Source organism: Vipera ursinii (genome assembly GCF_947247035.1).
Source record: "Vipera ursinii genome assembly, chromosome: 1".
Taxonomy (NCBI): domain Eukaryota; kingdom Metazoa; phylum Chordata; class Lepidosauria; order Squamata; family Viperidae; genus Vipera; species Vipera ursinii.
This window is the reverse complement of record NC_139512.1, coordinates 264,762,721-264,824,776: the sequence shown is the minus strand read 5'-3', so window position 1 is coordinate 264,824,776 and position 62,056 is coordinate 264,762,721. Positions and strand designations below refer to the sequence as shown.

Sequence of the window (62,056 nt, the reverse complement as noted above, 5' to 3'; positions counted from 1 at the left end):
AAAATTCCCAGGCTAGCATGGAGACTTCAGACTGCCTGGATAAGAACTCTGTCATTTAAGTATTAAGGTCTTGCTTAGCTTCTGGGCCCTGATATGCTTCTACTAGTTGAAACAAAAGCAGAAATGAATTTAAAAGGTTTTTTGTTAAAAATATATATATACAGTATGTGGTACTTCATACATACTTGTCTTTGGGTCCTAACTTTGAAACTGACTTGGACTTATTTGGAAGCCATCCAATTCTGTTAGGGTAAATAAAACAAGAATTGGTAACTCTAAAATCCCATTGTTTAGTTTTATGAAAACATTGTTTAGACAGGTTTTATAAAAGGAATATTGTCTGCTCCAATTAATTAGCAGAAAAAAGAATACATATGTATTTATTGGTATTTACAATATAATTTAACTTCAAAGTTGATGATGATGTTGATGAAGATGGTAACAGGAGGAAGGCCCAGAAAATTTTATTAACATTTCAAAGTGCTGGTTTTGACCTATATTCCTGGGCTCTATATTCTTTAGGAATCATCTTGTCCAGATAGAGTATGCCTAACCAATGGGTAAATGCAGAGATCCCATCCTAGGATAATTCAACCAGAATAAAATCTCAAAACAATCCTTCTTGGTTGTGGTCTTGATGCATTGGATATGGACCGGGTATTTTTCTATCAGTCTTCCACTAGGTAGTTAAGATAATTTTGTCTGAACAAACATTGAGAGTTTGATTTCTCTGAGTTGTTTTGATTACTTTGTTTTTAAACTCTATTGTAAACTGCCAAGAATGAGGAGACTGTAATTGTAATATATAAATAAACAGGATTTTTTTTAAAAAAAAATGATTATATGGCAAGACAACCTCCTTTCCTTTTGTAGAAAAATAATAATTCAAATGTTGAATTGAACTATATCAACAATCCATTACTCCAAATGAGGTGTATATTTTTTCTTCCATACTCATTTGATTAGTCTACAATTCCTCTGCCAAAAATGCCTTTATTCTTGGTGTCTTAGCAATTTTTCTCCCCACCCCTCACCCCGCCTCTAAAACATTAAATGTTCCTTGAAATTGAACCTGTTCATTTTGGAAGTGTATGATAAGCTTAACTGAAATAGACTTTGGAGACAGCAAGAAAAGAAGTATAAGAGTTCACTTACTTCTTTAATATCATATGGTTGCATGAGCAGTCACACAAATTGGTTGCTGTGAAAAAGACCAGGTAATTTAATATGAACTGAAAAATATATTATAGAGGAAGAAAACTGGGCATGTCACTTAATAAAACACTTCATATTAACTAGGACCAATATGAAAATATAGAGAATAGGGGATAGTAACAGGGCCAGGGCAATTAATTCTAGCAGATTAATAAACAAAAGTTATGTTAGAAGAAAGATGAGAATGAATTAGAAGAAGGTGTTTGAGTTTACACAAAAGTAGAATCACAAAACTCCCTCCTTTTTCCCCTCTGAAAGCAAAATCCGTCCTTAAATGTTCCTGCTTGTTTGAGCCAGAATACTAGTAAACAGTAGAAATAAAACCTGAGTACTACATTTAACATTCCTCACTCAAAGCATAGTGATTGCAGAATCTTGGTATTATCATTTTGACATTCTGGTGCCCAGATATGATGCTGTCACTTACATCTCTAAACTAAAACAGTCCAGCTGCAACTAGGTGGGATAGGCTAAGTCAGGGGTAGGCAACCTTGGCTCCTTTATGACTCATGGACTTCAACTCCCAGAATTCCTGAGCCAGCTGTGCTGGCTCAGGAATTCTGGGAGTTGAAGTCCACGAATCATAAAAGAGCCAAGGTTGCCTACCTCTGGGCTAAGTCATCATAAAGCAACTTCTTAAATAGGTTCAGCTGCAAGATTTACAGAACGTTATCATAAGAACAGTAATTCAATAATGTGCTGTTAAAACAAGCTTTATTTAATGAGGTGACAGAGATATTTATTCCTTCTTCTGACAGGGCAGTTGATCCTAATGGTCTCTAGAAGAGAAGACCCCAATCCTACTTCCAGTTTGGTGGAGCAACATGCATTGGAAGAAGCAATGGTTGTGGTTGACCTTCTGTTTTTTTCTTTGTCCATCTGGTCTAATCAAATGTACACCTCTATTACTCAATTGGTGCTTTGGTGAATTTCAACAGCTTGCTAGCCCTTGGGTTCAGCATTTGCTTCAGAAATTTTCCACGATGCTATCAATTATGATTTCAACATTTGTTTGAATGACTGGAAAAATCAAGTTTAAGGTAACTCTTCTATGTCTAAGAGAGTAAAAATTGTTCAGACATAGCAGCCCTTTCTGGTGCATAGAGTTTATAGCAGTATCACATAATCTTCTGCAATAAACATTGTTTTGCTTGAGTTCATCCATTGAATTTTCCAGGAGTACTCAAATATAGTGTCTGGACTATCATTACTCTTAAACTTTAACATTATTCAGAGTGCTGTTACATTAAAAATTCTTTTAAAATGGGTTCGCATTAAGTTTCTCATATATTTTATACAGATTGCATAGGGGAAAAAAGTGGTGATTGATGACTAAATCACTTTGGTATCCATTTTACTAGGTAATTAAAGCTAGAAATGAGTGCCTAATTAGGAGTTAAAATGAGTATGCATAATGAGTATTTTTCACAGTATTTTCACTTAAATCTTTTGGAATGCAGCTTTCACTCTGTTATGACCTGCCTTTTAGCTCTCAAGATACAATAGCATAAAATGTCAAAATAAGAAATGTTTCCACCCTGTGTAATTGCAAGATATGCTGTGACTTGTCCAGACTGCAGCTTACCTCATGGCTGATTCAATGCTAGAACAGTGGTAAACAGTCTGGATGGTAGCCCAGCCAGTAAAAGTGGGTAGTGGTCATGATTTGATTCATTTTTAGGTAGTAAAGGGATTCATTCATTCATTCATTCATTCATTCATTCATTCATTTATAAAAGTCCCTCTTCTGAATCACACTGATTATGCCCTAATCTCCTCATCAGCTTGTTGGACTTCCACAGAAGAAATCAGGCATGTCAAATCTCAACACCCAACATACGAAGAAAGTTTCTCCTTGCAGCAGTTTCACCGTAATGTCACAGTGTCTTCTTCCATCACAGGCCCTTGCTCTGCTTCTGCTGAGCCTTTGAACTCTTGTAAGGTAGTCCAGATAGGGAATAAACCCAGAGGAACTAATTCTACTTTATGAAGAGAATCTTGCAAGTCTGAAAATGTATTTTCTTTCCCTTGTCAACCTTGCACGCCCAAGAAACCAAGGAGGGGCTCTTCAGAAACTTTTGCCATGCCCCACATGCCTCCTGTGGGCTCAGCTGCCCCTTATCCCATTGGCTGTGGCTCTTCCCCCTATCTCTGACAGTCATTCCCACATGCCATCACACCCTCTTCGTAGCCTTGGTTTAGGAAAATTCAGTGCGATGTTGTCTTCGTGAGGCAATGAATCTCCTGCATCTTTCACCTCACTCTGGAGAAAAATTTAAGCCTATCTTTCCTGTTTTTCCCTCCGCTTAGTTTCACCTGTTTTACAGGATTGTTCCGCAAAGCAAAGTGGCAGGTAGCCCCCCCTGCCCCCCCCCCGTCCCTTGAATGGACGGCACGTTTTTTTTAAGTTTTTTTTAAAATTATTATTATTTGCTTGCCAGGCAACAGGAGAAGAGCTTGCAGGATTTTCTGCCTCGCGTGCCAAAACAACTTGGCTGCCTTATTTGGGTATCAGGCTTATGGTCCCGTGAGGTGCAGGAGGAAAATGATAAATAAGGGTGCCATGTTGTACTGTGCCTTAAGAAGCAAAATAAAGCCCTCAGCCCTTCCTCAGCAACTGGGAAAGAGTTCCCAGCCTGAAGCCTGGGAGAAGGAGAAACGTTCTTTCGCTGAATAAACTGCGGGCTCTCTCCAGAATCGAGGGGAGACAGCCAGCCTTTCCATTGGTGGGCTATCCATCCCATCTTCATCTTCTGCCCGCTTTTTCCCCTCTCAGGAGGTGGCTTGGCGGGCTCCCCTCTTCTTCCTTCGGTTCCCGCTCGCCCACCCGGTCGGCTTCACGTCTAGGTTTCCACCTCCCGTTGAGCCCACCCGCTACCTCGCTCAGCCCTCCAGGCCAGGCGAGAGCCCGCCAATGAGGAGAGGCTGAGCGCCTGGAGAGGCGTGAAGAGGCGGCGACGGCAAGAGCGGCAGCTTCAAGCCGAAGCGCAGTCCGGGCTCTCAGTAAAGGGGCGCGCTGGCGCCGAGTCCGACTCTGCGTTCTGGAGCGCGCGCGGACGGGAGGATGCGCTGCCGGCGGCTGCCGCTGCTGCTGCTCTTCTTCTGGGCTTTGCCGTCTGTGCCCGGTGGGCGCCACTACCCGCACAGCGCCATGTTGGACGGCTCGTCCCGCTACCGGCTCTTGTGGGCTCACCAGGGCGACACCATCGCCTTCCGCCTGGAGGTGCGCACTCAGGGCTACGTGGGTTTCGGCTTCTCCTCCACAGGAGCGATGGCTTGGGCGGACCTGGTGGTGGGCGGCCTCGACCGGGGCAAGCCCTATTTGCAGGTGAGCAGCGAGCGGGGAAAAGAGCGGGGCCGTGAGAGGGCAACCTCCTCTTTAGCCGGGCCAGCGTAAGCCGGGAAGGAAGATTGACTCGTTCGTTCTGGGGTGGTTTGGTGTTGTTTTTTTTTTCTCTCCCCCTGCTAGCCTTTTTCGTATATTCAGAGATATTTCCTATTTCCATCTGAAGTTCGTTCATAAAGCTTAATACTTCGACTGGATTCAGAGCAGCTCACGACAGAGGCGGTTAGGACCTTCTTGAATTCCGACTTTTGAGTTTGTTGGCTGGTCCCAAGCCTCTCCCCGCCTCCCGTATGGTCATCCATTTAGTGTCAAGCAGATTTCGAGTGGAGACGTTTAAACGCGCACACGCATACAAATCCAATTACACGGTCAATAAAAAGACAACACAACTGCTACATTGTGACTAGTATGATGGTTATCTCTCTCTCTCTCTCTCTCTCTCTCTCTCTCTCTCTCTCTCTCTCTCTCTCTCTCTCTCTCTCTCTCTCTCTCTCTTTTTTTTTTTTCTATCAGGTTCTTTGCAGGGAAGGTTTTGCTATCCTGTGCTACTTGGCAAAGAGAAAGAGCGAAAGCCATTTTTAACAATAACAAATGGCTTCTTTTATCATTTCTTTTCATCAGTGGGGGGGGGGGATTGCCTTTCAGACTTGGCTAAGTCTAATTGCAAAGTGACCAGATAGGCAACATGCTACCTAGCAAAGCCACAATCATAGGAATAGTCCCTCTCCGTTTCACATATCAGCAGGCAGCAATTGTGTCCCTTTTATGTTTTCAGTCAGTAAAAGTTCATCTCAGCCTTCACTTAGAATCTTGAATTACACACTTCAGCAATTTGCTGAATATATTTTATCTTTATCTGCAAGATTCTCAGAAATAAAAGGTGAATATAAATACTGTTAGTAACATTTGTCTTTGGGCTTCCAGGTGTTTGCACAACAATTCTAAATACTCTTGTTTGCCAAGTCTCTGGTAGCTCTCCTAGGGGGAGAGCAAATTAATTGAATAATGTCTGCCTGTTTTCATTTAATAGTAAATTGGCATTCAAATTTATAAATGATTACATTTTATGGCAAACACATATGTGGACTGAATTAACTCACAATTGAATCTCTTAGAATCATGTAGCTGTGGAGTTGGAATTAACTATAAAGATCATCTAATCCAACCTCTGTTTTTAGGTCATAATATAAAGTACCATGTAATGTGTAAGTATTTATTTAAACTGCCCTAGGCAGAAAGGTAGCAAACTACAGATGAATTCCATCCTTAGTGCAATTATCTGTGTTTATAGCTCAGTTAGCAGCTACATTCTACTAATACTAACTTAATCCTACCCTAAAGATGGTTGGATGGTTACATATGTTGATTGATACTTTTCTCCATGCAGTAATTAAATACATATTTTTGTTCATAGTTTTAAGTGGGGAGAGCAGATTGATTGGATATAATTCTAAAAAGTATTTGATAGAGATTTTTACAAGAAATCCTAACATAAATTGAGCAGCTAGAGATTGAAAAGTAGAACCAGCTGGACAAGCATTTTGCCTACCTAGCTCTATAATGACAACTCTAACTTAGACTGACAGCATTAGGATGCATATTAGATGGCATTAATGAATATTTTTTTCATGTTTAACATATGAATATTTACTTACATTTTCAGTGATATTAATGATTCCTAAAAATACTGAACAAATAACATACCAGCAGGCACTAGCTTCTCCAAAAGCTCCTAATAAGCTAAAGCATTTAAAAAGACCTATGGCATAGAAACTAAATTCTAGACTTGTGAAAATTTAACTTTCAAGGAAAAATATATACTGTTTCCTTAGAAATGTAATCTGATACAATCCAGCAGTGAATTTCGGTTCTTCGGTCCATCTTATTTCAGTGATTCAGTTCTGCATTGAGTGTGTTCACAATAAGCCTCCAGATGTTTACAGAATGGGCATTGATTATATTTCCTCTTTATTTAAACATTTAATCACATTTTCTCTTTAGTTTTGTTTTTATTTCTATCCTTAAGCAACTAGTTGTAGTTGCTATTTATAAAAGGTAAAGGTAAAGGTTCCCCCGCACATGCATGCTAGTCGTTTCCGACTCTAGGGGCCGGTGCTCATCTCCGTTTCAAAGCCGAAGAGCCAGCGCTTGTCCGAGGACGTCTCCGTGGTCATGTGGCCGGCATGACTAGACGCCAAAGGCGCACGGAACGCTGTTACCTTCCCACCGTAGTGGTCCCTATTTTTCTACTTGCATTTTTACGTGCTTTCGAACTGCTAGGTGGGCAGAAGCTGGGACGAGTAACAGGCGCTCACTCTGTTACGCGGCACTCGGGATTCGACCCGCCAAACTGCCGACCTTCCAATCGACAAGTTCAGCGTCCTAACCCACTGAGCCACCGCGTCCCTGCTATTTATAATGCCATCAATATTTGTGGTGCTTTCCTTGTTTCAGTAGAATAATAATAATAATAAGTAGGTCTCTGGCTCAAGGTCCTTGCGGGTCACATCAATTCTGAAATAGAATATTTATACCACTGAGATGGCCAGTTTATATTTCTGACATGTCAGTTGCCTTTTTAAATAAAAAAAATATCTTCTGTTTACTAATAGAATAAAATGTTTTCCTTCCAGTGTTCATGCTGGTTGTGGAGGAAGAGTCTTTCCCTTTCATTGCAGTCAGTTAGCTAGAAACCAGGAGACATGAATTCTAGTTTCACCTTAGACATGAAAGCCAGCAGGGTGACTTTGAGCCATTTATTCTCTCTCAGCTCAACCCTCCTCACAGGGTTGTTGCTTGGTGGAAAATAAAAGGAGGAAGGAGTATTAGGTATGTTCCCACCCTGAGTTGCTGATGAAAATAATAAAGGTGGGATATAAATAAATACATAAATATGTATATATGTCTGTAATTTTTGGTCATTTGTGACTAGAAATGAGTTGCTACACAACTCATAGTAGTTGATACACACATAGAAACACAAATAGATGCACACCAACTACATAAACAAGCCAGAATGTTCTTCTAAAACAGACATGTCAAACACAAGGCCCGGGGGCCGGATCTGGCCCGCGAAGTGGTTTCATGTGGCCCGCGAAGCCATCCTGGAAACAGTGAGGGAACGGCCCCCTCTGCCTTGGCCCTGGCCCAGAGACCCTCCTTCTGCCAGAGACCCTCAGATCTGTCCCACTCCTGCCCAGGCCCCCATAGGCACCCTTGATGCAAATGATGTAGAGCTGGCCACGCCCACCCAGTAGGCTGTACGCACTCTAGCCATGCCCACCCAGCAGCCCACGCCCACCCTGGCCATACCCACCCGGCCCCTTGAGGGGCAACCGCAATGCTGATGCAGCCCTCAATGAAACTGAGTTTGACAACCCTGTTCTAAAAGGAATCTATTTTCTAGGTATCAGCAAAGGTTCTGATAAAAATATAAATAATGCTTTCTTTGGCTTTATCACATTGTCACTATATTCTACCTGAGGTTGTAGCTTTAAAATGTGCTATGATAGAGTACAGCTTAAAGGATTCTTCTGTTGCCTCCTGCAAATAGATCAATCAGGTTGATGGGTGCAATTAGTGTTCTGTACCAGCCTGCTACCGGCCCTGCAGAAAAGGCAGGGACAACCCCTTTACAAACGGCAAGAGGCTGGAATTAAGCCTGCCAAATTTATTAAGATAAAACAGAGCAAAACAAGACACCAACCATGAAACAGGAGCTATGAAACAGGAACTAATCAAGCGGTTGCCTTCAGCAAACCAGCCCTCCCACGCATTCCCCCAGTTCAGGGTGTGGCTTCTCTCTGCCTCCTTCCGAGGTGCCCCATTGCCTTCCTCTGTTTACTCCTGATTGACTGCCTCCTGCGTCGGGCATCCTTGAACAGGGCCAGCTGTGGGTCATCTTCATCCACGCTGTCAGGCTCACACAGCTGGGTCTCCGTCGTGACCAGGTGGGAGGGGCCTGGCTGAGGGCTCTCATCAGCAAGCTCTCCAACCCCCTCAGCAGGCTCTTCAACACCCCCCTCCTCCTCTGAGTCGTCCGACCCAACTGCCGAACCCACAGGCTGACCCTGAATCACAACACTTAGGTTATAAAGGGTGAAACACAGAAAGGATCTTTCTGAAGGGCTGAGACATTCTTCAAAGGTATGGCTGAGGGAGTGTGCAGGGGATGACAAGCATTCTAGCCAACAGAGTGGGAACCTAGCACTATTTGGGAAGTGTAAGATCCATGTTTAAATAGCAGGAGTCTATCAAACATGCGATTCACAGATTTGTGAACTACATAAAAAAGGAAAATAAAGAGCTGAGCTAATAGGAAAATACTGGGAAAGTTTATAGTACTATGTACTGTATAAAGCCAATCATGAGAACTTTTTAAGGTCATTATATGATGCAGACTGGTGAGGTTATTGTGAATATGTTGAAGTATGGAGAATCCCACCCTCAACAATGCAGTGATGGAAAGATGCTGGCTGGATAAATATGGGTGCTGCCTCAGAGAAATTGCTCAATCTATTCAGACTCGTAGTTGTATTATGCATGCAATATTGCCAATCTAAATTTTTTACAGACTACTTGCCACAAGAACGCTCAAGGCAGCTCTAACTTTTCAGTTTTTTCTTTTCTTTTTTTTATTATTAAAAAGTCTTTAGGGCTTACTCGAGTTTCCATTCTGCAGCTCAATTCTTAACCTTCTCTTTAGTTGTCAGATCCTCTTTCTTCTGGTCTGGAATTACGCATCCCTAACTGTAGCTCCCAGTATCTATTTTGCAGAGAGTAATCCTTCTTTATGAATGCGGGTTTTGTGTGATTTATTTAAGAAAGTTGCATTGTAAGGGCCTTCTGTTGAACTCTTACATAAAAATACTCATTTGAGAATTATTATTTTTGAATAGCTCTTCATTAATGTTTGAAAATTCTATATTCATCACACTCACTAGTTTTCTGGTACCCCAGATAAAGAATATCTGCTTATCAAATACAGTATATGCATGGAAATCATTTGGATATGTTATTAAGAATTAATTGGATTTTAAAAAGTGAAAAGCAGTGAATGGAACTCTGCTGTTTTTTAAACATACTCTTGACAAAGAAGTTTTTAACAAACAGAAAGATAGAACAAGGAGAAAATGTCAAGGTGGCACACATTTTAAATATCACCTGGTGCTTGGTTGTAGATACTGCATGCCTTTGGGAAACACACTGTATCTTTAAGAATCTTTTCTGGTCTGAGGTTAAAAAAAGGATTCTTAAAAATTCAGTGTGTTCCCCAAAGGCATGCAGTATCTACAACCAAGCACCAGCTAAGACATGTTAATACTACTTAGCTATTTCTTTTTTCTGCTAGTGCAAGGTTCCTTCTGGAAGAAGTCATCATTTCTTATGCTTTCCTGCACAAGATGTTTGAAGAACAGATGAAATACAATGCATGCACTGGTCATTCTTAATCTGTGAGAGATTTCAACCTTAATAGCCATATGTTGTGGTTGAATTAATTGAATGTATTGAATTTTTTTAAAAAATGCCTATGTTATTGGGGCATTTAAAGGTTTTTCATAACTTTACAAACTTGAAAATTATGTATTTAAGCCCAAATTATTTAAATTAGTAATACAATAGATGCTAAGCCATTTAGTTTTCTTAGAAATATTTCAAATTACAAGTCAGATCCCAGATTATAACTCTGGATTGCCTCTGACTATTGAAACATGTTTGCATTATTTTGACACATCACAGTGCATTAATATTGCAAGAATGTGTTTGTATTTAGAGCATAGTGAAAAGCATTCACATGATACAATTTAGGAATACTAGTAAGCACAATCATCTTTCTACCATATAATTGGTATCTTTTTGATTATTGGCATTCCATATAATCTTTTAGTTTCATTGCCAATTATGCGCAAATCTGCTTGTAAACATAATTTTCTTCATGTCAAGATCCATAAGTGGAACTGTATGCTGCAATCTGATAAATCTTGGGCATTTTAGCCCCAAAAGCAGACTCTGTCTTCTGCTTAATTTAAATGTATCCAGCTTGTATGTTTCTAAACTTGATGACATTCCTTAATCACTCAGTTCTTTCTGTTGTCAATTCAATTCAATAATCTGCATCAGTCTCGTGTACTGTATATTAGAATTACATAGAATTTCATATTTGTAACATTCTCTATAGTAAAATTGTGTTTCTCCAGACATCCATTTAGTGGATTTTTGATGTAATGGCCAAATTTATATTCAGATCTCACCCCTAAAATAACCAAGATCTATGATGGAATGGAAAATGTAAACATCTACTATTCTACAGTATTTATGCTCTCCAAGACATACAAACTTTACTTATGGGAGAGACTGAGATCTGGAAGAAAGGCAGGTAAGGTTTTTCAATGCACTGAGTTTCTCATGGAAGGAGAGGAAATGAGCTAGGTTGACTGGATTCAGAAGCAGATAACAAGCAAAACATCTAGTTACCAAAGATCAAGTTAAGGAACACCAGTCTGCTGAAGGAATCTGTATGTTCCATGGTGACCCAAGATCACAAAAGGGGAGAATACACAATGAAGAATTCACATAATCTGTGCAGATTTCCATAGGGAGAAGAAGACCCAATTCTATCTACTTAGTGCAGATGTCTAGACTGAAAAGAAGACACAATTCTTTTTATCATATCCAGGGAGAAAGGAATATCTGAATTTCAGAGTTGTAGTAGTTGTGACAGGTTGCCAGCTAAGTTTAGTTAAAGCCCTTGATTAACTCTTTGGGGAATTTACTTTTGGCTACATTTTAAGTTTGGCTGTCATATTAACAGAAGCAATAATGTTGCAGAGGAGGAGAAAGTTAATTTTATACTAGTAGACCAATTAGTCCACAAGGCAATTCACTACATTCCTTTGAACCCAAAAGGAAGCAGAGGGTAAAGCTCTATTTGAATACCTTAGCTGAATTCTATTTGCATAATTAACTGGCAAAAAAGTCAGTCTGATGTCTGTTGTTATGCTAAAAATAGAAAAAAATCAGAATGGATCATTTTTCATTATTTATTTTGTCTGATCATTTCTAAGATGTTATGACCCAACTGATTTCCAAACTCTGCCCAGGCAATTTATTTATATTATTTGCATCAATTTACATCATTTATGTAAAATGATGCAAATTGAAACATTAAAAAGAACAGTAATATAAATGCAGATTTAATGGCCACCATTTCTTTCTTCAGATCCATTAATTTTTATTGTGTAAGAAAATATCAGTATTATGTAACTTGTTTAGATTATAGACATAGATAATCTTAAAAGTCTGGTAATCTATTATTAGAGGCTAGCCTTTTTTCTATCAAAATATTGTAATAAAATAATCAGATAAATATCATGGGCTTAAATCTTTTTGCTTACATTCATATAATTTTATTCAGGATAATTAACTATAATTAACAATAACAAGTAATCTTGGCTCATTAAAACAAAATCCATATAACATTGAAATAAAATAATTTAGGATGTTTTAAAAATGGACGGTGGAAAACTGCCAAAGGATCTTTAAAAATGACAACATGCAAAGTCAGGAAATGGATGCCCACTTTGGAAAATACTTGCTAGAAGTGTAGTTTGTTAGCAACTAATGAGAGAAAATAATTTGGATTGCTTAGTGAAAAATTAATGTGAAATCAAATGGCAAATTCTGAATTGGAGATTATTGAGAAAAATGTAAAATGAAATTCTGAATATCACCATTTATTCTCCACAGATTTCTAGCAGTTTTATTGTAAATAACAGAAGCAGAACAAAAATATTTGACAAAAATATTTGACAAAAATATAAAAAAGACTCTTAATTAGAGAGATTAGAGACTGAATGTATGCTTGAAAGGAAACTTTTAACCAACTTCCAGAAAGTTGTTAAGGAAAACATGAAAACTGCTTTTCACTAAACAAATTACACATTTAAGTGCTGGTACCCAAAAGGCCTTTTCCATACCTTTAAACAAGTTGATTCAGAAATTGAACAAACAAGAGCCAATTCATAAGTAAGAAGCACCCTTTCAAATGTCCTGGCCTTAGATGTTTCAGTGCTTTAAATGTCATCACCACAAACACTATTTAATGCAAGTAATGTAAATTTGCCTTTTGGTTGAGGTTCACTTCTGATGATTTACATAGAGACATATAGAGAGAGTTTTCTTGGTTGATCATGAAAAATTAAGCTGACCTGGTTGGTATGAAGGGCTGTAGGGTAGAGAGGGCATTTTTTTATAAAAAAAAGTCCAGTAAAAGGACAATAATAAGGTATTTCGTACTTTTGCCAAGAAAAAGACATGAATGTGTTCATTAAGTTACCAGCTATCAAGCTCAACTAGAGACAATCTTAACTTGGATTCTATTTGGCAACAAATTGGAAGTCACTGCAACTGAGCTAACTTATTTTTCCTATATGAACTTATTATAGGTAGCACAAAAATAGCTGCATTTTGGGCAAACTGGAATTTTTGAATACTGCTTCAGAAGTAACCATATGTAGAATGCATTGTAACAACTGAAACAGGATGTAATTAAAGGATATTGTATGTTGTTGTAAACTGTCCAGAGTCACTTAGGTGAGATGGGTGGTGTAGAATTTAATAAAATAAATAAACAAGTACTTCTGCTTGACTAGGTATCTATTCTCATGGAATAGACAACCATGGTGTGCTTCAGTTTTTCATAGTCACTACCAGCACCTGAGGCTCTGGATCATGCCCAAAGAATTTTCAGTACAACACATAGGTTTTTTAAGTATTAGTCATTTATAACATAACATCTGAAAATACAAAAGCGTGTCTAATAAAACGATTATTAAAATCAACATTTACTTTAACTTTATCTTACCACAAATATACATGCCCTCCAAACCTTAATTCATGCCCTTCCAAATCAAGCAGCCTCTTATTCTGGAAGTTCACCCACTCTTTTAACCAAACCAAACAGCATGCATCAAAATACAATTTCAAATCTGGTAAACTCAGATCCCCTCTTTCCTTGGCATCTTGCAATAATTTGTATTTGATTCTTGGTTTCTTCCCTTGCCATACAAATTTAGAGATATCTCTCTGCCACTGTTTAAATGGAATATCCATTGCAAGTATTGGTATAGTACAACAAATATGTTTTTGATGGGATTGATTTTTCATTCAGTCTGTCTTTCTCACTCCAATCCACAATTTGGATTTTCCCTCAGAGTCTGTTGTTTGATGAATTGGTATGAAGAAAGTGTGCATATTTTATCACAGTTACATCCATCTATGATTTATATAATTATTTATATTTTAGGTAATTTTTTTGAATGTGTAAAATCCCAATAGCCATTCAAAGGACATTCACCTCTATCAGAAATTCTACATTCTAAAAAAACATTAGTTCTTTCTTTCTTTCTTTCTTTCTTTCTTTCTTTTTATTTTAATTTGGATAAGTAATACAATTTTGCATTATGTGGAGAAAGTTGGCATACACAAATTTTCTATGATTTAAAATACTGGAATATAAAATCATATGAAACTGAATCAAAGATCCCAATAAGTAAAAGGAATTCTTTTATATTAAATGCATTAAATATGGAATTTATTGCCAAATTATACAGTGAGATTAAAATGGATTCATATATTCATGAAAATGTTTTGCTTCTCATCCAAGAAGCTTCTTTAGTGAACTGAAGAAGCTTCTTGGATGAGAAGCGAAATGTTTTCAAGGAAAAAAAAATCAAGGAAGTCTAGTTGCTTTTGGAAAAGCACTTTGGGACAACCATGATCTGGATGATTGAGAATCTTCATAGACATACAGTATATTCATGGAAATACACTATGGGCTACAAGTTGTGGAAGATAAAAATAACTAGCCATGTGCTTCACCATTGCAAAACAGAATGTTGGTTCATAGAGATAGATGATGGTATGATGCTATATAGATTTCTTTACATTCATAAAGGTTTCTTACTTATGTGCCCAACATAGTAGCCACTGTACCAGTCCAATAATTAAAATGTTGCTAGCATAAAGGCTTGCATGCAGCATACAATTGGTTAATCAAGGTCTCAGATAAACTTGGTAAGCTTTTATGCTAGGGAGCCATAAACAGTATTTTCTTATTACTGACTTCATTGTTAAAAGAAGGCAAAATCTACTGCAGGTTGCATGGATGTAGAGGATTTCTTCTCTATATAAACACCTGTTCAGGCCTATGAAGACAGCTGTCCCTTTTTTTTCTCAAGGTTTCTTCTACAGCTGTGCTTTCTTTTTTTAAGGGATAAAATAAAACTTATTTGCATCTTTTTGCTACATCCTTAAGAAATTACTCCCTGCCATTTTGTATAGCAGTAATCAGAAGCCATAACAACTACAAATCCTTTTTAAAAGAACAAGTGCAGGGTCACAGCATGTGAGGAGCAATTCATGGCTTCCTCTATAAGAAATTATACACCAGAATGTTTATGATCTGCAAAATCATCTTACTGTGTATTACTGCAATTTCTAAATGACTTCTATTGAATGAAACATATCTGATTCATTCACTTTATCCAGCAGCCCAGAATTGCCTATAGTAGGGTGTGTGATTGTATGTGAATGTGTGTAGATAGGTTAATTTCAGTAACTGCTGCAAAACATGTTGACTTTACCATAATAGAGATAGCTGGCATGCTAAATAGGCAGCCCAGTGTTTTCCAGATGTTTTATCCTCCAGCGCATAAAATGAAGACTCTATGAGCAATGAGTGAGAATTGTTCAAAATATCTGGAATGCAGTGGCCTAAGTTGCCATGTCATGGGCAGGAGATATCCATGTTACTGAGAACCAAAATAGTGGTTACAATGAATATGCTATTCAAGGTAATATGTAAATTGAGTGTAATTTTGCCGAATTACAGTTTGGTTAAGAAAATAAATAATATAACATAAATTGGTTGCTTATCAGGGAAGTGACTAAATTTCAAACAAAATAAACAGTTGTTTCCCTGTAGCTCTACCAACCGGTAGTGTCACATAATTGCAGATTACTGCAGATAGTATGATGTCATATTATTGGTTATAAAAAAAACTAGCTGGCAATACAATTGCTAAAATAAATTCCTTACAACAAAAACTCACTGGGATTTTCATTTTGCTCATAGACTTCAATTCTGTTGATTTGGGGTTTTGATCTTCCTTATTTACTCTTGTTTTTCACTTAGCCTAAAAGCTTTGGGAGCAGAGATATTTACAGCAGTACCCTTTTATTTACATCTAAAAATAAGATATAATTTAATTTTATCCAAATTTTCATTAAAAAGGAAACACTCTTTTAAATGGTACTTTTGCCACTTCCTTAAAGCATCTGCAAATTTTATATCTCTGTGTGGTCACTATGCAAACTAGGACCAATTGCATAAAGTTCTTAGACAGAATATTAAGCAATATTATCCTAATCTCAATGGAATTTGTTTTGGAATGGCAATGCTAAAATGGCAATGCTAAAACTGTGTTGAATTGGATGGTCGAAAAAGCAGCTGCACTTTATAACACAGAATTCAGAGGTGAAGAGGTTAATGATAGCACATTATTAATGCAGCTTATTTATAATATCATCTTCAGCTACAGTGAGGACCAGGATAATGTGTCCTTGAAACAGCAGGGAGACTCTCTAAAACATTTCTATAGTTTGACAATATGAGGAGGTATACAATATCATATTCCAATTTAATGTTTCCTCGAAAGAGAGTATATATTATCCTCTTGTAAATAAGTGCATGGGAACTAAGAAAAGTGATTTAGAGTAAGAGTAGAAATATTATATTTCTTGATTTTACCCACCACCCAACAGGGAAAAACAGTAAAGGGTATCTTAAGAGAGATGAAGATACACATTAAAATAGTGCATATATTATGTAGTAGCCAGATAAAACAACTATGAAGTCACGTTGAAAGGAAGAGGAGATATTATCAATATAATTTGTTCTTGACAATCTTATTTTTTTCAAATATGTGTTTGCTATCTCCGCTCATACTGTACTCTTATGATTACAAAATAGATAGCTCTTTAGGTAAGGGTCTTTTATTATAGCACACTTACTGAATGTGGAATTTATACAATGTTAATTATATTCAAAAGGACAGAATCAAAAATAATTAGATTTCTCTCTCATTGGTTAATGTAAAGTATTTATTAGAGAATCTCAGCACATGCTTCATATATCCTTCCCCGCAAAATTGAAAAGGTTGTGGAGTTCAGAACATTTTAAAAGAACAGCAGGATAATGTTTTGATTTCTATCTTCAACAGGATTGCTTCACCAATGCAGACAGAGTACTGAAAAAAGATTCTCAGCAGGATTACCATCTGGAGTATGCTATGGAAAATAATACCCATACAATACTAGCTTTCAGCCGGCAGCTTCACACTTGTGACCCAAATGACAAGAGCCTAACGGTAAAGGGAAATGCTAAACCTAACGATGAAACTAAATTAGAAAAGGAGTGAAGAAGGGACAGAGCTTTGGGATCAGCTTCTCATTCACAGTTTAATCATTACGCTGATTATGCCAAATAAATAGTCTGTATTGCTGTATGCACTGATTAGGGTAGATATGATGTGAGTGTCTTCTCTGATTCAGTGAGCATTTATTCTGTTGCGGGGGCACAATGGCTCACTGGTTAAAGATGCTGAGCTTGTCAGCTGGAAAACTGACAGCCCGGGTTCAAGATCCGAGTGCTGCGCAACAAGGTAAGCTCCCATTCTTGCTCCAGTTCCTGCCCATCTAGTAACTCGGAAGCATGCAAATGCAAGTAGATAAATAGGTACCACTTTGGTGGGAAGTTAACAACATTCTATGTGCCTTGGCATTTCATTATGCTTGCCACATGACCACAGAAGTTTCTTTGGACAACACTGGCTCCCTTGGCTAAGAAACAGAGATAAGCACAGCCCCCTAGAGATGGAAATGACTGGGCAGGGGGCTGGGGGCTGAGGAACTTTCCAGGACAGAACTGAAGTATACAGAAGATGGGGCAAGTTAAGAACCTTTGATAACAGCCCCACAGCCATACTAAAAGGTAAAGGTAAAGGTTCCCCCGCACATGCGTGCTAGTCGTTTCCGACTCTAGGGGCCGGTGCTCATCTCTGTTTCAAAGCCGAAGAGCCAGCGCTTGTCCGAGGACGTCTCCGTGGTCATGTGGCCGGCATGACTAGACGCCAGAGGCGCACGGAACGCTGTTACCTTCCCACCGTAGTGGTCCCTATTTTTCTACTTGCATTTTTACGTGCTTTCGAACTGCTAGGTTGGCAGAAGCTGGGACGAGTAACAGGCGCTCACTCTGCTACGCGGCACTCGGGATTCGACCCGCCAAACTGCCGACCTCCTGATCGACAAGCTCAGCGTCCTAACCCACTGAGCTAGCCTATGTAGAATATGCTATAGTAGACCAAATAGAAGGTTACCTCAGGGCATATTACTTTTGTATCAAACATACAAAAGCAAAATGTAAAATTAGAAAGGGGAAGTAATAATCCCATTCAGATTTAAAACAATGTACATTAACAACATATATTGATATAGAAGTGTGATCAGCAGTATTCGAAACATGCGACCCATCAGAAGTTTCTGAACTTCTGAACTAGTGTTCTTCAACTTTGGTCACGCTGATAGCAACTACAAGCAATTCTACTTTGGCAACATCTGGTGAGCCATATGTTCCCCAAGCCCTTGGAAGGTGGAAAATATATTCAGGTAGGCTGTGATCATAGAATTAGACTTCTCTTTACATAAGTCCTCAGCAGTGTTTCTTTTTTTCCAGGAAAGCACAGTGCGAGTGATATGGGCCTATCATGACAAAGACTTTAAGAACGGAGGTCAAAATTACCATGGCATTAATCGTGGGACAAAGAGTCTTCGTTTATTGAACCCAGAGAAGAATGCCATTATCCCTCCCTCCCTGCCATATTTTGACTTGGCAAACCAAAACGTAAGTTACTTGGGTTAAGTACCACGTAAGGTGGGCAGAACTGTATGTTCAATTGTCTGAGGAAAAACAAACTTGATATTATATTACCTCGGGGATCACCTGCTGCCGGCGTCAACTTCCTTCCGCCCTGTGCGTTCCCACAGAGAGGGCCTCCTCAGGGTGCCACCGGTCAGAGAATGTCGGCTGGTGGCCCCCAGGGGGAGGGCCTTCTCTGTGGGCGCCCCGGACTTATGGAATCAGTTGCCGGTTGAGCTCCGGACGGCGCCTGACCTTCGCTCCTTCCGACGCGATCTGAAGACCTATTTATTTGAACAAGCCGGCCTCGCCTGATGGGGGATGTGTTGGGGTTTTTATTGCGGGTTTTTTATACCATTATTTATTGTTTTAGCTCGGGCTCCTATTTAATTCTCTTTTAACTTTTGTATTTTGCATTTTATATGTGCCCTGTTCACCGCCCTGAGTCCTTCGGGAGAAGGGCGGTATACAAATATAATAATAAAATAAATAAAATAAAATATTAGTCTTTTCTTTCCATTTTATTAAAACAGGTGGCTATACCAGAACAAGACACGACCTACTGGTGTCAAATTTTTAAGATACCTACCCTGCATGAAAAACATCATGTGATAAAGGTATGTTATTTAGCTGGTGGTGTATATAAAACTTTCTGTTTGTAATTCCATTTCTTTCATGATGTGACTATGCACATACTCTGGGAGAAATATGCCTTAAGAATTAGAGCATATTTATTGATCTGTAAACCAATCAGTACTTTTGCAATAGATTTCAGTTCTTACAGCATGCCAATGATCTGATGTAATCTTGAATCCTAACTAAACATATTTTAATGAAGAATTTGACATGATACCTTTAGGGAAAATGCTAGCAACCAACAGCTTCTTCTAATTTGGATAAAAAATTGCAGTTTTGATGTTGCTGAAACAATTTACAAATCAGTTATTTCCCTGGATTTATTTTCAAGCTATTTCTAATAATAATTGTAAGACCAATGAACTCTGCTATCGTTATCACTATTATCATTTTCTTTAATAACGCACATAGATAGCTAAATGTTCATTAATTTGGAGGGAAAATATTTGTCTTAAAATAATTTTTCTACTTAGAGAACTCTTGATGCGTGTAAGTTTTGAAATCAATCAAAAATAAATTCTAAGTCTATACAGATAAAAAAAATCAGTCATTGAACTAATTTTTTTGCTGTGGAACTTCTGAATTCGCACTGATGCCAGTAATAAAAATTCTCCCTTTTTTACTATTACCTTTTCTTTGAATAAGAAGTGGAGGAAAGCCAATTCCCAGTCACATTTTGCATAAATCCTGGTTTTCTCCATTAATTAATAGGAATATGGGGGTAGGATCCATCTGTCGTTCAAGTAAGAAGCATTCTCCCATACATTCTCATGTACTGCTTCCAACCATATCCTACGGTTTTGGTTATCTGTCTTCTTTCGGCTACATTTTAGAACGTTTTTCTACATCAGGAGATCAGATGTAATTTTCTCAGAGTAATGTGGACTTGAGCTTGTCGATCAGATGGTCGGCAGTTTGGCGGGTTGAATCCCAAGTGCTGCGTAACAGAGTGAGCGCCTGATACTCGTCCCAGCTTCTGCCAACCTAGCAGTTCGAAAGCACGTAAAAATGCAAGTAGAAAAATAGGGACCACTACGGTGGGAAGGTAACAGCGTTCCTTGCACCTTTGGCATCTAGTCATGCCGGCCACATGACCATGGAGACATCCTCGGACAAACGCTGGCTCTTCGGCTTGGAAACGGAGATGAGCACCGGCCCCTAGAGTTGGAAACGACTAGCACGCATGTACGGGGGAACCTTTACCTTTACCTTTAATGTGGACTTAAGCTCATAGTTTGCATGTGGTACCTGTTTTGTTCATGAGGTTGAAGGTCTGCAATAAGGAAAGAGTCAAGCAAATGTAATGAGCAGTATATAAATTTGATAAATAAATAAATAGGAGGTATGAGAAGCTGCCACTTGACACAATGTACTGATTCAATGAAAGGGAAAGATGTTGATGATATACATTTATTTTGTTTCTTCTTCACCCAATCAAATTGCAGCAATCCTTATGTCCATATTTGATTGCAATCTGGTCACCAATCTTCCTTTAAAACCTGAGTATTTCCTGTTTTACAGAACTGATACATGGATTCTCTTAGCTGAAGTCATGTATTACTACATATAATTTTTTTCTGAGCATATATGTCATATCTAAATAAAGAGGTTTGTTAGTCTTTCTGAAATTGTGGGTGTTTTGTGGATACTTAAGTACATTATTATAGTTTTATGGTTAAAAACCTTGTGGCAATCCATAGCTAATTCATTTTTCTTTTTTATATTTATTTATTTTTACTAAAATATGTGTACAAAATTAACAAAACAATATTTAAACTTAAACTTTAAAAATTAGAAAAGAGATATCCCCAAACAAACTAAAAAAGAAAGCCTTTCAATAAAAGATTTTCCAAAATTCTAACAACCATTTATTTCATTTACTTTATTTTATTTTAATTTTGCTGGTTTTTCCTCATATATACAATTCAAAGTGGCAAACATATATAATAACTCTTTTTCTTCCTATTTTCCCCCACCACAACAATTCTGTTAAGTGAGGCTGGGCTGAGAGTGAAACATGAGATTCAAGCAGATATAACATTTCTTTCAGAATTATTTGAATCATATGCTTTCATTTTGAATGAACAGCTCCAAGATAAGATGTTGCTAAGGTAAATAAGAAATTCTTTGTAGATTATGAAGTTTTACAAATTTTGAGATCTGAGCTATATGTAGTCTTCATATAGTAGCCAATTCTTCTATATGCAGGGAAATTTGATTTGTGGCTAAGTAGGTTTTGCATTTTATTGCTTTGTTTACATAATTGATGCCAGAGGCAAAATTCCTTTCATATTATTTTTGCTGACACATGGTATTAAAGCCCTGGGTGTTCTAAAAGACAGGAAAGTACAAGCCCATGCCATATATTACACATTCAACTCAAAGCTTTCTAAAATGCTGCCTTTGATTTCATTTCATTTGATGATTGGAGATTCTTGTCTAAAGTAATTCATAATTGCAATATGATGATTGCCTCCCCAATCCCTTTTTTGGATCTCTCTTTATTTAAATAAACATGTGGAAGGTATAATTGCATGATGCTTATAGATACAGACAAAGGGAATTCATTAAGATAGAACAGATACATAGGAATCAACTGAATACCTGTATAAACAATTTTAAAAGCTTTAATTCCAGTTCGAGATGTGCTAACTCTGGAAAAAATAATGGTATTGTGTCTTTGGTACATAAGGCATATGTGTTGAAAGATTTTTATTTTCCTTGCTCCCTCAAGCATAAAAAGTTTTAGTTCCCTAATCAAGCTTCAGGAATAAAGAGATAACCATAATTAAAAGTTAAGAAGAGATGGCCATGATTAAAGATCAAGAAGCTCTCCTTTCCTTATGTGTGTGTGTCTGGATACACACATCTGCATAATAATATACATATTTAAATACATGTTCACATGTACACTATCTAAAAACTCATAGAATCTTTAAAATAAATTGGAACTGTATAATCTGAAATCTTTAATTTTAATTCTAATTACAGATTTTGTTGGTTTTCTGTCTAAACAAGTTTTAAATAATAACCATTTCATTATGTTTAATTTGTCAGTCTACATCACCTTGTTGAATCAATATTTTTTTTAAAAAAGTTAATGGATTCTAAAAGCAAAATTGCAATTTCATTCCAATGTGAGATACAGTATATGAGGAATCCACATTTCACATTTCAAGGAAATATTAGCCTTTTCAGTTAGCACCTGATTCCAGACTGAATGATTCAGGTGAAGTAAAAAATTATTTTCCTTTCTCTGATAAAAAAGAAAAGAAAAATATAAAATATGATTCAGTCAAAAGGTGTTTATCAAGAACTTAATTTCATAGCCCAAAATTGCAATCAGATGCCATGACTGAAAAATCTGATCACAAAAAAATGTCTTCATGGAGACATTATTATATTTTGCTTGACATGAATAAAAAGCTTGGTTTATTTCAGATTTTTGGAAACTATTCTTAAATTTCCAATCTAGTCTTCTCCTTTGGATTCTGTTCCCCATCCAATAACTGACAGTGTCTAATTTTGCCAAACTTTTTGAGATTAAGTTAGTTCAGATAGACATTCAAAGTACTTGGGCTTTTTACATGTACCTAATAGTCAGGGACACAGTGGCTCAGTGGGTTAGGACACTGAGCTTGTCGATCAGAAGGTCGGCAGTTTGGCAGGTCAAATGCTGAGTGCCGCGTAACAGAGTGAGCGCCTGTTACTCGTCCCAGCTTCTGCCAACCTAGCAGTTCGAAAGCACGTAAAAATGCAAGTAGAAAAATAGGGACCACTACGGTGGGAAGGTAACAGCGTTCCGTGTGCCTTTGGCGTCTAGTCATGCCGGCCACATGACCACGGAGACGTCCTCGGACAAGCGCTGGCTCTTCGGCTTTGAAACGGAGATGAGCACCGGCCCCTAGAGTTGGAAACATCTAGCACGCATGTGTGGGGGAACCTTTACCTTTACCTTTAATAGCAAATACTGTTCCCCAGCCTTTCTTGTGCACCACCATTGTTCCATCCTTCCCATTCATATCCATGGTTTCTCCATTTTATTCTTTCTAACCCAATAAAAAGAATTGAAAAGACATTTTATAAAGAGTCTTAGGTCCTGTCTGTCCACCAACAAGACAACTCACTGAAAACGACGACCAAATTTGGTATGGTGGACAAACCTGGCAAATGAATGATTTAATTAGAAAATGAGCAGAAGTTGCAAGGGGAAAGAAAATCCCAAACATTCTCATGCACTCATATAGGCAGGCCTTCCCTTCTTGTGGAGTTTTTCGCCCTTGGGGAGGCACAGACAGAGTCCAGGAGAGATGTGAAGAATCGTTAGTAATAAATCCACCTCTCCCCAAGTTTTCACTGTATTGTCTTCATTGTTAATTTGTGTTCATTTTTTAGGGTTTAGATTATGGAGAGAGATTTATGTATACTGTATGAAGATTTCACTAAGGATTGTTACGATGGCAGAAGGTTTAGAAACCTGATATAGGAAAACCACTTAGAGAAGCAGATCAGAATGTTGACAACTGCTCAATTCTAAACTATCCCCACTCCTTTCTCCCAGCCCTCCTTCTTCCCAGTCGTATACAGACCTCTTGATTTTCCATGTGTACATACACACATGAACAGATTTATACAGCAGTAGGAGAAATGCACACATCACTCAGAGGTACAACACACTCTTCGGTATGAAAAAGAAAATACAAAATAGTAAACGGCAATCTTGGGCCACCGGTGGCAAAGCATTAGAAGGAAACCTGGCCTGTGTTCTGCATGCTTTATCTTATTCTTCTTTTAGTTTCTGCTTTTGTATCCCCTTTGTCTTACTTCCCTTCTCTGTACTGCCACTTGTGAGCATGCATATCTAACAATTTCTTCTAAATTTACAGTGATGCCAACCCTATATATAGTATCGAATTACAGAAGAGGAGCAAAACAGGAGAAAAAAACCCCACAATTGTCCCTATTTTTAATGCTTTGGAGTGAATCATAACGCAAACAATGGCTATTTAGAATTCTCCTTGTGAGGAGATTAGTGGGCAGTCAATCATGTAATATGCATTGTATACTTGATATGGATGAATTTCCTCTGATGTAAATGCAGCTGGAATAGGGGGCCCTTTGCATGTTACCCTAGCTTTGTGGGAACCATTGTTTTTATGGATGATTCTTTTGCAGCTGGGGTAACTCTTCCAGTGACATAAATACTGAGACAGAAGCACTGATTACATGAGATTTCCCTTGTATACCCTTCCGACATCAGGAAACTCCCAAATTTGCATTTATAACCAATATAACTGATCAATATTTAATATTCCATGAAGCTTAATAAGAATTTCAACGCTTGCATGATATTTGTGACTTGCTGTTTTAGTAGTTTTGCTTTCCATTGTGCAGATGTATTACATGTATATATTTCTTCTATATTTCAAGATGCAGATTATCAATCAGCAGTAATAAAGAATAAAACAGATATGGTGCTATTCAGTTGTCAGGTTTGCAAGAAACATCATAATCCCTCATTATTGGATATATAATTGTATTTCACAGTAGGTAAACCAATGCTAAAATGCTTTTTTTCAAGATTATCAAAACTTATTCAAATACTACTATAGTAGCTGATTAAGGAAACAAGCACTCTACATAAATATGATTTTCATATAGGTGTCCTTTGCATTATTCTTACTAAAATAGACATTCTCAAAGACTGATCACTGGTGATTTGCAGATAATCAATGGGTAGTCACCGTGGCCTCTCTACTGTAGGTTTATTTGCAATCAACTTCCCAGCTTTCACTCACTGTATCATCCTCTGTGTCCGCTGCAAATGAGTTGGTTCATAAAAATGAATCAGTGGTTGAAGGGTGATTCATTGCAAAATAGGAGTGATAATGAAAACAGCAATATGAGTACAAACATTCATACAATTGTTAGCAGTGAACAGGCTTTGAGTGAGGTTTTGGCTGTGAATCCGTATGTATCCTATTAAGTAGAACTATGACTTTGCACTAGCTACCAAAAAGAAATATGAAGAGGGAATAAAACAATGATATCTAAAAATGGGGTTTCATTAGGCTGTAGATCTGCTCCCCCTTAGTTTTCAAATGCTAAATTAAGAATGTTTTTTTTAAAAAATACACATTGCATTCAGAAATTTGGTTACAAGAGTAAAAATTATTACAAACTAAACTTAAAGGAGTAGTAATGAAGAATAAAAAGTGCAAAAAAGAAGAAAAGGTAAAAAGAATATAATAATGAAAATGAAAAGAAATATATAAAGAAGTGACTTGCAACTTTCATCACAAGCATACAAAAATTTATTATCTTTTCACCTCAAATCCCCTTCCTTATCTATAAGCAGATGCATAAATCATAACTTTTCAATCCTGGGTCAACAAAAAGTCCATAAAGGGTGGCCACAACTTTGGAAGAGAGAGACAGACAGAGAGACAGACAGACACACACACACACACACACACACACACAGAGAGACAGAGAGAGAGAGAGAGAGAAAGAGAGACAGAGAGATACAGAGACAGAGAGACAGAGACAGAGAGAGAAGCCTTATTTTAATCTTGGTCAAATAAACTAACTTTATATTCCTTCCTTTTACTTTTAACAGACTTAATGTTTAATTCAATCAAATATTGTCATAGGATTTGATTTCTCTTCAATTCTTGTTCATCCTATTGAATAGATTCGTTCAAGGTTTTAACAAGCCTTTTTTGTAAATGCAATAAGGAAACATTTTCCAGATCATTCTCTTGGTTTATAATTTGTATTTCCTTTTTAATTGTTAAAATTTCAGCCAGTTTCTTTTGGCCTGTCATTTTTCTTTGTCAGATAAAATTTGTTCCACATCTGACATTCTTTCATTAACATCTTTTGGATATAGTCAGTCCATAGAAGCAGACATCATTGCTGAGAATGTTGAAATTATTCCTTCTAATTCTGGCTCCATTCTTCAACGATCTCCTTTAGTGTTTCCAATGTTTATGTCATCAAAAACAGCTTTTATTTGTTTTTGTTTGTATTTTGCTTTCCTTCTGCTCAGAATTTTCTTTCTAAATCTTTATTTAGCTTTTTGTTGCTTATTTCAAATACTTTGAGTTCTTAAACTTCTAATTAATCTTTCTCTTGTTCAGAGTTAAATATAAAACTCGACCAATGACTTTTCAAACTTGTTGTTCTGAGGTCTCTAATAGCTTTAAGATGGCTAATAGATGGCAATTTGCAAAAGTGATTAGAAAGATGATTTTTTAATGCAATGGATCATTATAATTGTGCAGAAGTTGTAGAACTTTTTTTTTACTTCATAGGCAGAGACCCTGTAACATCTTTCATGTCAAGAGGTGTAAACCTGAGACAGCCTTCACCAACCTGCTGTTTTCTAGAAAAATGGATTCCCAGAGTTTCCAACCAGCTAACTGGGAACTATGGAAGCTGCAGTCTAATTTTCAAGGATATCAGGTTAAGGAACAATGATTTAAGGATCCAGATTCTGTTTGTCAGCAAATGTCTTATAGGATATCTTCTTAGAAAATGGCACATCTTTGCATTAATGACTCTGTGAATGGCCTATTACTACTCTTGGCTCTTCCAGCTCTGACCTTATACATATACATATGCATATGCATATACATATACATATACATATACATATACATATACATATACATATACATATACATATACATATACATATACATATACATATTCATATACATATACATATACATATACATATGGCTTTTAGCAATCTTGAGCTGACTCAGCTTAAAGTTCCTATGTCACAAACATGTTATTGTGCAGTTTTACTGGAACACATTCTTTAGCTAATTGGAGTTGTTGGAGAGACACTAAATATTGCCTGGTGGTATAAGAATTGTAAATGTGCACACACTTGAAACCCTAGGAGAAAACAGTGAGAAGCATTCATTCCAGCCCAACGGTTGAACCATTTTCCAGAATTTCTGGGCTATACATTTTCAGACTTAAGAAAGAAATATACAGATCCTAGAGAACGTAGGTCCTCCTTTTATGCTTTCCATTCTCACTGCTTCCTAAATTTTAATTAATTTGTCTTGATAAACTTCTTTTCAAATATCCATTACCGGTAATTGCCCTTGCTGCACTCACTTCCTCCTGCTTTTTCTTCACATGTACATTCATTGCTAGATTTAAACTTTACTGTGGTATAACATCATTTAACATCTTTTAACTCATGGCTGTTACAAGTCATTGTCAAGGTTGTTCGTTATATGCTAAGTTGTCTGGAAATCTATGTTAGCACACTAGTGAAAGCTTTTAGACTTGCCTTCTTAAAATTGATTTTCCTGTCAACTATTCTAGCTCATATGTGGTAAAGTACTATAAATATCAGGAATGTAAGTGGTTTCCCTTTGAAAACCAAGTTAATTAATCAAAGGTCTTAATTACTTCTGAAAACATGCAAATACAGGCTCAAAAAACATTTCAATGAGAAATAATACAGGGTTTGAGTTTTAGTTCAACTGAAACACAACTCAGAAAGGAGAGGAAGTTCCAAGCTGCCTAAATTAAGAAGATATTTGCAAAAAATACATCTGAAATACACATGTCAATGGTCTTCCGTATGAGGGGTAGCGTTATAAAAAGAAGTAGCAGTTTAACTTTCAGTGACTGGAACTGTAAGATCTGGCAAGACAGTTGTCAATGCTTTATTTCAAATATTTATCTGAGAAAATGGGGAGGGGGCTAGACTGTGTGGGGCTGGAAAATCTAGCAATTTATTTGTAAATCTAAAAGCAGGCCTAGTATAGCTGTGACTGGGGTTTGAATGTGGGCTTTGATTTTACCATTAATTCAACCATGAATATGCATGAACTACACACATATAAATTATGTCACCACCTTGTGGGTAGAGACTATGATGTAGAAACTACAGGTGAATGTTCTACAGTAGTCCTCAACTTACAACTGGACACTTAATGACCGTTTGCATTTATTATGGCCAGGGCCAGTATGGCATCCCCCCGCCTGTTGTAAACAGCCACGCCATTTTCCTTCTGTCGAGATTGCCGCGTTCACTTAAAGATACCTGCCCAAAAGGTCATAAAATCACTTCCGGTCATGTGGGCACCTCTATTTAGAATGAAATGAAATACTGAGATTGGGCTGATGTCACTCAATTGGCCACTCCTTTTGTGAATCTGATACGTCTGAGTGATACATCTGATGCTTCTCAGTGGAGTTCTGCTCCACATGTTTTCCCCCAGCAACAATCCTGTAAGATGGATTGGACTGAGAGAGAAAATGACTAGCCCAAGGCTACCCACCCTTTCCTGACTAAGGTGGGACTAGAACTCACAGTCTCCTGGTTTCCAGCCTGGTGGCTTAGACCAGTGGCTCCCAACCTTTTCTATGCCCTGCACCCCTAGAATGGTTCTGAGATATTCTCACACCCCTTACAAAAATTCTAAATAACGGCAACGAATTATGCATATATATGCTGTAATTTTGAAAACCCAAGTTTTTGCATCCCCTGGAATATCATCTGGCACCCCCCAGGGGGTGCAAGCACCATCAGTTGGTAACCCATGCACTAGACCAAACTTTCCTAGGGGATTATGAATACTTTCATCATTGTTTTCTGAATGCATAATATTTGTCACTGATACCTAATTTGGACACATATCTGATTGAAAACAGAGGAGCAATTCAGAAATATAACCGGGAGAAAGTCCTACGTTGATGACCTTAAGTCTCTTTTTTCATATTGCTTATTCTACATGTGATACAAATCGGAAATGCATGTAAGATGAATGTAATCAAGTGCCTAAATGAAAAGTGCATCTGGATATTCAATTGTAACCCAACTATGAACGTAGGTGAAAGGCAAAAGTTGCTTTACTTGGCATTGTTTGATCATAACAGTAGACACACAGCTAACCAAAATTTGTGAGAGCTACGTGTCTTTCTGTTGTTCTCCAATTTATTCTATGCTGCTACTGAATTTCTTTTAAACCTATGAAGACAGGACAGATAGACGTTCCTATGTTATTTAGAGTTTTGCTATAAAAGACAATTTTCCTTAACGAGATAGAGTTTTCCTAGACAATGTTTCTTTAATATTTTTTTTAAAAAAACTGGATAAGGTTGGATGTGAATAATGCTGTCTTATAAAATATAAGAATGATTATTAAAGTCACCTACAAGATTTCATAGTAGCAGGGCTTTTTTGGTCACAGAACGCCCAGAACTGAGTTCCGACACCTTTTTTGAATGGAACATTGTAGGGTAGGCAAGGTGGGTTGTATGACATGTGTGAGTTCCGGCACCTTTTTTTATAGTATGTAAAAAAAAAATGCATAGTAGTGTATGCTACTATATAGTATAGAAAAATCCTATTTTTCTCTCTTTCTTTCTCAGTTTTTGCAGGTAATTTAAAAAAATACATGTATATTACTTGTGTATATTTGTGTGCAACATAAGATAGGAAATTTTGTTATTACTACTTTTCCCAAGTATTCAAAGTAGTTCTTCAATTCATATATTTATTATCTAGAATGATTATTCTAGCTATCAATATTGCTAACTTATAAAACCCACCAAATGGTCTCAGAGAAAGAGAGTTACTCATAAAAACCTTTGCATTTGGTGCGAAGGGAGGAGACTTTTCTTTTCATAAAATATGAGCAGCAAAATAATTACTGGAATCTTAATGTTTAAGGAACTGGAAATGAAAGCATGTGAATAACCAACTTTGAAGATAGTTGTTTTTTTTAAAAAATTGTGGCAAAAAGCATAACAACTGCTAGTGTCCTAAAGAGGCAGGTGGCTGTTGCACAAGTTTGGACAAGTGTCCCATTTATTTCAAGCAGAGATCAGTAGAACATTCCCATAACCTTTACACTGATTCCTTTTTTATTCTGTTTAGATGTTCTGAGTTCTTTTGGATTCTCACCCTTTAAAAATTCCATTTCACATCATGCGTGGGTGGATTTGTTTATATTTCCTCCACCATAGCATTCAGTAACAAAAGCACCATGCATTTTATGGCAGCTTGACTGCAGCTTTCATCTAAGTTTGCCCTTTTCTTTCTTTTTCTTTTTCTGGATCATACACATTTTATTTTATACGGGAAAGCATGAAGGATTAGAAAACAATATCACGCTGGGATACAATTAGAAATTACATACTTGGCATTAAACACTGATTGCAGTGCAATTTTGCCTACATAGCAAGCAAATTTGAAACCTTAATAATTCAGACAGATCAAATTGAAAGAGCTGGAAGGCCTTACTCTAAATCCTTTCACAGGCTCCAGGACTGAGTGATATTAGAGAAGTCTTGCTAGCAGTTCTAAAAACTGCATAATTTGACATCATCATATCTTACCTGTATTGCAGTCCCACTTTCAGCATGCAACCCTGTCTTATAGTTATAGTTGTATCCAATGTTTGGATTACCAACTCTGGCCCTTCCCCTCCAAGCATCAGAAATCTGAAAGTTGTAATTGAAAATACATAGAAAGTACTAGATCAGGTCTGATTGTCTAATATATAAATAGAGTCCCTTGGATTGCAAGGAGATCAAATCAGTCAATCTTAAAGGAAATCAATCCTGACTGTTTTTGGAAGGACAGATACTGAAGCTGAAGCTCAAATACTTTGGCCACCTAATAAGAAAGGACTGATTAGAAAAGTCACTGATGTTGGGAAAGATTGAAGGCCCAAGGAGAAGAGGACAGCAGAGGACGAGATACTTAGCTATTTCATTGACTCAATGAACATTTGGGCAAACTCTGGGAGACAATGTAGTACAGGGAGGCCTGGCATGCTACGGTCTGTAAGGTTGCCAAGAGTTGGACAGGGCTTAGTCACTGAACAACAAGGATGTTTGTGCAATTTGTATTTTGGCTTCTTCATATCACCATTTAAGCCAGGGGTCTTCAAACATGGCCCTTTGATGACTTGTGGACTTCAACTCCCAGAATTCCTCAGCCAGTGTGCCTGAAGTCCACAAGTCATCAAAGGGCCGAATTTGAAGACCCCTGCTTTAAGCATTTTGAGAAATTATTATTGAAAACAATTAATGAATGTCTTAATGTTTTAACTGGGAACTGATATGCTTCAAATGCTTCTAATATTCTCTTATTACATTGACAGGTCGAACCCCTCATTCAGAAGGGTCATGAGGGTATAGTGCACCACATTCTTCTCTATCAGTGTAGTAGCAGTCTGAATGATAGTGTTCTGGACTATGGCCATGAGTGCTATCACCCAAACATGCCTGATTCCTTTCTCACCTGTCAAACAGTCATTTTTGCTTGGGCTATTGGAGGAGAGGTAAGATAAATTCCTATTTAAATGTCTTTATCATCAAATAATGTAAAGTTTCCTTCAATTCGTGCGAGAATTTGGGGGGCTGCATAATTGCAGGGGGGGTGGAATTTTTAGCAGGATTTTGCCATTCTAAGACTCTGAGTTCATAGTTTAGCCAAAAACTCTGAACTTCTTAAGTGGTTTTCACATCCAAGTGCTAAGTAAAGGCTCCCTGTTTAGCTTCTAAAATTAGCCAAATTTGGCACAATGCTAAATTCATTCTTTATAATAAATGCTTTTTAAGTTTTTTTTTTTTAAAAATTAACTGAGTGATTACAGAACTATTATATTTTAATTGGGGGAGCAAACTTGATGTTTTGAAAATAAACAAAATCAAAATCATAATGTAAGGTTATTATATATAATGTAATTGACTTTATTATTTTAAAATGTATACTTGTACCTCTTGCTTTGCTGCATCAATATGATGATCAATTAGGCTGGATATGGTAATAAACAGGTAGTCCTCAACTTACAGCCATTCATTTAGTAACCGTTTGAAGTTACGCTGGTGATTAATTTAACAACTGTGTCAAGAAAGGTTGTAAAATGGGAAAAGGTGACTTACAGTATGATTCTTTTTTGCACTTACGACTAATGCACCATCCCCATGGTCATGTGATCAAAATTTGGACAGTTGGCAACTGGCATGTACTTATGACGGTTGCAGTGTCCTGGGGTCACATGATCACCTTTTTATGATCTTCTAGCAAGCAAAGTCAATGGGGAAAGCCAGATTTACTTAACAACTGTGTTACTAATTTAACAACGGCAGTGATTCATTTAACAACTGTGTCAAGAAAGGTTGTAAAATGGGAAAAACTCACTTGGCAACCGACTCGCTTAGCAACAGGAATGTTGTGCTCAGTTGTGCTCTTAAGTCGAGAGCTACCTGTAGTGGGTGGACCAAACTGAATAATGTTTAAAAAAATTAATATACTTGGCAGATTCTTAGTTTTCCTTGGCCCTGTATTTGCTCTTTTAGTATTTTTCCTTGATACAGGAAACTGTTTCTTAATTTTCATCTTTGCTAGCAACAAGTATGCATCTTTAAGTAGAATAGTAATGCTCTTTCATTGTCTTTCTTATTTACTTTTCTGTTTATTCTTTTTCTTTTCTGTTTTTATTACTGTACAAAATTCATTAATGATTTATTTTTAAAAGCATAGTAATACATGATTACCAATTGTTTTCTGTTGAAAAAAGTGTAATAATAATAATAATAATAATAATAATAATAATAATAATAATAATAATAATAATAATATAATATAAAGTTTAAAGGGACCTTGGAGGTCATCTAGTCCAACCCCCTGCTCAGGCAGGAAACCCTATACCATTTCAGGCAAATGGCTGTCCAGTCTCTTCTTAAAAACCTCCAGTGTTGGAGCATTCACCACCTCTGGAGGCAGGTTGTTCCACTGGTTAATTAATACAGAAATGCAAACATATAATAGTATAATATAAATAAACCCACCAAACTGGTAAATATGCACACAAGGCAAAAACCCCAAAAGCACTTATGTGCTTGCTGTTAACATATGCTTGCTTTGATTTGAGCTAATTCTAGGGATTTGATTTCTTTATAAAATTATATCGGTAAAGTTATAAATATATAGTTAAAATGAGATTTAAATATTTAAACTGTTGAATCGGTTTTCTTATATTGAAATGTTTTCAATCTCAGGGTTTTATCTATCCTCCTCATGTTGGCTTATCCATTGGAACAGCATTAGACCCTCAATATGTTCTAATGGAAGTCCATTATGATAATCCTTCATATATGGAAGGTATGTTTTTTCACCTATCAAAATGTGTTGAATGTTTATGTTTCTTACAGATCATATATCTTGCCGGGTATCTACATCTGATACAACTGTACTTCCTTAATGCCAACAATTCATAAATCTAGACATCAGGATTTTAAGTGAGATGTTTATGAATAAAATCACTATTTTTGCGCTGAGACTATTTCAAAAGAAGTCAGGAATATTTATTTTCTAAGCTAGCTAGCTAGTTATCCTGATAATTATAAGTCTGTTTTGATTGTTTATTTTTGTGCCTTTGAGTCTTTCTTGGTTACGGATGGCAACATGGAAAATCCACACAGTGTTCATTTTACCAAACTGGCTCTCACCCATAAAACTATAAAAGTAATCATTTCATTTCTCTTTGGGTTCTTTGAAAGCTATGCTATGAATATGTCTTGGGATGTCATGATGCAAATCCATGACTTATGTTTTTTCCGTTCAGTGCTAGGATGTAAATATAACAAGCCAGTCATACAACATACATTCACTATCATAGTTTGTAACAGATGCTTATGTCTATATTATATGTGTATGGGTCTTAGGAAATATGACCATTTTGAGGGGGGAAATGGATAGGACTGAATGCTACATTGCCTATGCCATGGAAATAGATGCATTATGATTTAAAGGTAGAAGTGGCTGCACTGTTTACCCTTGAACAACGGTGGGATTTTCAGTAGATGTTTTGTTAAGAGTGACACCTTCTCCACTTTGATGAACTATCTGTACCCAGATTTCTTTCATGGCAGCCAAGGCAGTTCACAACTCACCCTCTCTTAGCATGCCTTGATTGGCATGTCAGGGAGGCCCTCCAAAGAAGATATAATAAGTCAAAGTCAAAACTGAGTGGACAAAACATAAATTAGTCTGTCATGAATTTCTTTTTTGGGGAGCCTGCTACAAATGAGCTATGCATGCAGAGATACATTTCTGTACTGAAAGACTTCTCACAAGAACTGTGTAACAACTGGGTTATAGACTGCATTAGAAAACTACCCATCTGGAAAAGCCCCAACAGAGGTAATAAAACTGAGCATAAAGGTTTGTGCTGGTCAAAAAGTCTAGACATTCATTTTTACTTCCCTGGATTCTTGGAGAGTTTGCTTCATTTGCTGTTTTGAAGAATTCTATAACCTGATAGTTTCTTCTTCTCCTCGGTTTTATGGCTATGGCCCAATTGACAACCAGGTTCCAAAAGCAACTTCAGCCAATAGGCTATTTTATGCTGAGTTATAATGGGCAATTGCTCTTTTGTTTCTAGGTATGATTGATAACTCTGGACTGAGGCTGTTTTATACTGCAGATTTAAGGAGATACGATGCTGGAGTTATTGAAGCAGGGCTTTGGGTCAGTCTGTTCCACAACATCCCACCAGGCATGCCTGAATTCATGTCAGAGGGCCACTGTACTCTGGAGTGTCTAGAAGAAGTATGTTTCCTGACCAGTTGCAACTGGTTGTGATTCTGTGCCTTTTATTGAAAATAGGCAGTCTAAAATTTTTTTGTCTGAAAGAACGGTATGTATTATTTCAGCAGTCCTGGACCAACAACTGGCATTTGTTCAGAAGGGATTGAAAATGTCAATCTGGTTTGAAAAATAGCAAATAAGAAAAGGCAAATTATGTTTAAGTATGCCTTTTAGTTCCTTTGGTTTGTCAGTAAGGATGAATAAGTTGTCATAAATATATTAGATCCAATTTCTGCATTAGTCTGCAATTTAAAAAAAAATGTCAAAATTTGTTCTTTCATATACTTTTCCCTGTACATATTTTTTTTGCTCAGGATTTCCCTTAGTATTTGCATGTGTGCATGCATCGTTAAGCTACGAATCAGAGGCAATTCATTCCTTTAGGAGAAATTAGATCTGTTTATTCAAAAATGCTGATAAATAAAAATTTATTTCCTTTATTTTATTGTCACTGAACCATTATAAGCTTCTGAAATCTTTTTTAAGCTTTATGCAAATGACCAATATGTTTTATATTTGTAAAAGACAGTAAGCATTGTTATGATATTTTCATTGTTTCCATCAAGGCATTTTACTATGTACGTAGCTAAGCTTTCCTTTTTTTGCAAGCCATTTTTCCTTAGAAAAGGAGAAGATACTTTGCTGAATGTCTCTAAAGGTGCATAACTGATATTAGGAACTCAGGAACAAATGTGTGTATGGACGTGTGGCTGTGTTCTTCCATTTAAAACTATTACTAGTTCATTTTGTGTTGGTGGGGGAGTTTCTATCTAAGAAAAATAGCCCATTGGAAAACAATGAGTGGACAATATCCTTTTGAAAAATGAAAACCAAAGGGACTCATTTCTCATATGGTTAAATATGATAGGAGTCCAATACCATCTTACCCACATGTGTTTTAAATGAAGAACAGGTGGGAGAAAATGAAAAGCCATAAACTATGGAATTGATTTATCAGACAGACCTAATAAGCGGATGTAAGACATGGTTTGTTTATTTCCTCTAACCCTAAAATCTGTTATCTTGTAGTATTCGCACAGATTGAGGATGTTTTAGAAAAGCCGAGGAGATTTTAAATGATTGTGGCTGATGCTACATGATAGGCAAGTGCTTCAATGCCAGGTTAAGATTGCTCAAATGTACTTCTTCTCTAGTTAAGATGTAGAATTTTGTATTACTTGAAAAAATATTTGTTTCGTATTTAGAATTGCCATATATTTGTTCTTGTGTAAAATTTAGTAGCCAGAACTGAATGAAATCTACTCATTCAATAAATACTTTAACATTCTCTCTGCAAATATGAAGAGCCAAGTGAAGACCTTGCAAACATATAGGCTAAATTTTAGTATCAACCCTTTGGTTCCAGAAAGATATTCACAAATGCAAGGGTGTCCACACATAGCATCTTATTAAACCAGTTGCATCTTTTATTACTGACTGAAAACCTTATGGATTTTTTTTTCTGAAACAAGTTTTGCTGAATTTGTGACTTACATGTTTGAGGATTAGAAAGAGTAGCTTATAGAAAGAAGGAAATTATATGTAACCTTGGAGAGAGGGTAAAGTATAAATGTATTTATAACCACTGCCAAAAAGGTCAGAAGTTGCTTCTTTATAATCTTTTCACCTTCCTTCCTGTCTGCCTGCCTGCCTACCTCCCTGCCTGCTTTCTATAGTTTTCTTATTCACTCTTCTTTCTTACTTTCTTTGCTTATTTGCTAATATTTGCATTGTTTTTATTGTGTGTGTGTGTGTGTGTGTGTGTGTAATTTTTTTTTTTGGATTGCTAACAAAGAATTAAAGGGAGACTGATATGCATTTCAAACTTATTTGTTCTCATCAATCAGCCATACCCTTCTGAGATTCGAACCTGGGCCGATTACACCTTAGGTTCGAATCTCAGAAGGGTATGGCTGACTGATGAGAACAAATAAGTTTGAAATGCATATCAGTCTCCCTTTAATTCTTAGCGATCCAAAAAAAAATTACACAAATATGAGCTGTCATGCTGTGACTACTGCCTGTGGATGGCCTTGGGTTAGGCTGAAACAGGAAATAATATTTGTCCCGTGTTTGGGGCCTAGCAAGGTATTCTAAATACTTAACAAACACTTTGTGTGTGTGTGTGTGTGTGTGTGTGTGTGTGTGTGTATAAACAGCTGCATCTTTTTCTAATACCACACTGCTGCTTTCTTTACTATAGCACGATCCCAGAAAAAAAAATGCTTGGCCGAAGCAGTTTCAGACAAGTTACTTTTGTACCATTCTGCTCTCTGAAGCAGCTTTTCCCTTCAACTGCAGACCAGCCATAATCCATGTATTCTCCTAATATTGAATGTGTTCTCTTACTGACCTTTTCCAGGCTCTTGACGCTGAGAAGCCAAGCGGAATCCATGTCTTTGCTGTTCTTCTCCATGCACATCTTGCTGGCAGGGCGTTAAGGATGCGCCATTTCCGCAGGGGCATTGAACTACAACTGCTGGCTTATGATGATGAATTTGACTTTAACTTCCAGGAGTTTCAGTACTTGAAAGAAGAAAGGACCATCTTGCCTGTATGATGTCTGTTTCCTGTTTTTCCTAGCCTTATTGCCATTGTTCTGTTTCTTCAGGCCAAATTGTCACTATTTTAGTTTATTTTGGGGTTCAAAGTTTCAAATGCCCATATTTACAACATACATAATTTACCTCCTGTAAGAGAAAAAGAACTGAAGAGGGATCTAAAGGACAAGTGGACAAAGATGAATCACTTCTTTCATCTATTATGAATATTATTTTTTTTAAATTCCATTTATATCCCGTCCTTCTCCAAAGACTCAGGGCGGCTCACAATCTAAAGCACAATGTGCTTAGCAATAGCCTTCATTCTATGTATATGCCTGCTTATTAGGGCTTTCGGGGGGCCCCAAGTGGCATTATTACAAAGTCAGCTTATTGCCCCCAACAATCTGGGTCCTCATTTTACCTACCTCAGAAGGATGGAAGGCTGAGTCAACCTTGAGCCTGGTGGGATGCGAACCTGCACTAATTGCAGGCACCTGGTGTTACTTAAGGAGGCATTAGCCCACTGCTCCACCAAGGCTCTTATGAATATGATCTAGCAGGAAATTAAAAGTTCTTAAAATTTACTTTGTTTCCCCGTCCAACATTTTTATCTGGTTTTCTTTAAAGGATATGTTTCTCCTTGGGAGTATTTTCTGTTTTTGTTACTGCTAACAGTTATTATTTGCTTGGTAAGTGAAATGTGAAGTAGAGACAGAAATCTCCTCCTCACATCAATCTGTCATCCCTTGTCAGTAATACCCTGCCTGGTCAGCTGTAGGCCTCTCAAGATGTCCAGGCCTGACAAAGAGGGCTGTGTAGTTCCAGAGTGGAAAATTTATCATCTGCAACAATGCTTTTAATATGAGCTAAGAACATTAATTATTGCTTCAAAAATGTCTTTAATCCCAATAGATTATTCAGAAGCAGCATGCTTTTTTTTAAAAAAAAAACTTGTATTTACTGAAGATAGTATTATTTCTGAAATTACAGATAGTCCTTGAATTCTGAAATTACAGATAGTCCTCGAATCAGCCCAAAATTTATGTTGCTAAGGGAGGCATTTGTTAAGTGAGTTTTGCCCCAATTTGCAACCTTTCCTACCACAGTTATTAAGTGAATCTCTGCAGTTGTTATGTTAGTAACCCAGTTGTTAAGTGAAACTGGCTCCCCCATTGACTTGACTTGTCAAAAAGTCGTGAAAGGTGATTACATGACTCCTGCAACCATCATTAAATATGAACCAGTGGCTGCAATGGTTAAGTATGAAAAACAGTCATTTTTCAATGTTGTTATAACTTCATACATTCACTAAATAGAATGTTGTAAATCAAGGATTACCTGTATTATTCTTTAAAGTATAATGGAAGGCAATCTATGAAGGCTGCTTTAATTTGTATTCTTGTACTGAATTAGATGGCCCTAAATACTCTTTCTAAGGGATGAAGCTTGCAGTGTGATGTCATGATGCAAACCCCACAACTTATATATTTGATTGTAATGTTGAGATGCAAACATAAGGGCAGTTTTGCATTGTGATGACATGACAGTTTCCTTCACTTTTTCATCTTCATACTTTATATCAGAAGCAAGGCTTCCAACTCCAGGATGTTATTATTCTATGAAACAATGAAAGTGGATTCACATAATGATTTGGTACGAAGTAGTTCAAGAATCTAAATGTATCCTCCCAAATCACAATCCTTAAAACAGTTATAAATTGTTAATTTTCAATGTAGAAGAAATAAATTGTTACAGAGATGATATTCATATTCAGTATTTTAACTTAAATGAAATCCAAGTTAATTTTTTCTTGTTTCTGCATCTTCTCTTTGTCCTGCCTCCACTTATTTGTTGACTGTGATCTCTCTGTAAAGTCTGCCTAAGCCTAAATTTTATAACCCTCTCAGAGCTATTCTTTGCTCTGGAATAATGAAAATTGTGCTGCTTTTGCTATTTTGCACAATATAACAATGTTTTACTCACGATTACAAGCATATGCTTAAAAAAATTATCTGATCTACCAAACCTTATTTCTTTGTGTAGCAGGCAAAAACAGTTCAAGTGACCATATGAATCAGATTTTAAAGCTATTTGTCTTCTATTCCTAGTCTAAGTGCTATTATTTCTTCCTGTTTTCAGGCAGTGGAATGCTTTTGCTGTAATGCTGGATTCTTTGGGGGGGGGAGGAAATCTTTGGGTTTGTTGGAATTGAATCCAAAATATCCGTGTTGGGAAGTCTAATATTGGGGAAAAAGTGAGTTTCTTTTGATATATTTGCTTCTAAGCAAAAGAAGAAGTGGGAAATAAAATTCCAATGTAATTCTAAAACTTATTTTCATAGCACAATTGTTAATGGGCATATGGATCAATAATGGAACATTTCAGCCTGCATTTTTTAACTTTTATTACTTCGTAGCAAATGCTTCAATAATGTCACCATGTATGTGTGTTTAAATTACAATGTCTCAAATTTGTAAGAGTGTATTTCTTGACTTTGCATTTCAGGGAGATAATTTAGTCACTGAATGTCAGTACAGCACCCTCAATCGATCAGATATGACCTGGGTAAGAAATTTTATGAGGTGGCTTGATGTGGAATGAAAATAGAGTAAAATTAACATGTTTAAAGTAAATGTTAGATATTGTTAAGATGTAAGCATTGTTATTAAGAAATGAGACTGATTCATATGTAAATTTAGAATTATTTCAATTCATCCAGCTTCTTCTTAGTAGGTCAACAGTAGCATGGCAGATCCCTCCACTACTGGAGTCTTTAGGAGTGATCCATTCAAATAAGTGAGAAAGGTGCCTAGAATGCCAAATTAATTAAGACCAAATTTTGAGGAAAGACCAATTTTTGAGGAAACAAAATCAAATAAATGAGCCACTAAACCAGTGTTTCTCAATCTTGACAACTTTAAGATGTATGGACTTCAACCACCAGAATTACCTAGCTAGAATGCACTAGAAACACAGCACTAGCCTCCGATTGGATTGCAATCTTACTGGAATTTACTATTCTTTTAAATAAGCTACTCTCACATCGTGTTTTTTTTTTAAATTGTTATCATTATTACCGTGCTCAAAATTTGAGCTTGCTTCCACATTAAGGGTTCTAAATTGGTTTTAAGGCTGAGATTCCCTGCCATATTACATAGTATCAGTTTAAAAGGAATGTTAAAATCAAGACTTTATCTCCCTTGAAATAAATGCATATATAAACTTTAACAAAGCAAAACAAAAATATTTCTGCATAGAAATACCTGCTTGTTTCTCTGTAGGGTGTTGTCCCAACTCTCAAACATTAGAATATAGAATTCCTCTTCACATTAAAAAATGCTACCAATCGAATTACAACTGTGCAAGCTAAGAAAAACTTATTTCAAATGGTGGTAAAATTATTGCACTGTATAGTTTTTAATGCAGGCAGACACCAAATTTTCAGACAGCCTCAGGAAGTTACCGACTATACTAAAATTAGCTTCTTTTAGCCACATATAATTTCATATTATCCTCAGTTGTGTATCATTTTTATGTAACTGTGCAATACTGATGCTGTTCTTTTCTTGGCTGTCATTTTAGATGTTTGCCATTTGTTCATAGTGGTAATAGCTGCACTCACAGTTAAATGAAGATAACAGCAGGAGGCAGCATTGGACAGTTTTAGGCCTGAGCTCAGAAGCAACCTCTGAAGCCTACATTGGTAATTTGTTTATCTGTTTCCAGGGTGGTTTTAGCACCAGAAATGAAATGTGCCTATCCTATCTTGTGTATTATCCGAAAATAAATCTTACTCGATGTGAAAGTATTCCCGACTTAATGGAGCAATTGCAATTTATTGGTGTTAAACAAATATACAGACCAGTGAGGTAAGTAAGCATACTACAGAACTAAAACTTGTGTTCACTGTCATTTGAATAAATGCTGGAAATTATTCTTGATATTACTTTCTAGGGAGGGATTATCACTCCAAATGTATTGCATTCATTAAAAGACAACGGTCTGTCTTTAAGAAAACTAATCGGTGGCTTTTCATAATCAAATTGGTGGTGGGGGACGGGGAGGCGTCCCCGTGATCATGGCCCTGGACCACATTTTGTGCATCTGTGCCTTAAGCGAGGGACAAGGAAGACAAGGAGTAGGAACTGGGTGTCTCATTAATCAAATGGTTTCCTGAAGGGGAAGGAACAGACTTCATTCTGATTCTGATGAATGGGATATAAAAAGACCTTCACTTTGGAACAGGCTCAGAATGGAAACAATAGGCATGATAGGCTGGTATGTTTGTTGAATGGCTCATGTCTATTCTGAATCAAGCCAGAGGAAGCATATCCATCAGGATTTAGCTACATAATAAATGTTGGCTGGACTGTGTGATGAAAGTTTCTAGTAGCTGCAGCCGTAAGACGCTCAGCAGTGCTTCTTTAACTGTTTAAAGTTTTGATATTTTTATGTCTCAGAATAAAATATACTGTTGACTCTTAGAGCTGTTTTTATATTACTGTTCCCAAGAGCCTCGTACTACAGACTGATCAGCACAGAGTTAGAAACTCTTTCGGAGAGCTGCATCCTCAGAGAATAATACTTGCAGACTTTTTCTGTCTTTTTATAATCACTCCTGACAGCTAAGGGAAAAAACACATGTTCTGATTTAGAGCCTACAATTAATCGTTCTGATCTCTGCAAGCAGACAGGGTAAAAAGTGAATTGCTCTCCAACGAACATTTATACCATTAACAAAAATGCACATTTGACCCAAGAAAAGGCAAATGGTTTAGGGAGTTCAAAAAAGAAAAGAAAAAGGAAATGTTGCTTTTAAGATAAAATAAAAAAAACAGTAATAGTTCAAAGTTTGCACTCCTCCAAAGTTCATGAATTGCGGGTTATTTTAATGTAAAACTTAATGCTTTAATTTTATTTTATGACATGTCTGTATATCTATTCTGTTCAGTAATGTGAAAAATAAAAAAATATTCCATGTACTTAACAAAAAGAAAACGTGCAACCTGCCAACAGGTACTTGAGGTCTACATAAATGTGCTTATTTTTTTTAAAAAAATAGCAATATCTTAACTTGGGGAGTTCTAGATTAATTTTTTTTCCAAATGTTGGTTTTGCTGTGCATTATTCTTAAAACCTGAAGTTTTCATTCCTGTTTTTGCTATGGGGTTCTTTTTCCCTGTATAGCTTTTTTGCTCTTTTTTTTCTTTCTTCTCTCTATCTTCCTGCAATATGGTAGCAATAGCAATAGCACTTAGACTTATATACCAGTTCACAGTGCTTTACAGCCCTCTCTAAGCAGTTTACAGAGTCGGCATATTGCCCCCAATAATCTGGGTCCTCATTTTACCGACCTCGGAAGGATGAAAGGCTGAGTCAACCTTGAGCTGGTCAGGATCAAACTCCTGGCAGTCAGCAGAATTAGCCTGCAATACTGCATTCTAACCACTGCTGCACCACAGCCCATAATGTATACTATAACATGGGACTTCTGAGCAGATATATATAAGACTATTCTTGGCAAAGGATTTGCATAGCTCCTACTACTGATAGATTGCTTTGGTAAGGGGAGGAAATAATTATGCTTCAACTTAAAAAATATTTATTTAGATAAATGAAAACGAATGCTCTTCATAATCTGAACACATCTGGTGCTATGCCCAATATGCACATTATAGCTTTTGTATACTTTTTCCAAGGGACGCGGTGGCTCAGTGGGTTAGGACGCTGAGCTTGTCGATTAGAAGGTCGGCAGTTTGGCGGGTTGAATCCCGAGTACCATGTAACAGAGTGAGCGCCTGTTACTCGTCCCAGCTTCTGCCAACCTAGCAGTTCGAAAGCACGTAAAAATGCAAATAGAAAAATAGGGACCATTATGGTGGGAAGGTAACAGTGTTCCGTGCACCTTTGGCGTCTAGTCATGCCGGCCACATGACCATGGAGACGTCCTCGGGCAAGCGCTGGCTCTTCGGCTTTGAAACGGAGATGAGCACCGGCCCCTAGAGTTGGAAACGACTAGCACGCATGTGCGGGGGAACCTTTACCCTTTACCTTTTTATACTTTTTCCATCTTGATTCTCCCATGTATTCAGCAAATCTATTCCTAAAGCAGGGGTGTCAAACTGCTGGCCTGCAGGCCAGATGTATCACAACGAAACCACACCCACCCCATTGCCGGCAATGGAGGAAAAGTTCCGATACGTCACACGAGGTCATGTGACATTGTGAATTTCACATGTCTGTCCTAAAGCATCCATTCCCCAAATCACCAGAGAAGATATTAGAAGAGAAATGTAGGATGGCGAAGGTTGCAATCACAGGCTGAGTAGATCCAATAAGTATAAAACAATCACTTATAGTTTGAAATGCATTTTTCTTTTTATGTATAGAACCTGGCCTTTCATTATCAAGAGTCCAAAACAATACAAAAATCTGTCTTTCGTGGATGCCATGAACAAGTTTAAATGGTCCAGAGAACAAGGTCACTCCTACAATGACTATGTTCTTAAATTACCATTAAATGTAAGGTGTACCAAGACAGAAAATGCAGAGTGGACTGTAAGTTGATTTCTCTGTTTTTCTTTGCGATTGTGACACCAGTTGCATGGATTGTAGAACATGTGTATTCTAAAACAGCCATGTTAAAAAATGATTTAACAATTTCATTTAGCAGCAAAAATATTTCCAAAAAAGCCTGTACCATAGTAACCATTGTGCATATTTGAAAGACAGGATAATGTAGCTGAAACTGTAACATTGACTGAGGCAACAAGTTGTGTGAGGCAAATGTTAAGTAGATCATATGATTTAACAAGGTATGTGGACCTAAAAATTAATGTATCAAAGATAATTCTGTTTGACAGGAAAAACTGAGTAAATGATTTTATGTTATATTTAAACAATGGAACAATAAAGCACATAGATGAATTATGTACAGTATCTTGATAGAATGTTTACCGCAGATGATGAATTGTTGTTAGCTGCGAAGTCATATCCGACCCATCGCGACCCTATGGACAACATTCCTCCAGGCCTTCCTGTCCTCTACCATCTTCTGGAGTCCATTTAGGCTCATGCCTACTGCTTCAGTGACTCCATCCAGCCACCTCATTCTCTGTTGTCCCCTTCTTCTCTTGCCCTCAATCTTTCTCAGCATTAGGCTCTTCTCCAGTGAGTCCTTCCTTCTCATTAGGTGGCCAAAGTATTTGAGTTTTAGCTTCAGGATCTGGCCTTCTGAAGAGCAATCAGGGTTGATCTCCTCTAGGACTGACCGGTTTGATCGCCTTGCAGTCCAAGGGACTTGCAGGAGTCTTCTCCAGCACCAGAGTTCAAATGCAGATAATGAAACAGACAGATAAAATTCAAGATATGCAAATACTGGTAAAATGTAATGGGTAATATCGTGGCTTATAATCTGTAGTATGAATGTCTGTTAAAAGAAGCAAAAATATCTATGGATGACAGAGCAATTCTGCCCATTTTGTTATATAGAAATGAAAGAGGGGATAGTGGCATCTTCAAGCTTGTATGCTTTTGTCTCTTTAAGCACCACCAGTGAAGGAAAGAGCATCATCGCCCGAGGCAATTACTGTTAGGATATTTTTTCTTCTTGATGTCCCACTGAAATGAATTTCCTTGCAATTTAAACCTGCTCTTTCTTGTCCAATCTTCTGGACAGTTTCTGCTCTGCTTGTCTCCTGCAAACCATCCCTTCAGATAGTTGAAGACAGGTGTCATCTCTCTCCAAAGGCTTCTCTTCTCCAGGCTAAATGTACTTAATACCTTCAACAAGTTTAAAGGAGGAAGGTTTCATTTGCCCTCCTACATCTGCCTTATTGCAGATTTTGACCTTCCTTGCAATCGTCTGTTCTTACACCTTCCGATTTGATAGAATTAAAAATTATTGAAAAAAATTAAACAATTGTTTATTAAACATTGGCATGTATTTTTCTGTTTTTATATTATTTTATTGTTGATATTTATAGGGATAATGTCTAGCTGAAAAATGTAGCATAAATGTACTTGAACAGTACATTTTAAGCTAAATTCAAACTAACCATGTGTCTAAATAAGTATATAATTTATTTCATTTATATTTCAGATTCATGGAATGATGGCTTTACCACCTGAAATTGAAAGACCTTATACTACAGAGCCAATTATATGTAGCTCATCTTCCTGGTTAAATGCAAATCTATTTTTAACTGTGTTGATTGTAGTGCATATCTCAGCCATTGCTTCAAGGAATCACGAACCTTTTGTACAATTGTAGATTATATTCATTCATGACATCTGTGCCATGCAAGTCCTCAAATGTTTGCACTGTCACTCTTGTAGATTTATTTTTTTTACACAGTAATAAACTAAATTTTTTAAAAAATATCGTGTTCATCTCATTTGAAACAAAATATTACAAAAATAAAGTCCTTTTATGTATATAAGGTCCACTGGTTTGCAATATCCAGCTAAACTGGTCGATATATATTTTCATTTGTTTCATTCTGGCATATCACTTTATGATTCCAAAAGCTGCTTCTGTATTTAGATATCAAGGAAATAAACTAAATATTATCTATGTAACCTTAATAATCATGAAGTCTGTTCTTATTTTGCCTCTGCTTTCGAAACCTGCAAATTACAAAATTTTATAAGGTTGTATTTTGTCAGTCCCAACTGGACATGTAAATTATTCCTAATCTTTTCAGTAGAAGTGGTAAGTAGGTCTGGAGACTGATCTTTACTACCCTCCTACTATATACTCTAGATATGTGAAATACACACATTTGGAAGGCATCAAAGTCTGCCTTTGTTTGCTGTTCTATTTTGTCTGTACTGGGGCTCCTATGTCTCTATGAAATCTCCTTTCCTTAGATTAGATATCTACTAGTAGTGGAATAGAATGACATTATAATTGTTGCTATTTAGGAAAAGGTACCAGATGCTGTACAGGTTAAGTGGCTATGCTTAATATGCTATGCTTAATATTTTAAATCTACTAGTAATGCATTTTAGAGCTTTGTAAATGATGAAGTACGACACAATATAAATACAACTAATTGTGGTGTCGCTCCAAAGGAGTTAAATCAGGGAGAACATGTTTCTGGGAATATCTTTAATTACTTTGTTGTTAATAATTGAGGGAGATATTTGAACAAAAAGACTGTACTAAAGTAGCATTCAATTCACAGAAGAAAATAAGAGATCATTAATAACATTCACAAGGTTGACTTTCTGGGTCATACCAATTTAATATGTTGACCCTAACTTTTCAATACAATAGCAGAGATGGTTATCATTAACATATTCTATCTGACCATCCTGCTACTCAAAATTTCAATGTTCATTTCAGAGCAAAGGTCAATTTATTTTTCATTAGATTTGAAATACACTTTAAAATGTTAACATTTCTACTGGGGATTCCTTCCTTTAAAAACACATATGCTGGAGGACTATTATCTCTATTCATAGACTATAATAGCGCACAGATAACAACTTAGAGCAGAGGTCCCAACCTTTTGGGCACCATGGACCGGTTCCATGGAGAAAGGTTTTTCTGTGGACTGGAGGTTGTGTGATTTGTGTGCTGCCTACATCCCAGAGATAGGGCTTTGCTTGTTTGTGCAGACTGGTTGCTGGCATGCCGTGGCCTGGTACCGGTCCACAGACTGGGTGTTGGGGACCCCTGACTTAGAGCATGTCCATTGTGTTGTACACTGATCAAACCATACTTTTAGTACTGTGTTCAGCTATAAGTACCCCACCTTAATAAGAATTCAGGCTAAGTTGAATAGGTTTCAGAGAAAGGCAAGAAGCAAAATCACTAGACTTGTCCGGCCTATAAGGTAGACTAGGCTTAGAAATGATTTCAGTGTTGATCAGTACTATTATTGTAACAGCTATAAGAATGTAGTATTTCAATTATAAATGTGCTTCCCCTTCCTCACTTTATCTTCCTGTGAACTAGGAAACGGATTGTCTGAGATATTTTCTCAAACTACCTTCTTGACTTGGCCCAGTCATCTTTTATTTGATTATTGCACTGCTAGAGAGTCTTCCACCAAATCCTCAAAGATATTCACTCTTCCCTTTACAGAAACTAAGTCCTATCTTATCTGTCTGTCTGTCCATCTATCTATCTATCTATCTATCTATCTATCTATCTATCTATCTATCTATCTATCTATCTATCACATTTAGAGACAACCTATCATTAATAGAGCAACTCTGGGTGGTACATAGTTTACATTAATATTTAACCCTTACCACTAATTAGGATTTCTGTTTCTATTCAAGCTGTTCAGGCATGGGGGATAGGATCAATTTCTCTATTTCTGGTTTACCATTGGGTTTAATTTCTATTGGAATGAAAAGACTGGATATGTGAAAAGACTGGCCACAAATAGAGTGTTATTATTTGGAACGTTTAAAACTTTGGCAAGTATATGGTGTTAATTATAGTCAAAATTCTATTGTGTTTTCAACAATGAAAGTACTTAGATATTTTGGGTGTTTTAAGGAAAGAAATAAAATTTTGATCCAGTTCCCATAGGAAGCTTACTTTTTGGAAAAATCATTTTAAAATAGAGGGAAAAACATTTTTTTTTCTGCAAAGTTTAGTTAGAAAAGTGATTATTATTCCAGATCAACTCAATAACTGCTGAATGGCAATGAATTTTTATAATATATTTATTATGTGTTCATTTTATTCCCCTTTTGGGAAAGAAGTCTTTCATCATACAAAACACACTCATACACAAAGAGATCTGATTAGGTCAATTTTCTATCTTGGCATTTGACCTCGATGGATGACCAACCAGGACAAGCAGCCTTTTGTCTGAAATAGTGCACTTATTTATGTTACAAAAAGTCTTGTCAGAGTTATTTTGGTAAAACAGCATGACATCATCTGCCTCCATGGCATGAGACCAGAACTTCCATTATTTTCCTAGAATGGAAGGAAAAATCTGATAATTGGCTTAGTGGGTTTAAAAAGAGAGGAAGATAATCACATACTGTCCAACCTTCCAAATTTGTTAACGGTTACTGGTGGTATTAGAAATATGGGAACTAATTCATTCTCCTAATGAATTCTTCCTGGAGAGCAAACTGAAGAAATTGAAGAGGTCCTGAGAATTGTATACTTAACCATGTAATGCAATTTTTAAAGAATCCTCAAGAATACTGAACAATGATGATAAATATATGGACTTCTGAGAGTCAATGTTATCTTATTGCAAATTGCTAGATCTATAGTACATTGGTAACTAGCTATAAGGGAAGGGATTTATGATTGTGATACAGTTTGTTGTATGAAAGTGACCATTCTATTTCCATGGAAAAGTTGATAGAGGAATTTCAAAGCTGGAAGTTCTCACACCCAGGTCATATTCTCTCTAAATGAAAGAGAGCAGGTGACAAAAGAAATAAATAATTTATTTAAATAAAATTATGTAAAAAAATAAAAATTTAAAAAATAAGGCTAAAATTTACTATTTCTGCCTATAATTTTTTTTAAAAGATTACATAATTCCTAATATTTTTCAATTTTCTTCTTGGCATTATCTTTTTCCCTCCGAAAGACCACACTTCACATGTTATTATCCACCCAGTTCTTCATACGTAAAGCAAGATAAAAAGAAATGGTTAAGCAAACATACCATTTCTTGTGAAGATCAGGGTTTTTCCATTTCATTTTAAAATTTATCAGACTTTTTTTTGCTTTTTTACCTACGGTAATTTCCCTGGTCTTCAAACTTTTGGATAGTTTTAAAGAAGCTAGCACCTCACAGAAATGTGGTAACTAGAACACAGGCCATAATTAGAGGGCCAGTATTTTTTATTTGTTCTGGAGTATTTTACTAATAAGCAAAGCGAGGCTTGACTGTAGTCAGTAATTAATGGCATATTGCTTTTGAAGGGCGCTCCATTTTAAAACCATGGTTGACAATATTTTTACTTTTATACGATTACTAAATATACTGAGTTTCTCTCACTGAATCTTTTCCAGAAAATTGCTCAGTGAGTGAGGAAGAATTAGTTGATACTTCATCATAATTCCAAGAATTTTAGTTTGCTTTTCTGCATCTTCTCAGTTGAAGTTCTAGCCTTCCTTATCACCATCGTTCTGTAATAAAAGAGAATATTTCAATATTTCAATTAATATTGAAGATAAGTAGCCACTTGTTACAGGGAAAGATAAATTTTCTTCAGTTTTTCAAAATCAAATCTCCAAGAAATCTACTACAGCATCTTAAAGAATATTATCACATGTCACGGGTATCAACTGTTCATTAATTATGAAATCACATCATTAAAAATGTATTCAGTATGTCTTATACCACACGGTCAAGGGGAGAAATACCTGAAATAATAATTTATGCCATGTAATATACATAATAATGTGAATAGAAACAGCTATTCCTTGCAACTCAAGTCCTTACTCTCCGCAAGGCTGTAAAAATAATACTGAGTCATGTCATACTTCCACCTTTGGATGTAGCATGTAAAGACCTAGCTCAGGGGTAGGCAACCTCGGCTCTTTTATGACTCATGGACTTCAACTCCCAGAAATCCTGAGCCGAGGTTGCCTACCCCTGACCTAGCTCCTTAGAATGGGCTTTAATGCTGGGAAAGGTAGACAAGAGAAGGAGATGAGGAAGGAGAAGGAGAAGAGCAGGCAGGTGGATGGATGTTCGGTACCAGCCTGCTACCGGCCCTGCAGAAAAGGCAAGGACAACCCCTTTTACAAGAAGGCAAGAGGCTGGAATTACGTCTGCCAAATTTATTACTACAAAAACAAACGGAACAAGACAAACCAAGAAACAGGAGCTTTAAGAAACAGGAACTATCCAAGCGGTTGCCTTCAGCAAACCAGCCCTCCCACACATTCCCCTTATATAGAGTTCAGGGCGTGGCTTCTCTCTGTCTCCTTCCGAGGAGCCCCATTGCCTTCCTCTGTTTACTCCTAATTGACTGCCTCCTGCGTCGGGCGTCCTTGAACAGGGCCAGCTGTGGGTCATCTTCATCCATGCTGTCAGGCTCACACAGCTGGGTCTCCGTGGTGACCAAGTGGGAGGGGCCTGGCTGAGGGCTCTCATCAGCAAGATCTTCAACCCCCTCAGCAAGGTCTTCAACACCCCCTCCTCCTCCTCTGAGTCGTCTGACCCAACTGCCGAACCCACAGGCTGACCCTGAATCACAACAATGGACTCATTTACAGCCCAGATCTATTCACTGTTGAAAGACCAGGTTAGGGGCAGATCTTCATGGAGAAAATCTTCCCATGCGGTTGCTAAGAGTGGATAATGATGATGGCACATAATCAATCAATAAATTATCTTCTCTGCTATAAATGAGACTGGGATCCAATTTAAAATGTTATTAAAAAGAACAATTAGCAAGAATTCAGAGCTTATAATGGAACACAAGCATAAAGGAAAATTGCAGATTCTTGTGCTGTCTTGTCATTTAGTCTTATACTAGAAAGTGGGAGACCGTGAGTTCAAGTTCTGCCTTAGTTATAAAAGCTGGCTGGACCTTGGGCCAGTTACTTTCTCTCAGCCCAAACTTCTGATTTTTTTAAAAAATTAAAATCTCTCACTCTCACTCTCTGACACACACACACGCAAATAAACAGATATAGATATTCATATAGACATAGATATTGATGCTACATGTTGCTACCTATCTATATTTTATCAGTACATAGTTCTGTTTCTCTGTTCATCTACCCTACGCTATGCATTCACTTTCTTGTTACACAAATTTCTAGCTTCAGAGACAAAACTCATTGCAAATAAGTTATAAATGGACTGTTTTGTTAATGAATGCTGCCATCTTATGGTAAAAGACATAAATGGAAGCGTGAATAACTGTTCAACCTCAGTGAATGGTATTTTCAAATCAATCTTTTTTGTTTAATTAAGCTGGATTGTGAAATATTTTAGATGGGAGGGCGAATTGTAAAATAACTGCATCATGAATGCAGTTAGTATAGAAAAATAAAAGGTTTGATCTCATAGTTCAGCAACATGTCAGATATTTTGATTTCTGGGTCAATCCATTCCCAGGTTAACATTTTATGTTTCAAAAGCTGCAGAAATGTTTTAATAGAATGGTCAAATTAATATCATCCCATTGTTGAATTAAATGGCAGTAAACAGATATATAAAGCTTTTTTTTTTGTCTTAGACTTCTTAGTCTTATCTGGTGATCCACACAGTCCTGATAGTCTTGGTGGATTCCATTCAAATACTAATTAAATCTAACTCTTTTTAGGTATTAATTAAGGCATTAATGTTCCTGATGCCACCTAGAAGGGCTGAGTAGAAAGAGAGTTTTGAAGCCACTGTATATTGCAGGATACTAGGTGCAACTGTGTTGAGGATGTCCCAAGTTCACAATATGTATGTTAACCATTTTCAATTGGCTTATATCCCATATTATGGTTAGCAGAAAAATGGAAGTTATTCCTTGCAATGCCCTCCTTGCTGTGTCAGCAAAGCAGGAGTGAAGGTGCATTAGACTTGGGTGAAGTTCTCAGGGTCCCTGACAAATTGCAAAATTTCAATATCCCCTCTTATATAAAAAGTCAGCTTGTGTGATCCCTGGCTTTGTTTCTGGCTTTAACGACTACATATTTATATCAGTAAATCAATAAACAATGCCATATAAAAACATTATTTGAGACTGGGAAAGGAGGCAACTGGGTCAAACAAGAAACTGCCACAGAGCCATTAGTAAACAGTCCAACCAAAGAATTCTTAAAACCCCCACCCGCCCACACAGACAGGGAAGACACCAGATCTATCTAACACAATGAAATTCAGTGGTGAAAAAAGTAAGGTTCTACATTTAGACAAGAAAAACCAAATGCACAGGTATAGTATAGGTGGTACCTTGCTCAATAGTAGTAACTGTGAGAGGGATCTTGGAGTCCTAGTGGACAATCACTTCAGTATGAGCCAGCAGTGTGCTGCAGCTGCCAAAAAAGCCAACACAGTGCTAGGCTGCATTAACAGAGGGATAGAATCAAGATCACATGAAGTAGTAATACCACTTTACAACACCTTGGTAAGGCCACACTTGGAATACTGCATCCAGTTTTGGTCACCATGATGTAAAAAAGATGTTGAGACTCTGGAAAGAGTACAGAGAAGAGCAACAAAGATGATTAAGGGACTGGAGGCTAAAACATATAAGGAACAGTTGCTGGAATTGGCTATGTCTAGTTTAATGAAGAGAAAGACGAGGGGTGACGTGATAGCAGTATTCCAATATCTCAGGGGCTGCCACAAAGAGGAGGGACTCAAGCTATTCTCCAAAGTACCTGAGGGCAGGACAAGAAGCAACGGATGGAAACTAGTCAAGGAGAGAAGCAACCTAGAACTAAGGAGAAACTTCCTGACAGTTAGAAAAATTAACCAGTGGAACAACCTGCCTCCAGAAGCTGTGAATGCTCCAACACAATGCTCCAACACTGGAAGTTTTTAAGAAGAGATTGGACAGCCATTTGTCCGAAATGGTATAGGGCTTCTTGCCTGAGCAGGGGGTTGAACAGTAATTCTGGAATGATAAATGATAAGTTGAGCATGGTCAGCCAGAAGAAGCAGTTTTAGCTGCTAAATTCTGTAGGATACACATTCATTAGTCATATGTTCTGTTGAAAAAAGAGCTTTCAGCTATAGTGGTAGAAAAACATATTTCACTTTGCTGCTGTCCAGCTTGAAAGCTATTAAAGGGACAGGCACTCTGCTTCTTTTGTAATCTAATTCCAGTAGCTCTCTCTAAAACCTCTCTTCCATTTCTTATTGGTTTCCAATTCGCTGTTTGTGGGAAAACGAAACCATCCCTTCTTTATCTATCACATATAGTATCCTCTTCCCTTCTCTTCCTATTAATAAATCCTCATCTAGACCAGTTGATATTTGGAGAAGACTTGATCATTGGGCATGGAGCTCATTTTCACATGTATTATTAGTTGTCTGTAGGGCTGTCTATGAACTAGAATGAAAGAGGAAAAGATAAATTAATTGATGGGTTTGGCCTAGTGTTTAGGAAGCCTAGCAGGAGGCGTATCTCAATTTCTAATTTCATGTTCAATTCTATAAGCAACAGAAAAATCCATTATTTTAAAAAGTATCTATGAAATATTGGGCACATTGTTCACTTGACTGAACAAATCCTGAAAGTAGATATGTTTTGATCCTAGGTAACATGAAAAATATTTATATTTCTCACCATGACCCAGATTTAGGAAATAAATATTTGCTCACTAGTATTCCTTGTGGGAACATGCAACAGGGAACTTTATGTACTGCAAGTGGTTTGAAATGACCAATAAGGTTGCCATGGTATCTTCCGCTTAGACATTTGAGTGTTTAGTTTTCCTTCAGACATTCTTGTTTTCCTATTTTGAAATGAAGAGAAAAACTCAATATTATTTATTTTCCATTTATATTTTTATAGCTATAATTGTCTGGATAAGGAAACTAGGAGTTCAAAAGCACTGCAGATTTATTCCATGAAGCCTATACAAGAATCTGATCAACTAATAGTTTTATATATATTATTTGTAAACTACCCAGAGTCACTCAGGTGATATGGGTAGGATAGAAATTTGATTAAAAAATATATACATATAAAAAAATGGGATTTTGAATTCATAGCTGTGCCCATAAAGGTTAATCCTGGATGCCCCTGGGAACTATAGACACTTACACAACATGACCTAAAAAAATTATTAAAAGATAGATATGTAAAAGTCATTTAGCTTTTGCATGAGGTAAATTTTTCTCCTGTGGTACTATATTGATCCATCATTATGTTATAAATGACCCGTTCAAAGGCTGAAGGTGAACAGCTTATTTGCATTCCTGGGTACCAAAGTTTAAATAATTCAAGACTTTTTTATCATCTTGTTACATAATGAGCTTTGAACTATTTAAATGTGAATGCCAGCTGTGTGGGAAGAAAAATGGAAATAACTGGAGGATTCTAAGTTAGACCTAGGTGAGCAGATCTGAAAATTATCAGGCATATCAGCTCATATATAAGCGGTCTCTTATAAGTAGCAAAACAAGATGGTTTCTTGGTCTTGATACATTTCCATACATGGTGTGTGTGTCTCTAGGTATGTGTGTACAGTTAGTAGTAGTTAGACTTAAACCCACTCTGAACCCTACCCTATATCAGTTCTCAGTTTAAATTAGGAATATGCATTGGTCCAGAAGAAATTCAAATACTGGGATAGAACTGGATAATGTGACATAAAATGCAATCTTACCGAGGAACAGAATAAATGGTCTAATGTATCCTATTGTAATTCAGAAGCTTCAAAGAACTTCTAATCTGATCAATTGCTCCAAGGCTCAGGCATGTTGCAAGTGGCAGTAATACCCCTGAAAGACCCACAAAGGAACAAAGCACTTATAAAATGTCAGGATAGGAAGAGAAGAAAGAGGAGGGGATTCAGTTATGAATTGGTCCTTTCTCAATTAAAAATGACCCTAGATAACCTTTTATCTAATAAGAGAAATGTTTGAGTGCTTCATCTAAAAATACTGTATAAACCTGTACAGGGATGGCTGAAATATCAGACAGATTGTCTTCCCTAGTTTTTTTTCCCTTGGGGTTTTAGCTATTTTACCTGAAGAAGACTTCCAAAAAATGCAGCCCCACTAATAGGATTGCCTCTCTAGATAACAGAATTTCTCTCTTAAAGGTCCACACAGCTGCTGCAGTTTATGGGCTCTACCATAAAATCAGCAATCAGTCTCCCTAATGATAGCATTTTGGATAGAGGGTAAGGTCAAGGGGACAGAATATCTAGGTTATTGACTGGGCAGTGTAGCTTACTTCTGCAATGGTTTGCATCGTACTTAATAATGGCAGAAATCCTCTAATTCAGTATTGTCACTTTTGGCACTAAATAAAAGGAATAATCAGAACTTGAATTATTACAAGTTAGGAGTGAGCATAGACTATCCAATTTGTGTTAGAGACCTGATTCAGAAACAGCCTAGTCTAGATTACTCTTGAGATCAAGAGAGCCATGGCTGACTTATGCCTAGATCCAAAGTAAGGTCCAAAGAAATTTCCACAGTTTAATCTAGAGAAATATGAATGGACGCCATGCCTGAGTTTTTCAAAAGGATGAAATGAAATGTACAAGTGTAGCAACCTGTACTGAGATAATAAAACATGTTAATTTCAAATTACAGAAATCAGTGGCAGTCTGTAGAAGCTTTATTATATATGAGCATTTGTGAATCTGCCAGATTTTGAACCAACTTTAACCTGATTATTTCTGTGATTTTATTTCCTGTTGAAACATTCTGATTATGACTGTTACAGATGTTAATGTGCAATGGAAAAATGAAAAAGAAATTATAAATATTGTGAGAATATAAAAAAATGGAAGGCTGCATATATACATGGGTCAGTGTGGAAATGTTAAAAGTAGATTGTAGCTTGCTTATGGTTGAATAATTTATTTAGTATAGGAAGGCTCCACCATGCCTAACTACTGAAAGAAAGCTGTTATAGTTCTTTTATATGGAGGGGGAAAAGGAAAAGGGACTGCAAAATAATGGAGATTATTTTGTTAATCATGCCTAGGAAGATGTTTAGCAGAGTTCTGATGGAAAGGAGTGAGAGGTGAGCTAGAGCAAAATTTGGAAGCTCTTTGTCAGACAGGAAGACAGATTTTTACTCAAACTTATCTTCACTTTGGGGGGAAAAACCAAAATTTACCATTGGAGGGTGCTAGTGATACAGGGTTCTACCTCAGCTGATTAAAACAGTAGGATTATGGTACTTGGGTACAAAGAAGCTGAGAAAGTAATATTATGAGAATAATAAAAGAGGCCAGAAGTAATTCTGAAGCTATTCTGCAAGATTTTCCTTATGAGATAGAATATTATAGAATGTCTCACTAATTGCTGAAGATTCCACTATGTGATTCATAAACAGATTTTTATTTTTTGTAAAAAAAAAAAGGTCAAACCATAAACTGGAATGTTTACATTAAATTTAGAACAAGGTGATATACTAGCAATAGACATCAGAGAAAACATGAATTCAGTTTTACTTTTAGACTCATTTCTGCCTCATATTCTCTGCTGATTAGCTTAAACAGTTCTACTTTTGAAACCTGTGTCTTGTTGAATGTCATAAAATTGTTGAAATGTGATATAGGAAACAATAATATTATTATTTCCTATATGTGCTCACAACCTAGCAGTTTGAAAGCACATAAAAATGCAAGTAGAAAAATAGGGACCACTACGGTGGGAAGGTAACAGCGTTCCGTGCGCCTTTGGCGTCTAGTCATGCCGGCCACATGACCACGGAGACGTCCTCGGACAAGCGCTGGCTCTTCGGCTTTGAAACAGAGATGAGCACCGGCCCCTAGAGTCGGAAATGACTAGCACGCATGTGCGGGGGAACCTTTACCTTTATCTTTACTATACATAACCTATGAATTTGGACTCCTTTTTTGATCTTAGCAAATGCATTTTTTTGTGTTTCATCAAGTGATATAAATTTTCACTGTATTTTTGACCTCTGATTCCTTAACCTTCAACTGTTAACCTGAATTGCAAACAATGCATTTTATAACCCAGAAACTATAAGTTAAGTTCCAGATGAGATCTTGGCTGGGAGGCCAAGAAAGTAGGTAGGTAGGTTGGTAGGTAGGTAGGTAAGTAGGTAGGTAAATAAGTAATACCTTGGCTGGTTGCAAGACAGACATACAGACAGACATGATCTTGGCCAGGAGGCCGAGTAAATATATAAGTACAAATATTTGTAAATCTATTATAAAAGGTAGGTTGTTGGGCAATTTTAACTTCCTAATTACTGATAATTTAATGTTATTGAAGGGATCAAAAATGTAACCTTTCAAAATATAATCTTTCATATAGAACATAGTCCAGCCATTGTTCATTTATTTTGTTTGCTTTCTGTGTGCTCCAATGTAATCTGAATTGTGCTGAGCAAAAAGAAAGAAAAGCTTTCTGTTACTTTTAAAATGTTACTGCTATAGCTTGCAACATACAGCAAAGCTCTTCCACCACCTTTTCTCCTTGGATCTAAATGTATCATCTTGCTTTTCTCTTCTTGCCTCCTTGCTGCAGTTTTAAAATGTATTCCTTTGCTTCTCTGCCTGGAAGTTAGAAGTTAAGTTTCTGGGCTAATTGCCAGCTATTGAGCTATTGTGTATTCAGAGCTTAGAGATGCAGAATTGCAACATGCTTGATAGATAAGGAGATTCAATCGAAAAAATAAATCTTTAGGAACCTTGCAATGTTAAGAAAAAAATGTGTATTAGTTATAAAAGGCAGCGCCTTTTTGATTAGGGTGTGCTCATTCTCCTCTGTTTCACAGCGTGTGTGTGACAAGAGATTGGGACACCCAGCTTATTACTTTGATCAAAGGAATAAAAGGGTGTTCTTTTCAGTGGCCTTGTGTTCAGAGTCGCATTGGGTTTATTAGAGTCTGAACTGAAAAAGCTTACATTATCTAAATAACAGTGGTGTGAAATTTTCTCTAAGAGGTGAATGTGACAAAGCTGTGTCTTCTATGGAAGAAACGTTATTGAGCCAATGTTGTCCACATCAAACTGCAGTGTTTGCCAGAATAAAACAATATTTGTGCTGCTAGCATCACACACTTTGCACTTGCGACCTGAATTTGACACCAGTCGCTGCAGCATTTGCACTGTGACATCTTTGTAGGCTTTTCACCGTGTCACCCAGTTCATCCAGCAGAAATATATTTTATTCAACTTCAGCAAATATCCTTACTCTTAACTGACAAATATGAGACAAAAAGCAAAGAAGAAGAAGAGGGAGAAAGAGACATGAACCACAGATAACATATATATATATATATATATATATATATATATATATATATATATATATATATATATATATATATATATATATATATATATATATATATATATGTGTGTGTGTGTGTGTGTGTGTGTGTGTGTGTTTGTGTGTGTGTAAATTTTTAGATTGTTAACAAAGAATTAAAGGGAGACTGATAACAAGCATTTAACACACACACACACACACACACACACACACACACACACACACACACACACATATATATATTTTCTGAGGTTTTCCCGGGTGTTTGTATGTGGATCTTTGGTCATTCAGGTTGTTCCCCGTGTAGAATTGAAGGTATAGGAGCAACGTTTCGACGGAATCCCATCCGTCATCCTCAGGCTGGTGGCTTCAGCCTCCTTCTTCTGGGAGAAGCATGTGGTAGTGGCTGTTTGTTCCTCTTTTTTAAACTGCCAGAGGGGGTGTGTTCTGTGGGTGGAGGTGTGCTCTGATTGGGTGGGGGATTAGGTGTGTTCTGATTGGGTGGAAGTGTGTTTTGAATGGTGGGTGTGTTCTGATTGGGTGGGGGGGTGTATATATACATATATATATATATGTATATATATGTACTGAAATTTTCAGAGCCACTGGAAACTGAGCATAATTAGCATGGGCGATCCCAAAAGGATGGCTCTTTGGTTATTCCAGCTCTATATACTGTCCATTGGGGGGGTCCCCAACCACTGGTCCATGGTTCGGTACTAGTACGCGGCCATTGGAAACCAGGCATGCAAGTGATGGACAAGTGCATGAAACTATCCCCTCTTATCCTGCTGCCACGGCTGCCATTCTGCAGAGCGGGAAAGGCTGGGGACTGCTACTATACACAAAGAAGCAGAATAGAGACAGAAACTAGAATCCTTCCATGCGATCCTTCCTCTTTCTCAATTGGGTGGACAAGAATGATGTTATCTTCACCTACTGCCTGAGACAATCTGCTTATTCTGCCTAAAGTTAATGTCACCACTGAAGTCTCTTTTTCTTATTCTTTCCTCATTCTCTCTAGATTAAAAAAAACAAAACAAAAAACAAATTTAAGGTACCAAGCATCTCCTTTCAATAAAGGTTTGTAGTTTAATTCAGAGTTCAGCACATCTAGTGGTATGCAAGAGAATCCGCATGTGTGAAGGTAAAAACCCAGGAATTCTGAAATTTGTTATGTAAAACATTTAAAATCCTGCTGTGCTTTAAGGAAGCTTTCAACAGGTAATAGTCAAAAGCATTTTTAAGGGCTGATTTTATTAATGATCACCATTTCAACCCTACAAACTAAAAACAGAATAAGGAGAAAAAGTAGACCATGCAGAAAAGAAAGAGAAAAAGAGAAAAAGACTTTGCAGAAAAGAAAGAAAAAATAAAAAAATAGAAGAGAAAGAAAAATCAGAATATAATTTTAAAAAAGTAATATATAAAGAATGGCTTCTCCCTTCATTACAAAAAATATAGACAATTTTATTAACATATTACCTTTTCTTAAAATACAACAAAGTATTTCTTCTTCCCATTTCCCATATCTCATTTCTATCTAGTAGCAAATTCTTAAAGGTTTCTTAATCTCAGCAACTTCAAGATGTGTGGACTTCAACTCCCAGAATCCCCTAGCATGCTGGCTAGGGAATTTTGGGAGTTGAAGTCCACATATCCTAAAGTTCCTAAGGCATTGCCTTAAAGCAGGGTTGTCAAATTGCAGGCCCATGGGCCAGACGCATCACGCCAAAACCACACCCACCCCATTTCTGGCAATGGGGAAAAAAGTCACGATACATCACGACATTTCATGTGATGTCATGACTTTAACACCCCTGCCTTAAAGCCTTATCCTTTCCATTTTGATGTCAGCAAAAGTCCATTAAGGGTTTTCAGAGATAACAACATATCTATTTTAATCTCGATTGAATAAACTAACTTTCTATTCTTTCCTTTTACTACTCACAGTCTTGATCTTTAGTCCCTTTATTTGTATGTCATAGAATTTGATTTCATTTTTAATTTGTCCCTTCTCACAAAACTCTTCAAAACTTTAACAAGCCTCTGTTGTAAATCCAGTATAGGAAATTAACCAGTTCACTCTCAGTTTATTTGTATATCACTTTAATTTATTAAGATATTATATTGTTTCTTTTTTATGTCCAGTATAACATCTTTTTCTATGTGACTCCTATAGCCTGCCATTTGTATATCCACTTTCAACTCAGTATCAATTTTGTCAGATAAAACTTTTTCCTCTTCTATAACATCTTTCAAACAGAGGAAGAGGAAGACAGAGGAAGACAAAATTATAGAGGAAGACAAAATTAACTTCTGGGCTCATTGTTTAAAAGTATATTTCACTATTATAGAATCATAGGGCTGGAAGGGACCTTGGAGGTCTTCTAGTCCAACCCAAGACAGGAGCTCTTATATCAGCCTGAACAAATAGTTGTCCAATCTCTTCTTGAAAACTTTCAGCAATTGAGCTCCCACAATTCCAGGAGGTAAATGGTTCCATTGATCAATCATTCTCACTATTGGGAAATTCCTCCTTAATTCCTGACAGTGATTTGATCTTCTTCTGATGAGCTTCCAGCCATAGCTTCCTGCATGGCCTTCAATGCTATGTTTGAGCAGCGGGGTGGACTAGAAGATCTCCAAGATCCCTTCAAACTCTGTTATTCTATTATTCTGTTATTCAACACCCTCTGATATGATAGCCCTTGAAGTATTGGAAGACTGCTATGATGTCTCCCCTAATCCTTCTTTTCTTTAGGCTAAAAATGCCTAGGTCCCTTAGCTATTTATCTTATTTCCAATGTTAAAATATTTTGCTTCATTCTGTAATTTTAAGTCAAGTTTAAATAGTCTTCTCCTTTAATTATAAAATTTAGTTCCCTCTAGTTCCCAGTGTTTAAGGTCTTAACCTATAGTTTGTTTTCAGAAAATTCAAAGCAAAAGGATTTTCCTATGGAAAGGATTCTTTCTAATTAATTCCAAAATCTTATTTAAAATTTAAAATCAGGCCATTAGTCTGTTTGCAAAGTTTTAATCACCTCTTTATTGTTTATTCCAAAAAAAGTGTTTAAAAGTTTAAAAATTTGTTGTTAAAACGCTTTTCGCTAAGGATTGAAAGAACCTCAGCCAGTGCTATAAAATTTGTTGATCCAAAGTTTCCTGATACTGAAAAGCAGTTAATAAGCAATTTCTGAAAGGGATTAGAAAAGGAAGTATGCAAACTTAGTGTTTGCCGTTTCAACAAGGTGGCTATTCTCTAATCTCCCAGAACTCTAAACCTTCTCAGAGACTGCTATCTTGCAGCCTTCTTTGGACAAGCAGCTGTCTGGAGCATTTGTGGGCAATCTTCAGTTTTCTCCTTGTCTGGACAGGAATTCTGAAGAGCCAGTCTACGTATTTGCTTGGCTCTTCATTCTGCCACAGTCATCAGCTCCACTTTTCATGGAGCCATCTTCGGCCTGCCATTTCTTTCCCAGAAGTTGAACTGAGGTACAAAAATGCAAAACAGCTGCAGGAGAAACAACAGCAATAAAAGTCTTTAAAATTTTGCAGACTGCAAACTGAGGATAAACAGAAGTCACCACAAACTTGGAAAACTTGCTCAATTTTTTTTAATACTAATACATTGTTTTCCAGTAATGGTGTAATCATACCAATTTTCAAAAATTTGGAAAATATTCTCTTTTGCAGCAAGACGTTAATCATTCTCACCATTCACTAATATGCTTCAGCAAATCTTTCTTGAAGATTTCCCTCACATAGATGTAGTTCATTTTTAATTCAGTACTGTGGAGGGGTGTGTGTGATTGG

General features: G+C 36.9%; 1 protein-coding gene across 1 annotated transcript; it reads left to right on the top strand.

Moving 5' to 3' along the window:
• Positions 1-4,311: 4,311 nt before the first annotated feature.
• Positions 4,312-45,736, top strand: MOXD1 (monooxygenase DBH like 1). Its single transcript, XM_083379943.1, has 12 exons — positions 4,312-4,543; positions 16,843-16,989; positions 18,354-18,521; positions 19,070-19,153; positions 31,319-31,498; positions 33,222-33,324; positions 34,607-34,773; positions 37,175-37,366; positions 39,861-39,920; positions 41,082-41,224; positions 43,745-43,913; positions 45,457-45,736. Exons 1-12 carry the CDS (start codon positions 4,367-4,369, stop codon positions 45,625-45,627), a joined length of 1,761 nt encoding a protein of 586 aa, XP_083236069.1. The 5' UTR covers positions 4,312-4,366; the 3' UTR covers positions 45,628-45,736.
• Positions 45,737-62,056: the final 16,320 nt, after the last annotated feature.

Excerpts from the sequence above, each read along its gene's own strand:
- MOXD1 (XM_083379943.1), top strand. The coding sequence starts at position 4,367 with ATGTTGGACGGCTCGTCCCGCTACCGGCTCTTGTGGGCTCACCAGGGC. Across the intron at positions 31,499-33,221 it reads CTTGGGCTATTGGAGGAGAG|GGTTTTATCTATCCTCCTCA; the intron begins GTAAGATAAATT and ends TTTCAATCTCAG. Across the intron at positions 41,225-43,744 it reads CAAATATACAGACCAGTGAG|AACCTGGCCTTTCATTATCA; the intron begins GTAAGTAAGCAT and ends TTTTATGTATAG.